Source organism: Lycium barbarum, chromosome 11 (genome assembly GCF_019175385.1).
Source record: "Lycium barbarum isolate Lr01 chromosome 11, ASM1917538v2, whole genome shotgun sequence".
Lineage (NCBI taxonomy): Eukaryota > Viridiplantae > Streptophyta > Magnoliopsida > Solanales > Solanaceae > Lycium > Lycium barbarum.
Genome location: NC_083347.1, coordinates 6949126 through 7020947, shown reverse-complemented (window position 1 = coordinate 7020947; position 71822 = coordinate 6949126). Strand labels below are relative to the sequence as shown.

The 71822-nt window shown below is 34.6% G+C and overlaps 6 protein-coding genes across 17 annotated transcripts in view; 4 read left to right on the top strand and 2 right to left on the bottom strand.

The window, feature by feature from the left end:
• LOC132616556 (cold-responsive protein kinase 1-like) overlaps window positions 1–5134 on the top strand; it is a 5449-nt gene extending 315 nt beyond the window's left edge. For 2 of the 6 annotated variants that reach the window (XM_060331043.1, XM_060331049.1), the window contains exons 2-7: window positions 710–795; window positions 1243–1358; window positions 1439–1649; window positions 1750–1987; window positions 3519–3669; window positions 4445–5134. In XM_060331043.1, coding sequence (XP_060187026.1) covers window positions 710–795; window positions 1243–1358; window positions 1439–1649; window positions 1750–1987; window positions 3519–3669; window positions 4445–4813 — 1171 coding nt within the window. In that variant the 3' untranslated portion in view covers window positions 4814–5134. Of the gene's footprint in view, window positions 796–968; window positions 1139–1242; window positions 1359–1438; window positions 1650–1749; window positions 1988–3518; window positions 3670–4444 lie in introns of all 6 variants that reach the window. The other 4 variants (XM_060331046.1, XM_060331048.1, XM_060331044.1 and 1 more) reach the window with 3 other exon arrangements.
• Window positions 5135–5138: 4 nt separating this feature from the next.
• LOC132616555 (ABC transporter G family member 10) lies at window positions 5139–8749 on the bottom strand. The gene has a single exon (XM_060331042.1). The coding sequence runs from the start codon at window positions 7521–7523 to the stop codon at window positions 5658–5660; it is 1866 nt and encodes a 621-aa protein (XP_060187025.1). The 5' UTR covers window positions 7524–8749; the 3' UTR covers window positions 5139–5657.
• Window positions 8750–19690: 10941 nt separating this feature from the next.
• LOC132619376 (UBP1-associated protein 2C-like) lies at window positions 19691–20650 on the top strand. Its single transcript, XM_060334303.1, has one exon. It carries the CDS (start codon window positions 19691–19693, stop codon window positions 20648–20650), a length of 960 nt encoding a protein of 319 aa, XP_060190286.1.
• A 6169-nt stretch (window positions 20651–26819) lies between these two features.
• Window positions 26820–30946, top strand: LOC132619150 (uncharacterized). Of its 5 annotated transcripts, none has more exons than XM_060334106.1 (5): window positions 26820–26976; window positions 27788–27992; window positions 28173–29547; window positions 30249–30397; window positions 30556–30946. In XM_060334106.1, the coding sequence occupies exons 2-5, from the start codon at window positions 27903–27905 to the stop codon at window positions 30682–30684; spliced, it is 1743 nt and encodes a 580-aa protein (XP_060190089.1). In that variant the 5' UTR covers window positions 26820–26976; window positions 27788–27902; the 3' UTR covers window positions 30685–30946. The 5 variants fall into 5 exon arrangements, with proteins under 5 accessions (XP_060190089.1, XP_060190085.1, XP_060190088.1 ...); XM_060334102.1 differs by having other exon boundaries at window positions 30480–30946; XM_060334105.1 differs by having other exon boundaries at window positions 30249–30412.
• Window positions 30947–32321: 1375 nt separating this feature from the next.
• Window positions 32322–36583, top strand: LOC132619152 (malate dehydrogenase, mitochondrial). Its single transcript, XM_060334107.1, has 7 exons — window positions 32322–32648; window positions 33002–33175; window positions 33251–33419; window positions 33520–33581; window positions 33775–33896; window positions 34337–34454; window positions 36118–36583. The coding sequence occupies exons 1-7, from the start codon at window positions 32412–32414 to the stop codon at window positions 36256–36258; spliced, it is 1023 nt and encodes a 340-aa protein (XP_060190090.1). The 5' UTR covers window positions 32322–32411; the 3' UTR covers window positions 36259–36583.
• A 658-nt stretch (window positions 36584–37241) lies between these two features.
• On the bottom strand, window positions 37242–42515 carry LOC132619149 (transcription factor GTE4-like). 3 transcript variants are annotated; one of them, XR_009574535.1, is made up of 6 exons: window positions 39890–42514; window positions 39735–39780; window positions 39523–39636; window positions 39327–39400; window positions 37513–37703; window positions 37242–37427 (listed from the first exon to the last, which is right to left on the bottom strand). XR_009574535.1 is itself a non-coding variant. In XM_060334101.1 (5 exons), the coding sequence occupies exons 1-4, from the start codon at window positions 41783–41785 to the stop codon at window positions 39339–39341; spliced, it is 2118 nt and encodes a 705-aa protein (XP_060190084.1). In that variant the 5' UTR covers window positions 41786–42515; the 3' UTR covers window positions 37242–37694; window positions 39327–39338. The 3 variants fall into 3 exon arrangements, 2 of the variants coding, with proteins under 2 accessions (XP_060190084.1, XP_060190083.1); XM_060334101.1 differs by having other exon boundaries at window positions 37242–37694; window positions 39890–42515; XM_060334100.1 differs by having other exon boundaries at window positions 37242–37703.
• Window positions 42516–71822: the final 29307 nt, after the last annotated feature.

The following is a 71822-nucleotide window of genomic DNA, read 5'->3' as shown; positions in this document are numbered from 1 at the left end:
TTATCTGTAAAAAATGATCCTTTTTTTTTTTTTAATTGTATGGTTAGAGCTAAAAGCAGTGGTTCTTGATTAAAAGTACTGTGAAGGGTAGTTTTTTTTATCTGTTTCTTCTCAATTAATTGATCTGCTGAGCTGATTTTAAGTCATTGTTATTAATTGTTGGAAAAGGATCATTTCTATTTTTGGAAACTGTATAGTCCATCTTCTTAGTGATGCATATAATGATACAAGCCATACCAATTAGGCAATTATAGAGTACACACTTTTAAGTTCTTCCTTTAATTTTTTATGTAAACCTTTAGATTGTTATAGCTGTAATTTTTTTCTGTACTTTGTTGCCATGTCCTCTTAGTTTTTGGTAATGGGTGTCTAGAATTTCTGTTTATCTCTCCTTTTTTATTCTTCTTCAAGTCTATATGATCTTAGATATATTATTAGTAATGATGAAATATAGTTACCGAGCAGCTGGTTCAAAATTATGCTTGTTTGAAAATCTTTGTTTTTGGGTTTGATGGAGGAAATTAATGTATTATTTCTTGTTCAATTCGTAGGTGAAAGATGTAAGTTTTCTCCATTATTTTCCATATCTTTACCAGTGTTAAAGGGAACTAAATTTTGGTAATGAAGTGTTAACATGTTGTTTTGTTAAGTCACAGGCTTGGCGGCTAAGTTCTTTTTTCTGCGTTGATCATTCTTTCCATTGAAACAGAAACACTGGTGTGATGACTTGTTTTGGTCTCTGCCTAAGAGGGAGAGCATCTCCCCCTCACAACCAGATAGCAGAAATTGATGAAGGTTGAATTTTCAATTTTTTTTCTCAACTCTCACTTGTCATTCTTGTAACTGTTGCTAGCTTCTATAGCAGTATAGCATACTTGAGCAAGTTGTTACAATTAGGATTCTTTGCTCTTCGTAAGCATAGACAGGCATTGCCTTTTCAATGATGATTTAAGTTGTTTGTGGTCTAGTCGTCAATGAAATGGGAGGAGAACCACGGGGTCTCAGGTTCAAATCCCAATGGAGGCCACAAAACACTTGGCGATTTCTTCTCATCGGCCTAAGCCTTGGTTGGCACTTGGCAGAGTTGCCCGGTACCTATGTTGGTGGGAGGTAGCAAGTACCCGGTGTAAATATCGAGGTCTCTGTAAGCTGGCCTAGACACTAGCATCATAAAAAATGATTCTAGTTATTGGATCATTCAAGACATGTTAAGATTCCTCACTAGATTTAATATTGTTGCAGAAATTTCAACAATGGAGAATGCAAGGGTGTACAGCTACAAGGAATTGCGCGATGCAACCGAAGATTTTTGCCCTGTAAACAAAATAGGGAAAGGAGGGTTCGGTTCTGTATACAAGGTATTTTATATTCTACAAAAAGATATTTCTATTTTGCAATAACATTCAATTAATAAGCTAACTTTTTATTCTGTTGTTAGGGGAGGCTAAAAGATGGAAAAATGGCTGCTATTAAGGTACTTTCTATTGAATCGAAACAAGGTGTAAGGGAGTTTTTGACAGAAATAAAGGTGATCTCAAGTATAGAACATGAAAACCTGGTGAAGTTGTACGGCTGTTGTGCGGAAGGGGATCATAGAATATTGGTGTATAACTACCTGGAAAATAATAGTCTTTCCCAAACTCTGCTTGGTGAGTTCAAGTCCTTTGTCAGGGTTGTTCTTTAACTTTTCTTTTTCCTTCTCGTTGGTTTGTACTTGTGGCATGGATACTAAAATTTGCTTGCTCACAGGTGGTGCCCATAGTAGTCTCCGGTTTGGCTGGAAAACACGGACTAAAATATGCATTGGTGTTGCACGAGGACTTGCATTCCTCCACGAAGAAGTCCAGCCTTATATAGTTCATAGAGACATTAAAGCAAGTAACATCCTTCTCGACAGAGACATGACCCCAAAAATTTCAGATTTTGGTCTTGCTAAGCTTATTCCAGCTGATATGACCCATGTTAGCACTCGTGTGGCAGGAACTCTGTAAGTTTACATATTCTTATGCTTGTTATATTTTCTTAGACAAATTTCTCTCGGTAATTTCTAGGTTGGTTTTATGAATGAAAATGAGTAAGCCATTCAGAAACGATCACTCGATCAGGAATTTTCTGAGGTGAGAATATCCAAAGAACAAGATGCTGACTCGTTGGTATCGTCTTTTTCCTATTCATAGAGCTCCCATTTTGGCTTTATATCTGACGGATGAAGCTTCCGTGTCTAGGAATACTATTTCCCTAGTCTAAATTATTGGAGGTGGATTTTTCAGTTGGCACTTGAACTTGACAATTAACTTCTTTCTGCATTTCCTAATTCTAGTCTTGATCTTGGAGATGTCAACCATGTTGCTCATCTCATAATCTTTTTTCCCCTATCTTGGCCTTTATAATTTTCCTTGGCCATTATTCTTGTAACAGAGCAATGAGTTCAGTTACATTTAAGTTTTGCACTGCTCCTTTTCGAGGAGTTACCGGTGAGGCTGTTTAGTGTTTGTGTTAGTTCAGGGATAGTTCCGCTACTGTGAATGACTTCATTATCTTCAAATTTATTAGCTGTTTGAATTCAAGAAGGTAAGTTACTCTAGGAATGTGCAATGCATGGAGTTGGGTGGTGTATTCGATTTGAGCTTGATGTGAGAGTGCTAAGTAATCCTCTGAGGTATATCAGGATAGATTTTGTTCTTCTCTTCTTTTGTAAAGGAGGCTTATTTTCAGAAGGTCTTAGGATCAATTGGTGCATGGATAAATAATATACTGATTATGGAGCTGGGAATATAATCAGTCATAATATCAATAAAATATTGTATTTATTATCAACTTGGTTCTTCACATTTTTAATTGGATGTTTAATTTAATTTTGTAATGCCAAAGCATCTTCTCCTTCTTCATATCACTTGTTCTTCCTAAAGAAAGGAATGCTCTATCTCGAAATTTGAACAAATCTCTGCCAAAGAGTTCTGCTGCAATCCATGAAAAGTAAATTTGGAGTACAGACAAATTGACAGATGTTTAAATTATGTAACAATCACTTTGCTCTTTTTTTTTGATAAGTATATGTCAAGTCACGATATTTTGTCAACAAAGTGCAACTTGGTGGTCTAATTTAGTAGTAGTGAGGAGTTAATGACACAACACTTGGTGGTAGTAGTTTAAATTGCAAGAAAAATAATGTAGAACAGTTTTTCCCTTTACCTTTTGAGACACAATGCTTTGATCTCTTTTAAGTTTGTTCCACTCACATTCAGGTGGTGTAGTTGACTATTAATAGGCTCTTGCTCTTTTCCAGTTTATAACTGGCTCTTTCTTTTTTATACCTACTTCGTTAGTTCACATTTACATGCTTACATCTCCAGCTCTATATATTCTCCTTTGTGATCCTGATCTAGCAATGTTGTAAAAGAAAATGTAGAAAGGCTATTGATGGTCTTATAATACATTCAGCTAAAACTGGAGACAGCAAATCATTATTTACTTGTTTATCATTGTGTATAAATTCTAAACTGCTTATTTATTTGTAGAGGTTATTTGGCCCCTGAATATGCCATTAGAGGGCAGTTGACACGGAAAGCAGATATATACAGTTTTGGGATTCTCCTTTTGGAAATCGTTAGTGGAAGATGCAACACAAACAAGCGGTTACCTATTGAGGAACAATATCTTCTTGAACGGGTACACAGTTGCTTTTCAATTATTCTGTTTCTGTTGGATCCCGACCTGCATACTGAAAATATCTAAGAAGAACATAATTATTTCTAAACAAGATCAGCATTGGTTGTTAAATTAGTTGGTCTTTGCTTTAAAAAGTATCATCCTGGCATTCTCTTTGCATGGTAAGAAATTCTTTTTTTGTGCTCCTGCCGGTAACACTATTCAAACCTAACCTTTTAAAATGGCAAGTAACATGGTGGAAGCAGCTTATGTAGTCCGAAGCGGCGAAGCCCATCTAATCCATTGTTCGGATATTGTTTTTCTCAGGCAGTCTTATCAATATTATGTTGAAATCACAATCTTGCTTAAAAACAAAACAATTACAAAATAGCAATTTTGACATTTGATGGAGCAAACATTTATCCAACCATTGAAAATGAATATGATCGCCATCCCCAACTCAAATAGAGATTAGATCTATGAAGATTTGTATTACCTATGTTGGGTTTTTAAAAGATGGTGCAGCATAGAGGTTGAAAGTATTGATTGAAAATGTCTCTCAATACTTTTCTTAAGCACACAGGGCTTTAAATAGCCACTTGAAAACATAATCCGCAGAAAATCTCCATAACCAAAATTCAAAAAAACTAAAATATTTCAACAAACTAAAAACATCTAAAAGAAATTTAAAATTTAAAAGTATATTCATCCTATAAAACTAAGCAACTTATTATGCTAAAAAAATGTAGCAGTAACTGAAGCAAATTTCAACAACATATGTTAACTTGATATGCAGGCATGGAGACTGTACAAGAAGGGGGAGCTCATTCAATTGGTAGATGCATTGTTGGGAGACGACTTCGATGTTGATGAGGCTTGCAGATTCTTGAAGGTATGTCTCTTATGCACCCAAGTCCTCCCCAAGAGCCGACCATCGATGTCCACTGCGGTAAAATTTCTGACTGGTGAGATGGAAGTGGATGGCGAAGAGATATCTGAGCCAGGAATGTTATCAGATCTGCAGAGTCTCAGGAATCAGAAGAATACATCATCAGGCTCGCTATCTGGTGGCTCAGGGAAACAAGTTGATTCCTCTCCATCTATGGACACAACAATGACACATGGAACTATGACTTTTACAACAATAGATGACCGAGATAGCTGAGCTAAACACAGCACGGTAAAATACATGTCCTTGTCTATCATCCTTTTATCTTATTGAGTTTATTTCTTGGTAGGATTTTGCTTTGTAGCGTGTGGAAGTAGGAGTTTTTTTCACTTCATTTATATTCTAAGCTGTAAATATGACCTGGAATTTGTATAATTAGATTAGGTAGTGGACGATTCATTGAGACTTTTCTATGTAAGTACATGTCGCAATTGTACCATGAGAGACATTTTTCTTGGAAATGTAATGATTTGTAAGCAAAAGCTTCTGTGGAATTTACAGTATTGGGGACAAATACACTGCAAATGGCTTGAACAATGTCTCCCTGCACATCATTTATCTTGCCATAGTATTTACATGGTCACTAGATGTACACCCTACTCTCCCTATGTCCTGAAGGACATCGAGGACATGCAGTGACGAAGCTAGGATTTTCACTAAGGGTGCTCAAGATTTAATATACTATGTCTATAAAAAGTAATTTGACCTATATAAGCATTATTATTTTCTGTATATACAGTATATTTTACGAGAAAGGGTGTTCAATTGACCACCCTTCGTAGCTACGCCACTGGCATCACATGGACAGTGAATGACAAAGAAATGAGTCTGGTGATGCTGTAGGTTGCTCCTAGACCAAATTTACCTGAGATATAATCCTTACCGAATTATAACATGGGGCGGGAAACTTTTATTTCATATGATCTCTGAACATGAAAAATTTATGAATGACTAATCCATATTATCCAGTGTAACTACAATACTACATTCACTTGCCCAATCAATTTAATAATCAGAATAAGAAGCAAAAGAAAACCGTAAAAAGACAAAAGAATGAAACCTAGTTTCTGGTTCTGTAACATCTGCACCATAATATTAGATAACAGAGGACTCTGTAACCCAAGATGAAACACAGCATCACAGCTAAGTTGCTCCATTTCAATGATTCTTTAACGTCTTGCTGTCTCAAGAAGTCAATCGCGAATAACTTGCATTCTCCTCCTTCACTTTCTAAACATCTTTTCCCTCCCTTGCCCCCATACTCATTTATCAAGAAGCACTCGAACGGGTACTTAAACAGACTTAAGTAATGCATGAAGATCCAGTAACTAGGTATCTTCTCTTTTGAAAGGAAATAGCCTGAAAACAGGAAGAAAGACCCCATCAACCCAGCAATAATAGATGTTCCCATGATGAAGTTTGGGACAAGCGCGCTGAAACATGCAGTGAAAGAATTTGACATTAAGACAACCATCCAAACCACCATGGCAAAGTAGAAGAACCCATCCATGTTTCGCCTCAGACCAACGAGCCAGTAAACCGGTACAGTGTAGAGAAGGCCAACCATTAAGAGGAAAGGAAGGAAGACAAATGTGTTTGCCACAACATAAGAGGATACTCTATATGCTCCTCTTGAAGTCTCTCTCATAAAGATTGCTCTCTCTTGCAAGAAAATAGGTAAGCCTTCTGTCATGGAGGAGAGCAAGAACGTTAAACTGAACGCGAAGAATCCTAGTCTGGTTTGTAAAGCAACCTGCCCTAGATTGTTATCAACATTCATGAATATTGACCCCAATATAAAGCCTGCTACCAATGCTTGTATTATTCTTGTTGCAAAAAGTTGCTTGGTTCTGAATATGTTCTTGCAAAATCTTCCTCCTAGTATTAAAGTCTCCTCAATATGAGAATTTGAGTAGGAAGGACACTTCTCTAACGTGTTGTCATTGTGGCTGGAAATTGTATATCCCTCATCATCTTTCCTTAGACTTCCCTTCTTTTCGCCATGATCCTTGAGATGGAAATGGATATTGGGAATTTCAGAAGATTGAATGACAATGCTGCCTGTGACATCAATGGCAAATTCAAGAACATTGATGTGGGGTGGAATTTGGAGACCGGAAAACTTGATCCTGTCTTCTAGATACTTCAACGAACCATTGTGAAGAACACACCCATTTGAAAGCAAAACAAGTCGATCAAACAGTTCAAGAATACGAAAACCAGGTTGGTGGATAGTCAATACAATTGTCTTGCTTTGATGAGCCACCATCACTTGAAGGAGTGATATAACCTGAAGTGCTGATGCTGAATCCAGCCCAGATGTTGGCTCATCAATGAGAATCACAGCAGGATCATGAACTAATTCAACTCCAATCGACACCCTACGCCTTTCACCACCCGAAATTCCCCTGTTTGATCCTCCCCCAACTCTAGCACCAGCAACATTTTCCAAACCAAGCTCCTTGATCAACACTTCAACTCTATTTGCAACCTCTTTTTTCCCACCTTGTAGCCTCAGTAGAGCACTATACATGAGTGTTTCTTCAACTGTGAGCAGAGGAAACAGGGCATCTTCTTGTGTGACATAACCGGATAATCTCCTAAAACATTTGGCATTCACAGGATGACCGTTAACTAGTACATGTCCAGTGACTTTTGTTGGTGATATTTTCCCTGCAAGAATCTCTAACAGTGTTGTTTTTCCAGCCCCACTAGGACCAGCAATAGCTGTAATCTGTCCTGGCCTTGCTTCACAATTCACATCCTTTATGATGAACTTCTGAGGTCTCTTAGGATTCTTGCAGCAAAACATCCAACTGAATTCATCATACAAACTAGGGAGTGCATAGGAAAGATTTCTGGTTTCTATGGTATATGAACCTTTCTTCTGGCGACCGGAATCCGGTGTCGTTACTGGAAGTTCCATAGTAGAATGAGGTGGAAAGAGGGTAGAGAATCAAAATCTAGAGAGGGAGGTGAGAAGATGAGCTAACACACCAACCATAATGGTCCCTTGTGAAATATTTGTATGGGGAGAAAATAAAGTTTAAGTGTTAAAAAGAAGCTTTCTTGAACTTCTTTCTTTGCCCAAAAACTTCTTGTTGTTGTTGGTTATTAGAAGTATGGAAGAATTTGGTAGAGTTGAAGCTTGCAAAGTTAGAAATGTGTTTGAAGCATAAAGGAGAAAAGAGAGGTTTCTTCTTTGTGATTACTCTTGCAGGTAAACTGTATTGTTGACCATGCAGCCTCTTTCAGTCTTCTTTCTTCTCTACCTGCCAGCTCTATTGTTTCTACTTATCTACATTCTATTTTTTTTTCCTTTTCTTTTTGACACATTCCATTTGCACAATTGTCCAGGAGTTTTTAAATCTTAGTAAGTTCTCCCTAATTTATTCTTTTAATTTTAAAGGAATTTTTTCTGCTATGGGTATCATCCCGGCAGTAAAAACTTACTTGTATCCTGTGTTTATACTAACATAATGAATACATGACACGTGCATTCATACAGGGGCGAATTATAGGCAAAATATGGGGCACATGAACGCATGATCTCTCCCTAAAACTATGTATTTGATAAAAGGTCTAGAGGTAAGGTCTGCATCCATCTTACCCTCCTCAGCCTCCACTTGTCAGATTATACTGGATATGTTGTTATTGTTATATTTCTAAAATTGATATAATATTTCCTACTGACACCCATGCTACAAGAAGGCTAAATTATGCACTTGGTTGAATGTTGAGTTGTTTACTAAGGATCAATTCCACTTAATACGTTTTTTTTTTTTTTTTTTTTTTTTTGTGATGCACCATGTTCTGGAAATCCAAAATTCAACTCAGCATGTATAGCTCATCACTAAATCATAATTAATTAATTAATAACCCAGTCTCACAATATCTTACGACTTAATAATGATAAATTAGTACAATTTGATATAAATAATGGGTGCGGATTAATTTTCACCCAGGATTAATCAATTCAAGCTGTATCATTATACTTTGTCTCTTCAACTATCAATATTTAAGAATACACAAGCCAAAGGCAGATCCAAAATATTAAAATAGGTATAACATTATCTAGGTATACCTTAAATGAATATTTAGCTGTTATGAGTCCGGTTTTACGTTAGTGATTTAAAGTAATTTAGTTCAATAGTGGTTAGTTGTTGGTCTGAATATTAAATTTGTTTGTAAATATCTTGTGACCATTTGTTAGAGAGAAGAAGAAAATAAAAATAAAAGAATAAGAATGCATTTCCTAAATTAGGTCTACGGTTTTCCACACGCTACATCAATTAGCATATCATAACAGTAAAACAGAATATTAAAATCAAAACCAACTCCCAAGCTTGTTCCAAACAAAACAGTAACGTGCCCAAGCTAGGCAGCCCTCTACCAAACAATCTTTATTATTATAAACTCCCAAGCTTGTTCCAAGCAAAACAGTATAACTGTATAACGTGCCCAAGCTAGGCAGCCCTCTACCAAACAATCTTTATTATTATTGTTTTTATAAGGGTGGTATCGCGGTCAGCTTAAGCACAACTCGACTATTTGATTAGGTAATTGCTATTTTCCACCAATATAGGTATCGAGTACTCTGCTTACCAAAATTTAGACACATAGAGAGGGGTGGATCTAGAGGGTACCTGAATCCAACATGATATTAATTCTAGGTCACAATAGGAACCCATAAATTAAACTTCAAATCATACCTCCGTCTCTACAAATGGAAATAATATATCTAGTATTTTCTTATTCTGCTTAAATTCAAACATGAGATTTGATGGTTCTTCCCACCTCACTAACCACTAGAATAAACAATTGTTAGATAAAGATGTTGTACTTGTGTTGAATTTGTAAGAAACAAAGTAATACAGATGTTTGATAAAAAAAAAGTCATATTTTTGGACTTGTAGCGTTCAATAATCTTTTCAATAGTTACCCATTGACAAAATATCAGTGGATAAATAGTAGTAAACTAATCTAGGCTCACCTGCTGCTTTATTTTTTAAACTCCAAACTTATGGTTATCAATTTCTTAAAAGGCAAAAGGATGATATTTTTGATAGCTTGTGAAGAAAAGTGAAATATGACAAACTTTTCCTTTATACTGTCTATGTTAAGATTTAAAAGCACAAGAAAGGAAAAAGATTATCCACACCAATGAGAGTCTTGTGAGATAATATCTCTTCAAAAAAATGTGGTTAGTCCATATAAACATGACATACCTATTTATTAATTTAGATGGACCTATAAGAAACTTTGTCAAAATATTTTTTTTAAGTTATTTTTGTTTGATATGTTATATATAGTTACAATAAAAAAATAAAAAGATTATAAAAATTGAACGGATTTATTTATGACCGATTGTTTAGCTCATCTTGATTCAACTAATTTCAACTCAAGTAACCTTTGACTGCCGGTAACTCAACTAACGTTAAAACTACTTAATTCGAATTTGAATTGCAATATCTTGACCATTTTTCATATGAGAACTCTTTTGAACAAGGAAAAGGTGAAACAAAAAAAAAAAAAATGAGACGAGACTGTTGTCAATTGGCATATCAGTTCGTATAATATGCGCTTCTTTGTTGATGATAAATCGTACATATTTAACAGCAACTAAAATGTCAAGCATACACTTGAGAAATTAAAAAGGTTCAAATCTATCCCTTAATAATTTTAAAGGTCCAAATATGCCCCTACGTGATTTCTATTAGTGCAAGGGGCATATTTGGACCTTTTTAATCGTTTAGGGGTATATTTGAAAACATTGAACCGATAAATTAACGAAAGACAAATACAGAGATAGATCACTAATGTAAAAGAATATTTTTGACCCTTCCTACAAATACAGAGACAATCACAAATGTTAAGATTATTTTTGACCCTTTTCCTTGCTATTGGTGCAAACATCGGATGTTTGATGAAGTACTACTAACATGCTCGGTTTAGTTGTGGATCCAAATAGGGTTCGAGAGTTCTGATACAATCCGAAGAAGCAGAAGCAAACTTTATACATGTTAGAATAATAAGTGAATTGAATTATATTAGATACTGTGGGTGTGTTTGGTATGATGGAAGTCCTACTTATTTTCTTGTGTTTGGTTGGATGTGAAAAATATTTTCTAGTGTTTAGTTTGACGGAAATAGCAATCCAACCCCCTAACCACACGCACCTCCAACCCTCCAATTCACTACCTCTCACCTCCTCCCCCCCCCCCCCCCCCCCAAACCACACGCACACACATTCCAACCTTCCCTACTACCCTCACCCCGCATTTTGAAAAACATGCTACTTTCACAAAGTGGCTATTTTTATAAGATAACCAAATATCTGCATACCTTTGCAAGTGGCCTTTTTCTAAGACAACCAAAAAAATGACTACTTTACACTTTGAAAGCAACCCAAAAAAGTGATTATGTTTGTAAACTAACCATTTTTTAAAAGTGACACAAAAATGACTATTTTTGTAAACTGGCCATTTTTTGAAAAGTGACATAAAAATGGTTATTTTTGCGAAAATTATTTCTTCCAAAATGACCGAAAATGTAAATTTGCAAAAATAGCAAATTTTCAAAAAGTGGTCACTATCTTAGAAAGGGATCATTGCAAAAATGGTTATTTAAATACTTTCACAAAGAGGCTATTTTAAAAAATGGTTACTTTTGAAAAGTAATTAGTTTTTAAAAGTAACTACTTTCACAAAATTACTATTTATGAAAATTAGCTACTTTCAAAAAGTCACTATTTTAAAAAAGCATCAACTTTCACAAAGTGGCTATTTTCTAAAAGTGGCTATTTTTAAGTGACTATTTTTGCAAAATGACTATTTTTGAAAAGTAACTACTTTTCGCAAGTAATATTTTTAAAAAGCGGTCACTTTTGATTACTTTTGTAAAGTTGTAATTTTTGAAAGTTACTACTTTCACAAAGTGCCTAGTTTTGTAAAGTAGAGAGATAGAGGGGTGAGAGGTAGGGGTTGGGGGCAGGTGGTGATAGGGGTAGGGGTGGGGTAAATGGTTATAGGGGTGGGGTAGGATGGGGTGGTTAAGTGGTGGGGGTAGTGGGGGGTGTAGGGGTGGTTAGGTGGTGGGGTGGGGGTAGTTTGGGTGGTGTATGGAATGGGGAGTGGGGGTTCGGGGGTGTGGGAAGGTCGAGGGGTAGGGCTTGGGGGTGTTGGGTGAGTGGGGAAGAGACAATGAACTTGCAATGTTACTTGTAGAACTTGTTTTCCCTACTTCCATTAAGGAAGTCATTTTCCTCATTTTCAAGGAATTTATTTTCCAAGACATTTTGATTAACCAAACATGGGAAAATTGAAAAATATTCTCCATACCAAACACACTATATATTTTAGAAACACTCTCTTAAGTTCATAATTCACAACGTCTAAATTTTGAATCCGAACCGTAATTCGGCTTAAGTCAATTTACCTCATTATGCAATACCACCAATGCGAAACGTGAAACTACACGAAAATACGAAACATCAAAACCATGTGATGAAATCCAAAAAACAATATAAAGCTCTAGAGATATATTATACTCTCAACTATTGCTTGATCAAAAGTTAAGCTCTCCTTGGAATGTTAAAAACTATGAATAATCTTATTAGGACTTTGACAATGCATAGCTTAATTATCAAACACCATAAACTGATCATTTTTCATTTGCTTTTCTATAATAGGCAAAGCGTTTGGTTTTAGTGCTGTTATGTTGACTGCCTAAGCCTACGGCCTACTGCTGTAAGTTTTCAATTTTGTTGCCAAATTTGTTTCTTGCAGGTATGCAGAATAAGAAAGCAGTAATTGTTAGTCCCTTTTAACTTTTGACACTTCGAAGTTGATAATGAATCAAAATCTAGGACTTAGTTTAATTTACTCCAAAATACCGTCATATGTAAAATAAAAGAGAGAGAATAAAAAAAATTGACTATGAGCTTTTTGCGGATTGAGCCCTTCCTTAGAAAATCGTCTTGGCTCCAGGAAATTACACCCAATGACTTCGAAAATGGGTGATTTTGAATTTTTAATGGGCAAACCTCGAAGGTCAAAAGTAAAAAATTGACCTTGAACTTTTATTCATGAGGTAAGAGAGGTCAAAGATTCAAAACCACTCACCTCTAAAATCATTCTTGTAAATCACCCCCTTTGCTCACTTCCAACAAATTGCAAGGAAACAAAAGAACACTACACGCTTTTTACAACGTTTTATGAATTAATTTTTGTCATTGATGTTGTAGAATCTTTTTCTTATATTTGCATCAAAGCTAATGAAGAGCAGGAACTACATTGAGTAAGGTGCCAGCAAAGGCAAGTAAAATGGCCCTTCTGTTAGTCCATAAATACTTGAAAACACCCCATGGCAAACCTCTACATCGGAAAGAGCAAAAGTTAGTATATTAAAGAGATCCCTAAATTTGATGGAGACATCTGATTTTGATTTTTTATTGAAAAGAACAAATATAATATATTAAAGTGACATTTGTAATTAATACAGGGGTCCGGAACCGAGATGCTCCAAAAATATTATTTTGAACCAAAATACTCCAACAAAAAAAAATGTTACAAAAGTACCTTTAGCGCAGTAAAATACTGCGCTATAGCACTTCACGGAGACGGAGCCGTTAAGTGTTATAGCGCAGTATTTTACTGCGCTATACAAATGTTTCTCTCACCTATAGCGCAGTAAAATACTGCGCTATAGGACACCGCCATTTTCCAAAACATTACAGTTTCACTCCTTTTTATGTAGTTTATCTTTTTTACGTAGTTTAGCCGTATATTAATCATGCTTTGAGATTTCGGAACTTCAATATTTTATATAGAACTCTAGTTATATCTGTACAATTAATAAAATAGGCTCAACACATCAAGAATACGCAATACTTTGGATTGTCGTTTTAGTAGTTGAAAAGTGCTCGAAGTCCTTTTTTGTTTGAAGACTTATAGTCATTAGCTTTAAGTTATTTATCTTTTAAGGTTTCGTCTTATTTTTAAATTAATGCTTAACTTTATTTCGAATGTGTCACGTTTTTTTTATTATCAATTTAGGATGTGAAACTATAAACAATAATAAAGACTAAAATAATATTTATAAATATGCAAAAAAAATATAATATTTACGATAAATTGTACAACACTAATGTATATACACTATCGAGGATGGGTACACATGTAGTATGCTGGAGACTATCCCTAGGCCTAAGGCTCATACCATCCCCACCGCCCTCGCCATCGTCTCCATCGCCCTTTTTTCGTTTAATAACCGGGCGCTCCAAGTCATGATCATCTCCTCTTCCCCTAGCCCTTGCGCCCTTAACTAGAACGTGTTTCTTCTTGGGATCTAATCCCGCTGGCACGCTCAGAACCTCAGGCTAAGCTAGGTCTGGAAACTCGACCTCTTCCTCATCAGGAGTTACCACCGCAGGCGCCGAAGGATGAACCTAAAAAATATATAATAATTAGTACCATTTCTTATTTATATTGAATACATTAACGTTATTTATTTAATCAAACCTGTGTGTCAACGGGCGCCTGAGTAGACTCCTGAGATGGGTCTGTAGGCTCCTGAGATGGGTGTGGTGGTCAATATGAGGTAGTCTTCTGGACGAGATGCTGTTCAAAGTCCAAGTAAAGGTTATAAAAATTAAATAAATATTTACCTTATATTGAATAAAATTAGTTTTAAGTAAAAAACTTGCATGCGCCTCGGTAGTCTCATGAGAAGACACCTCTGCCTCGGCAGGCCGATGAGAATGCTCCTGAATGGGTAGCTCTTGTGGACCCACTGGCGCCGAATCCTAAAATATGAAAAAAAAAATGAATAAATTTTAAATAATCAAATATGTATATTAAATATTGACCTTATATTGAATAAAATAAATTTTAAATAATCAAATATGTATATTAAATATTGACCTTATATTGAATAAAATAAATTTTAATAAAAAGCTTACCTGTGGCTCGGTAGTCATATGGGAAGACACCGCTAGCTCGGCAGACCCATGAGAAAACGCCTGAGTGGGTGGCTCTGGTGGACCCGCTGGCGCCGAATCCTAAAATATAAAATATTACTAAATAATGAGTAACATATATATATATATATATATATATATATATATATATATATATATTTAAAATAAATAACTTTAAAGGAACAAATAAGTATTTTAAATACTAACCGGGATAAAAAACTCATCGAAGTCAAGAATCCTAGCTCCCTCTAAATTCCTCACAGGCCACCCAATCAACGTTATCACGCTCCTCCATGTATGCATTCTGGCTCGGCTGTGATGAAGACTCGGGTATCTCAGCAAGTAAGAGCGTCGGCGTAAACGTAGGTGAGTCCCTAGGTGAGCTGCCACCGGCCTGGAACGACTGCGGATGGACTAAACCGTGAACGCTCTCTGGAATGGGATCGGCCTCATCCGCCTCATCTACCAGATGGTGTCCTCTACCACCAGGTCCTCTAGCAGCAGCGTCGCGTCCTCTACACGCACGACGTCCTCTATCAGCACGGCCTCCTCCTCTGGGAGCACCCGGTCCTCCTCTTGACGTTGCCTGATACTCAGCCTCCAGAACAGGCTCCTCCCTGCGCCTAATCTCGCCTGCCTGCCGGATACCATCCTCGGATATCCGTACTATCTCCGCGGCAAGCCCCGCAAGCCCAGGGTAAGGCATATGCTCTAACCCCAAGATGCGTAAACGATGTACGGCCACCAACTGCATTTGTGTTTAACAGAAAAAAAAGTTTATTTTTAAAACGTAATAATTAATGCAATTAAATAATTCTAAATACGATAAACTTACCAACCTGTTCTCCCAACGGTGGAGCTTGACATCCATGAAATCCAGAAAATCATCATCAACGGCAGCCGATCGTCCCGCTGGTAGTGTCGGAGCTCATGACGGACATCAGGGGGTATACTCTGTGTATGTCCAAACTGTCGTAAGACACGCTCGGGCATGTGATCCTCTAGATGTCCAGGTGTATCAATGGACACCGCGACCTCCAAACCCCCTGACCTACCCTACAGAAGGGCGGCAAACCATCTAATATAGCAGCGTACGGCGTCCATATAAATAGCTGCATAACATATAAATACAAATCAGTGATCACCAAGTAGAAAAGACGTTTAATTAAATTACTAATGTAAATTTAAATAGTTTTACCGCATCGTCCGTCATGCGATCAAGCTGGTCCCGGAATGGAAGAATACTGTGGTGCGTATCCACATCCCGGTCAAAACCCGCTATCCACCTCCTCGCATAAGGTATGTCAATCTCGAGGTGATGCCTAGGTACGGGCTGAAAAGGCAACATCCTCTTCCACGCCCATAACTGTAAGCGATATTAGAAAATACAATTTTTAAGTCGTTATTTCAAGAGGTTTGTCTACATTAAAGGAAGACACACTTAAAATATTACCTGGAGAAGAGCAAAAAATCCACACACATCTCTGACAACACCAACAGACGCTAGGCACAGGCATCTGTAAAGATACGCCAAAACAGCACCACCCCAGCTGTAGTTTCCTAGGCGGTCCAGATGCTCCAAGAAAACCAAATAACGTAAGCTGACAAAAGCACCCGATGAGTTCGGGAACAAGATGCCCCCGAATATAATAAGCAGGTACAAACGGGCATGACGATCAACATCGTCCTGCGGGGTGCCGTCGTCAACCGGATCCAGATCCTCCAAATAAGTGCAGAGTGCACTAATCTTAACCCGACGATATCCCGAAATCTGGCCCTCGGCATCAGGCACGAAGTGGGTGAGCCTAGTCAACTCTGTCGCCCACGTCTGACCAGGAGGAGGCTCGTACCAAGTGTGTAGTGGCTCTCCCTCTACCCGCAATCCAAAGAGGACCTCCACATCCTGAAGTGTAATTGTGGCCTCACCAGTGCGAAGATGGAAGGTATGTGCCTCTGGCCTCCACCGCTAAACCATGGCCGTGATGAGCGCCCAATCATGTTGTACCCGACCAACGGACACGCAACGGTAGATGCCGCCCCGAAACAATATCTCCAACACGCGAGGGTGTAGGGGTGCTCGAGTAAAAGAGCCCACGCTCTTTGTAGCTTACGGGGACGGAGCCTAGTAGATATCCCTATTGTACCGGCCCATAATAACTGTGACCTATGATTGTCTTGCAAAGACAATACTGATCTATCAGCGGGCCCCGGGTGATCATCAGGCCCCGGGTGAGCATCGGGCGCGGGGGGAACATCGGGCCCAGGGGAAACATTTGGATCCATGAAAGAGTCCGGTCTGTACAAACTAAATTAGTCATTATTCTTGAAATGAAAGATAAATTATATTAACTAATTAATAATTTGTAGGGAATATGTGAATTATGTAGTATTATATCTTGTGAATAATTAATATGGGATATGCAGTAAATTTAATATGTGATAGTAAGAACACATATATGATGGCAAAGATTTTAAGTTAATTATTTTTGAATTATGTGATGGCAAAGACTTGTTAAGTTAATTAGTTTGGGAATCGAAATTCAGCAGTAATATTTGTTTGGAACTCTATTTTGAATATGTGATATATTTTTAGTTAACCAAATAGCCAACACAACTACGATAAAATTAAACTAAAAGAGTATATTCGTCGACCACATATTTTCCTACAAACTTTACATTTTTTTCGTTAGCTTATGTATTTATGAAAAGAAGAACTTTAACTATTCTTTTTAAGATAATCTTTTTTATTTAACATATATATTCACGCTTTTAAAATTATATAGATTAACATTTCATAATCATTTACAACTTGTTTGGATGGTTGTTACCTATTGTATTATATTATGTTGTTAGTTTAAATAAAATGTTTGCTTTGATTGTTACTTTAATTTTGATGTTATGTAACGATGAAAGGTCCTATTTTATGTAACCACTGATTTGGTCCTATACAATGCAACACAATACGATAAATGTCAAAACAATACATAACAATCATCCAAACAAAGTGTTAACAACATATTAATTCATTACCAATCAACTTCTTTCAATTCATAAACAATATTTAACAACTAATAAATTCATAATCAATATTTAACAAATAATCAATTAACAAAATAATAATTCATTAACAATTCATAAATAATTAACAAATTAACAACTCATAAACATATAACAAATTAACAATTCATAAACATTTAACAAATTAACAATTCATAAACATATAACAAATAATGAATTAAACAAAAAAAAAACTCGGAACAGTGGCAAAAGCCACTGCCCAGTCCGAACAAGAAAAAAAAAATTGATTTTTTTTTTTGAAAAATAGCAAGGATTAAATGTTAAGCATGCTTAGAATATAATGTATATAACAAAATAATAACAAAAGTTCATAGTAGAAAACCTTGATCGAAGATTTTTTGTAGAGTTATTTTAATCGAATTGTACGCCGCTTTTTTCCAAAATTAGAACTTAGAATCTTGCTCCTTGACTTGAATATACCGAGAATCTAAGCTTTCCGGACGAAATTTAATAGAAAATGACGTTTTTGGATGTGGGGACCACCTTGGTATCGCCTCCAATGGCGTTTTTCAATTTTTTTTGCCACTGGAGGGACCAGTGGTGGAACCCGACGGGGTTTTAGTTGGGTCCTATAGCGCCTGCGCTATAGGTGAGAGAAACATTTGTATAGCGCAGTAAAATACTGCGCTATAGCACTTAACGGCTCCGTCTCCGTGAAGTACTATAGCGCAGTATTTTACTGCGCTAAAGGTACTTTTGTAACATTTTTTTTTTGTTGCGGTATTTTGGTTCAAAATGGTTTTTTTGGGGGCATTTTGGTTCCGGACTCTTAATATAGCTTGCTATGCATAACAGCATAAGGGTGAATTTGGATTACTCAAAGTATGAACATCAAAATCATGCGATGAAATCCAAAAACAATATATTATGCGAATCATCATAAATTGACTAGTTTACACTCGTTGTCAGCCTATCGCTACCCGTCTCCTTTATCCGGGCTCAGAATTAGCTATGTGAGCAAGCTCATACTTGCGGGGTTCTCTAGTCCTGTCGGAGATTTACATTCACTAGTGCTTGATATGTCTTGTGACGATTCGTCATAAAGTGGTCAGGTTCACTTCTTGTCAGTCTATTGCAATCCTTCTCCTTTATTAAGATTTGGAACCGACAATATGTTCAAGCTCATGTGGCGGAATGTTTTAATCATGTCGAAGATTTATGGCAGTAAAACTACAGTGAACTTACAATACTTTTTTTTCTTTCTTATTTTGTCTAATATTGGTTTGAGGTGATTGTTATATTTGACCCGAACTTGCTTGAGATTGAGGTGAAACTGTTGTTGCTTTCTTGCTTGATCAAAGTTAAGTTTCTCTTTGAATGTTTAAGCTTGATAATCTTCTTATTTGACAATGCACAGCTTATCAACCCTATAAACTGACAAGTATTCATTAGCTTTTCTATTACTATATGCAAAGCGTTTGCTTTTCTAGTTAATAGCTGCAACGTTTACTGCCTAAGCCTACTGCTATATATTTTCAATTTTGTTGCCAAATTTGGTTCTTGCAGGTATACAGAATAGCTCTAAAAATCTCAGAAACAGAACATCTCTTTAAAATGGAAAGAGCCCTGCAATTGGCATTTAATACCCCAGCAACATCAGACACACACATAGCCGGTAAATCTTACTAGTAAGTGTTTTACGTCAAACCGTGTAAATTTACTATATTAAATATTTAATGAAGTGAAAATACATGTTAATTAATCATGTTTAAATACTAAAGCTTTATGTATAGACACATGTCATGCATCTATTGGCTCGGTATAAACACTAGGTAAGTTTTTAACCACATTGCCTTTGGTCCCTCTTTTTATAAGAAGCAACAGAGAAAATAATATGCAAACCATCTGTATCTCTTCATTAGTACTTCCTTTAACTTTGAAAAATGAGTCAAAATCTTGGATTTATTTTCACTTCGAAACTAAAAGATCTTTCAAGAATGTTCTTGCTTAGATGTTTGTATTTCCTAAATGCAATAGAGTTATGGCTAAATGTTCATTTGAACAAGAAAAATGATCAAGAAATGAGCATACAAAATATGAATCAGTCTCTTTCTCATGACCAACTCAACAAAATTGCAGAAGGCATATCTGTTTTACTTCCCGGGATACTGGAAAACGTACTTTCCGGGACTAAAACTACATCCCGCGAGGGTTCTATTCATCGAAAGCTCTTCGTTGGGAGTCTCGGGTTACATACTACATCCGAGACTCTGCATCGAATTTTCTCTGCCTATGGAGAACTAGAAGAAGCTTTCGTGGTTATAGATAAATCCGGTATAAGCAAAGAGTACGGCTTTGTGATTTTCCAGAATGTAAGGAGCGCTCTAATGGCACTGAAAGAGCCATACAAGAGGATCGATGGAAAAATGACGGTTACAAAGGTTGCTAATTCGAGAACCAAAGACGGAGAAAATGAGTCTCTACGTACAATTTATGTGTCCAACGTGCCACGTGACATGTTTCCTGGTAAATTATTGGAGTACTTCTCGTCTTATGGCGTGATAGAAAAGGGTCCATTTGGTTTCGATAAGGAAACAGGAAAATCAAAAGGTTACGCGATTTTCGTGTACAAAACACTAGAAGGTGCCAAAACTGCAATTTATGAACCTAGTAAGTGTGTTGATGGACAATATTTGACTTGTGAAATGGCCAATCCGCGAACAAAGAAAAAACCGCGCACCATTCCAAATTTATGCAATTATGGAACCGGTTTTTATGACCGTTACAAGAATGAAAGATCAAGGTTCGATAGTTATGGCTCGAGACCAGAAGTGTCACAAGTTGGTACTCAGTATGTCCCTTGTCAGGGCAATGGGCAAATGTATGCACAAAAATGTGATTGTGGGCTGGTTTCTAATGGCAACATTCATGGGGGCTTATCACCGACAGTTATGGGCCTCAATCACATGGGCTCTGGGCTTTGTTCTAATATGGGCCATGCAGATTTCAGTTTTTGGTCCTCAGATTTTCCAAGGCACAAGCCATTATGGTTTTGATTTGTTCATCTCTTTGGCACCATCAAGAAGTTATCAAGGAGGAACATTCTGTTATAAGCCAGACTAGTTTTAATTGCTAATATTTTCTGTATTTTGCTCTCACATTTTGCTGACTAGGTATAAAGGAAGTAGGTTAATTTAACTAAGTGTACTAGCTAGGTAGTTTCCTTCATGAAAGCTGGGAAGAATCTTGATTATGAAGACTTAAAAGTTTTTAAGTAGCATCTTGTTACTCCATATTATTAATTTTCTCATCATACCAGTATTAGCGTCTTAAGTGAAAACTCTGATTGACAGGTTATAACTAGAATCACAAACTGAATTAACTGTAATCAAGTAGAGTATCTCATATCAAACAAATCCTCCTGAATATAAGTAATACTATAAAATAGCTCGTGAACCAAACAAGTAAAGGGCAAGGTCTAGTTGACCCCAACATAAACGGATGGCAATTTTGAACCATTTTCCTCAATTTTTTCGTAATACCACTATTAGTGTCTTGATGAAAAACTTATTGATAAATCAAGCTATTTTTTTCTTGGACATAAAGATAAGTAGGGGTTATCTCAGCATATACAGAATGAAAAGGACCAAACATGTCGAATCTATCACTTTTTCAAAGAAAAAGTTGCTAATTTGTTCCCATTATGGGCTGATCTGTGGTAATGCTGAAGTAGGAGAAATAAACAAAAAAGATATCTATCCAACAGATAGAGGGGACATGACCCTGAGAAAGATTCAACATCAAAAGTGAAGGACTAGTCAACCCCTCTTTAAAAATGGCTATGCTTCACCAGTTTTGTACTTCTTTTTTCTGTCTTAAATCTTTTTTTAAATCACATTGGAAATCAAAGGAGGACAGTGAAATTAAACCTACGTGAAAGCAGTGTTTTAAAAGGAGTTTTTTGGGCTAGCCCGGGGCGAAGCGTGCCAAAAAAGCAGTGGAGTGAGGCTTACCCAAAACGCCCTGAGGCATAAGTATCGTGAGCGTACGCCGCAACCTTTCGGGCGTAAGCACCAACATTTTGGGCGTAAGCCCCGATTTTTTTTTTAAAATTTGAGTCAAAATTGCTTAATAAATCATTTTTTTTAAAGTTAAATATCCAAAAGTTTAACTCAAAGTAAATTCTCAAATTAAAAATCTCAAAAAATAAAAAAAATAAAAAATTGTTTGTCCTAAGTTCATAACCCTTTCTCTTTGTTGTTACGAAGTAACAGATACACGTTAGACATATGTATGCAAAGTGCAAACTACAAAGCAAAGAGCTTTGTCCTCAAATTCTTACGATGCTTCCATGCTTGCATTTTCCTTCTTTATGTTTTATTTTTTTTTAAATCTTTTTAGCATTCTTCAATTTATCTTTTTTTAAAATAGTTTTTAGTTTTAGAATTTATTTTTGTATGGTTCTAGTTTAGATAATATTTTGAAGATTTGTATTATAATGAGTATTAATTTGTTTTATCTATTTTTAGGTTTTAAAACAATAGTAGGGATCTAGTAGCTCAGTTGGTTGACTACTTGAACTTAAATTCGGAACCAAAATGACCCAAAAAAAAACCTTTTGAACCAAAATACCCCAACAAAAAAAAGGTGACATAAGTACCTTTAGCGCAGTAATTTACTGCGCTAAAGGACTTAACTGTAACGACGCGGTTAAGGTTAAGTCCTTTAACGCAGTAAAATATTGCGTTACAGAACCAGTAAAAAAACAAAATTCTATAACGCAATAAAATACTGCATTATAGAAACAGTAAAAAAAAAAAAAAAAAAAAAATTGGCCAACTTTATTTTTTGCAACACTTTAGTGTTTTTTTCCATACTTTGACTAACGATTAGTCGTGTGTCAAGACTTCGAAACGTCAATAATTTATATAGAACCTGATATTTTTTTCTGCGTACTATAATGTAGGATCAATACATCAAGGATACGTAAACATTCGGATCGTTGTTTTAGGGGTTGAAAAGGTACCTGAAGTAAGTTTTGTTTGGAAACTTTAGGTTTAAGTGTTTTATTTTTTAAGGTTTTGATTTAAGCGTGTTATTTTTTAATCAAGACATAACTTTATTTTGAATATAAATCTAATTCTAAAAAATATAGGGCGAAAAACTAGTTGTAAAGTGGTCAAACTTTAGATGGTCATAACTTTGCTGGGATGTCCGTTTTACGCGATTTTTTATTTTTTATCTTTGCGTATTTTTTCGAGATCTACGCGAGCCGATTTTTAAAAAAACACTTGTTATCCTATTCAATTTCAATTTTCCCCCAAATTGGCTTGAAGTTTTTAGTTTTCTTTACTTATAATATGATGATACGCAATAGATTTTAACGTAAAAATCCCGGGGCAATGTAGCTGTGAATGTCAATTTCACTTTTGAGGTTTCAATTTTTCAAAATAAAGCTGACTAATTTTCTTGACATATAAAGTTGACTAAAATAACCTTATAAAAATAGAAGACTTAAATCTAAAGTTTTTAAACAAAACTTACTTCGGGCACCTTTTCAACCCCTAAAATGACGATCCGAATGTTTACGTATCCTTAATGTATTGAGCCTACATTATTGTACGCAGAAAAAAATACCAGGTTCTATATAAAATATTCCCGTTTCGGAGTCTTGACACACGAGTAATCGTTGGTCAAAGTATGGAAAAAACACTAAGTGTTGCAAAAAATAAAGTTTGCCAATTTTTTTTATTTTTGTATGTTTCTATAACGCAGTATTTTACTGAGTTATAGATTTTTGTTTTTACTGGTTCTATAATGCAGTATTTTACTGCGTTAAAGGACTTAACTGCGCTGTTACAGTTAAGTCCTTTAGCGAAGTAAATTACTGCGCTAAAGGTACTTATGTCACCTTTTTTTTTATTGGGATATTTTGGTTCAAAAGGTTTTTTTGGGGGTTCATTTTGGTTCCGGACTCCTTGAACTTTCACCTTATTGGTGAGGGTTCGAATCCTCTCATTGTAATTCTCTTCCCCTATCCCCTATGTAATAAAAAAATTTAAAAAAAAGTTTTAAAACAATAACTTTATATTATTGTCATTTTTATCCTTGAATTATTAAGATAGAGTATCATTTTTACAACTCTAATTAAGTTTCATCATAATTATGTTATTGGTGCAATGCATCTTTACGTCATTCACTTTGCAAGATTTTTTTAAAATAATTTTAATGTAGTTTTTATTTATATGTTTATTTTATTAATTTATAAAATATAAAAATTAAATATCATGGGACCTTCGCCCTGCCGAGGCATATGTAAGACGCTTCGCCTCACGCCCACGCCTTTTAAAACATTATGTGAAAGAAAGATAAACATAGTATTTATTGGGCTAAAATAATTTAAAAATATTCTTAATACGATATTATATTACCTGATTCAAATCAAATCGCACGATTTCTCTAAAAAGTCTTACATCATTAAGATTATGACTATACTTTAAATGTATTTTATTTTTCTTTTCAGCTAGAAATATAAGGCTTTGTTGGTAAAGGTAGTAAATCGGCTTGTAAAATTTCAATGTCATCTTAACAAACCATTATTTTCTATACTCGTTGTTGGGCTAAAACAACGCAAAAATGCTCTTAACATATTGTAATGTCGTCTTCTTGAGCCAAAAATGCAAGTTTTTTCCTCAAAAATCTTACACCATTAATAATATTACGACATCATATATAATAACTTCTTCTTATTTTTCATATACTTAATACATATGAATAAGCATTTCTTTAATTTTAAGCAAATGGAAAATGTTGACAGCTTTGTAACTCAAGAGTCACATGTTTTTGTTCTTAACAAAGTTTATCTATTTGTAGGCCAAATTTCTTCTTTCTAATCCAAGTGTTTGATCATGTAGTGCACACGTTCACACTCAATTGATTTTGACTAATGACTTGGACAACTTGTTTATTGTCAACACCGATGTGGAACCATAGCCTAAAATCCTTCAAAAATGAACGCCCTTCTCTTCTCTAGCCTATTTATAAGTATCTTTTAACGAGAAAATAATAAAAATGTCTATTATGTTTGTGTAGGTTTAAACTACTACTTTTTAAATATATATTTTAAGCAGTTCTGACTTCAAATGTTTTAAATTCATCAAAAGTGAATAATTTTATTTCCGTCAAATGGTGGGGCCTCACATTTGTCTTAAGGTTTCTACTCCCTCCGTTTCAATTTATGTGAACCCATTTGACTGAACACGGAATTTAAGAAAGAAGAGAAGACTTTTAAACTTGTGGTGTTAGATGACTCATATATATTCTGTGTGGCTCTAAATCATTTCATAAAGGTAAATTATTTCCAAATATAAAAAGAGGTCTTTCTTTTTTGCACGGACTAATAAGAAAATAAGTTCACATAAATTAAAACAGAGAGAGTATTATTTTTCGTCCATTTTTAGAGTTTGTTGTCGTTTCTTGAGGTGCAACTTCTCTTATTTTATGTCTAGTGCAATTTTTTGAGTTGCAGCTTTTAGAATTTGATGAAATTATTTTTTGTTGTTTTTAGTAAATATTTTTTCACAATTCCTATCTAATCTAACAGACAGATGTTAAAACATTTTATGGAAACAAGAAAATCTCACTTTTAACAGATTTAAAAGATCAAAACTGCTCAAAAATATATTTAAGAGATTACTTTGAACCTGCCATAGAAGATTTTTGTTATTTTTTCGTCTTGTGACCATAAATTACTTTTGGTTATCACAATAACTTGTTGGCAAAAATTCAGAGTATTGCTAGATGCAATAAATCTATTTCTACAAGTGTTTTTTCAAGGTTAGACTAATAGCTTAAGGTGGGTGTTTGGTTAATTTATACGGTATTCGTGAGTATGACTTTGATAGTATAACTGGAATACAAAAATCATAGATATTTTTTATGTCCCTATTCTAGACTTTAAAGTCGAAACGAAATAGGGACCAATAAATTCTATTTCTCCAACATTTTCTCATTACCCTTTATGTTCCACATCTGTCCTTGTTTAGCTATCAATTACTAGACCCTACTTAAAGATCAATAAATTCAAAACTACTATTTTGTTTAACTGCTAATAATAATTAGAGGTAACTAAACAATGGTTGATGATCGCACTAATGATCACAATAATAAGAATGCTGCAATTTTAGCTAGTCATTTCTTTTTGTATGTCAACGTCTGCTTTTCGCAATTTATATTAATTTTAGCAAGTAGTAGTTTGTATTTGGATATTCAATTTACTAAATACTTTTACAACAACAGTTTTTGTTTGACCAAAGTTTATTTTTTCTCTATAAGTTTGATCACACACCTCAACCTTTTAAAATAAGTATTTTAAAAAAATATATAAATGAATACTTTTAGCTTCTAAAGGATGACCTTTAATCCTATATCATGTAAAGGTTGCCGCAAGTATAATTCATAAGAAAACGAGCAGAAACTTTGGGTTTGACTGTTGCGTGATCCCAAAACATAATTAAGTATGGAGTACCATACAATAATCAATAATGCATATGCACCCCCCCTATTTTTTTTCTTTTCATTTTGACACTTCAACTAAATATTGTTCGTATTGAATTTTAAACTTGATCTCAATTGTGTCTATCAAACACAATCCGACATACATAACATATATGGTGAGTTTCATTTTCTCTAGCCTTGCGCGCGAATGTCAATCGCATCCTACATTGAAATTCAACCAATTAAACACCCCTCCCCCCTCCACACACTCACATTTTAATTATACTCATCACTTATTATGATCTTTTAATTTCCGTTTTTTGTTTTCAATTTTGATTTCTTATTTTTCAATTTTTGATTTTCCAATTTTGATTTCTTATTTTCCAGTCTTATTATTTGATTCTTCACTTGTATAACATAGTAGCACACTTCTTCCTATCTTATGTGTACAATTAAAACAGTGAGCGTGTTTTAATTGGTTGAATTTTTCACACGCAAGGCTAAAAAAATGAAATTCACCATATATGCTACGTAAGTCGGATTATGTTTGATAGACACATTTGAGACCAAATTCAAGGATTCAATAGAAATAACATTTAGTTGAGGTGTTTAAATGGAGAAAAAAAAAAGGTACAGATTTAGGAGAGCATTAAGCCTTAAAAGATTGTGACACAAGACAAAAACATGAAGTTCCCTACTAACACAAGGAAGTTGCTTAGAAAATATTCCATACCCAAAAAACACAAAAGTCCAACCAAAATTTTCTGATAAACCTTTTCCATGTACATGGAGCAGTTGTTATTAAATAAATATATATATATACAGAGACCTAAAACCCTTCTCCCAATTCATCAGTTTCTTCATTATTACCCTCTGAAAATGACCCGTAAGTTCTTCTTTCGTTCACTTTTTCCCCCAAAACTTCACTTTCTTGGTTTCTGCAAAGTTTTAATTTTTAAAGTAAACCCCATATTATATTTTACCTTGGATAATTGGTAATCCTTATTTAATGATAACCCTTTTGAGGTTTTGTTTATTATTTCATATATTTATCGTTGTTGCTTCTTTTGATCATCTGATACTTTTTTCTTGATATATAAGGCAGTAGAGGATGTGGGTATTTTTTATTTTTTGCTTGGTTGATATAGATATTAAAGTTTAGACCTTGTGATAGTACTACTTTTTTTTTTTCTTTTTCGGAATTCTCAGAGAGTTAAGTTGACTGAATTATACTGTAATTTAGTTCATTAAGACCTCTAAGATGATGATCATTGGTTATTGATGTATGGTTATGCTTTTTCCTTGGCTTTGAAGCTTTGTTTTTACAGAATATTTTGTGTTCTTGAAAGTTGGAATTTTTGCTGATATTGTCTCTATGTACCCTATCTGCTAAAGGTGTTATAGATTGGTTACTTATTAAGTGGTTTCCAATTGATAAGTCTGAAATGTTTCCAGCTTCCTGTTGTACTCATATACCAAGGTAGTCGATATTGATTTGTCCTGTGTTGCAGTCCCTTAAGGATTTTAAGATATTAATAACTTTTGAAATTGTTTCTGTAACCTATACCATTTGAAGTTTTTTGAGGAAGCTGAATTAAGCTGCAATGGGGTTGCTCAGTTGTGCTTTGGCATTTGGCTGCCTAGGTTTATGTCTGCCGAGTTATGTGTCAAAACATTTAATCATGGTGTTTATGCAGGTCGTTGCTTTTGGCAGGTGAGACTTCTAGTTGGATTAGACATTGCCCAGTCGTTAAACGATTGTGAAGTGTGATCAGCATCTAGTCTCCTAATTGATTCATATTACATTGCACCATGGAGAAAATCAGAAACAAAAGTTGGGTTGGGAGCATATACCACAAGTTCGAGGCTGTGTGCCAGGAGGTTGATGAATTTGTAACCAAGGTATGTAAATGTGATCCTTTTAGGTCATTTACTACTTGCATGTGTCAAATACTTTGGTATTCTGGTTGTTTTGTTTTCGTGGAATCTACATGTTACTAGTAGTTTGTTGGAATGGACAAAACTTTGTAACTATGTTACCAGTAGTTTGGGTTTTAATTTGGCTTATTTCTTAACTATTAGGACACAGTTAAGTATGTTGGGGATCAGGTGCAAACTGTTGGTGCAAACATGAAAAAGTTATACTCTGGTGTAGTGCAAGATCTTCTTATCCCAATGGACGATAATGTAAAAGGAGAAGCACAAGCTGTCAATGGGAAGCCAAAGCATGCCGTTGACACTTACACTAGTTCAGTGACAGACACTACACTGAACCCTAGCAAAGAGCAATCATATCTGAATCAAGGTGCGGACAATTCCATCGAAAGCCATAATGCTTCAACTTCAACTGAACTTGATGGTGTGGTAGCATCTGAAGAAGCAGAAATTGATTTTTGTAAAAACTCACATAAGGTTTTTAAAGAGAATATAACAAGGGAGGACGCACTGATAGATGATGAATCAAGTACTTCGGAAGACAGAATTTCATCTGAATCTTGCTCTGACAAAGATTCAAAAGATACCATGTGCTATAGCTTTTCAGATGATGATAAGTGCTTTTTTGATGTATCAAGCTCTCAGATTATACTACAAGATGATATCGTCAAGGAGGAACAACCAATGGCTGAAGGATCAAGTTCATTTCTGGATAATTTGTCTAGATCACAACTCAGGGCTTCTAAGAATGATCAAACGTTTGATAGTTCTCCCGATGATATCAACTGTATTTCTAATATACCAAGTAGTCAGACGGATTTGCAAAGGAACTTTGCTAGGGAGGTGCAACCAGTCACAGATCAATCAAATTCTTTTGGAGATATACCATTTTCAATGGGGGAAAGACATGGAAATTCCATCACGGCTAAGTTACCACATCCAACTTCACTTTATGATGCAGAACTTGGGATCTTCCAAGAGGATAAGAGAGGATGCGATGCTGCTAAGGGCATTTCCAATATTCCACTAACTCAGACGAACTTGCAAGACAATATCACCAGTGAGGATCAACTTGCATCCGATGAATCAAGTTCTGCCAATGGTAAAAGTTTGCCGCAAACCTCAGCATTTGTGTCTGATATACCTCCAACTTCACGAAATGATGCAGGATTTGGGTTGTCCATGACCGCGCGTAAGAGTTTTTCGGATGATTTTACTTGTGTTTCTGAAAAGTCAAGTACGGTCTGGGCATTTGAAGATGCTCCAAGCACATTACAGTCATCCGAACTTATACTTTCTCGAGTTCAGGGTAATGAAAGCGGAGTATCAAACTCTTCGCTGTTAGCAGAATCTTCAAGCCTGTCAAATTCCTCAATTGGAAACTGTACGCAGGAAGCTGAGTCTGATTCTAGTATCTCCACTGGCCTCTCGTTTTCCTTGTCTACTTCTTTAGCAAGTGCAAGCAATGTTGTTTCTGTCATTTCAGCTCTCTCAAGTACTCCATTGTTGACAGATTTCAGTGGTAAGTAGATTCCTCTTTCAACCCTCTGGTGTAGTAGTAAAAAATAAACACTGGCCAGTTTTTTGTTCTCTCTATTTCTACTTCCTTTTTCTTTTGTAGTGAGATGACGGTGTATGTATGAAATGATGAGAATAGTGTGATATGAGTGCAAACTCGGATCTCTGCTGCAATATATTCTTATTACGTAGTAGTTGATTGTCCGTGTGTACCGCAGAGATGCTATAACATATCATTTCTTCAGAAGGAGAGTCCATAGTTTAATTGTGGGTTCGCAAACTTGGGGTCTATATGCAGCATGCGATCAAAATAAAAGTAAAGTGTCCATGGTTTTCCTTGCTGTCCCTCTCTCCCACCCACATAAAAAAGAAATGAAAAAGGAAATTTGAGGGCGAAGGGATGATATTGACTCGAATGCTTTGTCTACTATTTCCTCAGTATTCTGAAATAAATATTGTTGTATCAGCTGTATCGCTGCGAAATCTGCATGAATAGGTTTAACCTGTTTCACGGAGGTAAAAGATTATGTCTTTCTTTGTAAATACAGGGGTGATTGAAACAAGGTTGGGAAATTTATTGGTTGAGAGAAAATAACTTGGAGAACTACAGATGACCATATATACTACTTTCTTCCGATTGATGGCTTGCTTCTAAAATCTGAGCATCCCTATACGTTCTATTTATCTGATGTTTGGTTTATGCAGGATGTATGAATGATAGCTCCATTGATCTTCCGGACATGGAAACAATTGATCTAACTGATAAGGGAAAGCTCAAGGAAAGCTGTGTCCTCGTTGACAATAAATTACACAATCGCGTTTCTTTTAGGCCAAGGAAATATAAGTCGTACAAGGTAGCCTCTCTATTTGTAAGTATCCTTTCTACTTCAAATCCAGAACTTGATTAATATTCAAATTTTATCTACTCTACAACAGGAACTAATACAGGAGGCATTTGCTTCTAGAAAGAGATTGATAAAGGAATACAAACAATTGGCTCTTTTGTATGCAGACGTGGATGTTGAAACGAGCCAGCACGCTGAGCTCTCTCAGTTACCTTCTCTTCCTTCACCATGTTTACACTCAACAGAATCGTCCACGTGCAATATCTGTGAATCTGGGTGGGAGCTCCTGTAAATGAGCCTTTTTTTTCCTGTGAAAACTGTCCCATGTTAATAATTTTTGCTGAGATCTCTCACTTTGTAAAGGTTCCATAAAATGGTTAGCTGCAAGTGAGCTAATCGTTATTCGTATTTGTGAGATAAATGGTGGAAACTACATCTTTTTTTTTTCTTTTTTTCTTTTTCCTTTTCGGGTTTGCTAAGGCTTTTGAGATCAATTTTGGAGAAATGCCACTCTGCTCAAATGATGGTCTCAATATATCATACTACTAGTTGCCATAATGCTTCAATGTTCTACAGCAATCTCTAGCCATAATTTACTTCGTTTTCTTTGGCATAACATGTGTGACCTATTAGCATGTTGCTGAATTTAGTCTCAGCTGTTTCCCATCAACATATGATTGGATACAAACACATTGTTGGCCTCAAGTCTCAACGATGCTTATGGTAAGTTGACAGTCAGCGTAAAGTTAGTGTGTGAAAATTCATAGAGCTGACTGAACTTGAATGTGATTGAGGCATTGTTATTGTTGGTTATTGTTGTATCCCATCAACATAATGCCGTCCCAGAAACCCTCTCCGTGACAATTGTTTGCCTGTCTCCATTTTTCGATGTTCACGGACACTGGCGGATTCAAAATTTGAACTATATGTTAAGGATATCACTCAATCCATTGACCATTGGGTTCGAAATTTTATAATTGTACATATTTAATAGATTTTATTGTCACACATATAGAGTTTGCTTAAAAGCTACTGAATTCGATTGAGCTCATACCTTACCTTGTACATCTGCACCTGTTATAGTTTTTTAAAGGTTAAAAGGGGATTTAAGGACATTTTTGCATTAACGAGGTCGACATGGTCGCAATGTGATTGCCAGCAAGAAAATTAGACAAGGCGAGCAAACCAACCAAGGTCTAAAGAAGACATCAGCAGTGCAACTCTGGCTACAATTGGAGAAATCAATGTAACAGTGCTAACGAAGCAGTCTTCTGTATTTGTTTGGTAAAAATTTATCTGCACCCTATAACCAAATTATATTTACCCTAAAAGTAATGTGATGTAAATATTGAGTATAGATAAGTTTGTATTTTCTAGAGAATTACAAGGCGAGAAAATTGAAAGTTATGGTATCCGCATCAAGTGTTTTTGTGTTGCACATTGATATGTTAATATTCAAATACTACATAAAAGTATGAAAAGCAGGGGCGGAAACAACTCTTCAAGTACAGGTTCTCGGGAACCTAATAACTTTTGCCCGTATCCTGTAACTATATATAAAATTTCATTAAGATTGTACAAATATTTGATCGTGGACTTGGTTATTATTAAAAATTAATTTGAGATTTCTGTAAGAACCCATAAACTCTAATTCCTGGATCGACCTCTTTTTAAAAGTTATATTTTTTTCCATATTAAAATGATACCAACGTATCGTCAAGTTAGTCAAAATTTATTTAACTGGAGTTTCCAGAAGGAAGAAAAAAATTGCTTAATTTGGAGTTGACATGTAAGTTTTAAGTAATTGTAGTTAACATAAAAAATTTGAGTTACAACTTTGGTTATTGCAAAAATAAGAAACAAAAAATCCAAAAACCTCGAGAACCACAACTTTACTTTTCATAATAATAATTAAAATCCTTGACAGGCTTTTTCGTATTGCCAATAAATATTGGCGTCCCAAAACACAGACCATTTTCTTGTTTCTCCGCCCTAGCTTTTCGTCTCAGCACATTCGAATCCAATGAGGACTTCCATGTTGAAATCCATCATCCAACGGAGCTCCATTTGCCGGCGTGGATTCACATCGGGATCCGCACCAGAGAGGAAAGTGGCAGTTTTAGGAGCAGCGGGTGGGATCGGTCAGCCTTTATCACTTCTAATGAAACTAAACCCTTTAGTATCGAGCCTTTCCCTCTACGATATTGCTGGAACTCCTGGTGTTGCCGCTGACGTCAGTCACATCAACACCAGATCTCAGGTCCGATTCACATTTACTCAATTTCACTATTGAGTTCAAGTTTCTAGGGTTTTACTTCATTCCTCTCTTGCATAAATATAGATACATTCGTGAATAACTTATGCTTTGTGCTGGTGTGCCTCAGTAATGCACAGTTTAATACCGATTAACAATTTTTCCCCATATTGTTTGATATGTCAGCACCTGAGGTGTGTCTTAGCCTGAGTTACCTGATACATGTTGGTACCCCGTGGAATTAAAAAAAAAAATTGTTTGATGTGTCCAATAGCTAACAATTAGATGTGCATCTACTATCGAGATAGTGCTAGTTTGTGGTTCTATTCCCTAAATAAACATATTTGTCGACATTGCAGGTTGCGGGATTTGCAGGAGAAGAGCAGCTAGGGCAGGCTCTGGAAGGAGCTGATGTAGTTATCATCCCTGCTGGTGTGCCCCGAAAGCCTGGTATGACCCGGGATGACCTGTTCAACATTAATGCCGGTATTGTTAAATCTCTTGCCACGGCTATTGCCAAGTACTGCCCCCATGTGAGTAAACTTGTGCAATTACCTCTCTATATTGGCTATATCGAAAATGTTGTGCTGATTTCTTCTTTCTTCAAGGCTCTTGTCAATATGATCAGCAACCCTGTGAATTCCACTGTACCAATTGCTGCCGAGGTGTTTAAGAAGGCTGGAACTTATGATGAAAAGAGGCTCTTTGGAGTTACCACACTTGATGTGGTTAGGGCCAAGACTTTTTATGCCGGAAAAGCTAAAGTAAATGTTGCTGGTACGTTTCTTACTCTACTTGTGGGTTTATTTTGCTTTACATGGAACAATAACTTCATTCAAACCTGTCTACTTTACTTACCTTTTGCTATGTTGTTCAGAGGTCAATGTCCCAGTAGTTGGTGGTCATGCTGGCATAACTATCCTCCCATTATTTTCTCAAGTAATTTTTCTTGTCCTTTGTTGAATCTTCTTCTTTTTAGTATATTTTTTGTGTGGGTGTATATGTGTGTGCGTATACAGATATATATATATATATATATATTGATGTGTAAGAGTTCGGTTGAACTCTTTTAGGTGAATTTCCACCTTGTGGCATTACTGAGTTTTGTTTCATCACTAACTTTTGGATATAGGCCACCCCAACGGCGAATCTATCAGATGAGGAAATTGAGGCACTCACAAAGCGAACCCAAGATGGTGGCACAGAAGTTGTTGAGGCCAAGGCTGGAAAGGGTTCAGCCACCCTCTCAATGGCGTATGTTTCAACTTCATGTTTTTCTTGATTTATTTTAGCTTTTGAGGTTTTGTGGAGGATATTCACTATCATTGCAAGATCTCGTCGTATTTGGGTATAAATACCTGCTCAAGTTGTGGTACTGAAGATGCTCTGCTAGTAATGGTAGTTCTATCAGGTTTTCACAACAATAATATGTGGCATGATGATACTCCCTCCATAATTCAAACTTATTTTTGCATGTTCCATCAGATAATCACATGTGAAAATAGTTCATGTTGCACTTCATGCAACATGTACTCTAGAGAACTCTCCCTTTTCAGCAAATTAGTAGAACTGGGGAAGAGATGGAGAGATAAAAAGATCTGAAACTCCTTTTGCTATTACTTGCACAAACCACTTTAATTCTCGGAATTGCTGTTTGATAACTCCGGTCTGAGCAGTTAGTTTTACTTTTGCAGCTATGCTGGCGCTATTTTTGCTGATGCTTGCTTAAAGGGGTTGAATGGAGTTCCCGATGTTGTGGAGTGTTCTTTTGTGCAGTCCAATGTCACAGAGCTTCCCTTCTTTGCATCCAAGGTAATAATCCTTTCCCTATCCTACAAAGATACTCGAGATCATATTTACTTGTATAAACATGTCTCGATGGAACTTGCCTATCTGCTGGATAGTGACATTTTTTCTTTGAACTGTCTGATTCATTTGGTCATCGCCCCGTAATCACGTCAGTGTCAAAATTGCTTAACGGCGAGGCTTAAATAATTTTGATAGTTCAAGTTTGGTCCTGGAAACAAGATGTATTCTTCTCTATGTTTAATTTGTCATTTTATGCCTTTCGAAAGCTGTCGAACAGTCTATTCAGGCTGTTTTCAGAGATAGTTTTGACATCACGAGCCATCGGTTGATCTTGATTACACACGTGTCTTGTGGAATGGTAGATAGTTTTCAACAGTGTATTACAAATGTGTTAAGCACTAAGTTGATATCCTAGGTTATTAATGGGGGAACCACATAATTGCCCATCAAAGGCAAAATATTTACCCGAGAATTCCCATTTATTTGATGCCCACCCAGAGTAATTACCTGACTGCCCAGCCCATGCTTCTTTTGGTGCGACGTCAGCACTTACAGTCAACTTTTGTTTTTTTCCCCGGTCAGGCTGTCCTTAGCTGCAGAAGGTAGCCGTGCCCTTGTTTGTTTTTTGACCTTTTTTCTTTAATTTCTTTTTCCTTTTTTGGTTAGTTTAACTTCTATTTATTATTTTTTGCCCTTTTGTCCTTAATTAGCTGTAAAGCCTTTGTCGTGCTTGTTTTCTTGTTTCTTTTTATCCTTCTTTTCTTTAATTTCTCTGTTCTTTTTTTTTTTTTGGTTAGTTTAACTTTTTGTTATTATTCCTTTTCTTTTTGTCTTTTTGTTTTACTTTTTAAAGATAAAAATAAAATTTAAGAATAAATATAATAGTTAACTATGTTAGACTTATAAAAAATTAAATAATTAGACTACAACAAGAAGTAATTAATAGCAAATTAATGTCTTATTGTAAACTAATTATTTAAGAATTCTATATTTTTATTAACTAAAAAATAGTTAGCTAATATGTTTATCTTTGTATTGTTTTAAATATTTGAAAAGAAAAATAAAAAGACAGAGAAGGAATAATAACAAAAAGTTAAAGTAACCAAAAAAGTACAAAGAAATTAAAGAAAAGGACAAAAAGATACAAGAAAACAAGTATGGTAAATACTTTACAGCTAATTAAGGACAAAAAGATAATAGAAAGAAGTTGAACTAACCAAAAAAGAAATTAAAGAAACCAGACGACTACCTTTGCAGCTAATTAAGGACCCGCTAGATTGGACTGACACTGACATAGTGGGAAGGGAAAAGGAATATTTTGGGTTGCATGGGTATACGGGTAAATATTTTGGTTTGCTTGGGTATCACGGGTAAATAAAGGCCAGATGGGCAAAAAAGAAGTAACTAGTTTGTCTTTAATGGGTAGTTTGTGTAGTTTTCCCTATCAATTGAGTTCGACTAACGGGCTACATTTCTGTTATATCAACTGACTAGTGGGTGCTTCACTAATGGTAAATGGTTCTTGGCCAAGTACACTAATCACCATATGTTCACTTTTTTCGTTTTATTTGCATGATATTTTTGCTGTCTGTACACATACATACTCGAGATTTGATCTCTTACCGGTTTTCATGATTCTGTGTTGGTCACTGATTTTATCTTTCAGGTGAGACTTGGGAAAAATGGAGTGGAGGAAGTCCTAGGGTTGGGCCCAATGACAGACTTTGAGAAGAAAGGACTTGAAGCTCTTAAGCCAGAGCTGCTCTCCTCCATTGAGAAGGGAATCAAGTTTGCCAATGCAAACTAAAAACAAAACTGTGGTCAAGTTTTCCAGAGTGACAGTTTTGGATCCTTTTGGACACTTGTGTTGTATCCTTTGCGAGTTTCTTGCAGCTGGAGGCTTAGATTTAGCTCTTATTGAAAAGTAACTTTAGATATACACAAACATTTCTTGAAAATAATTACGGGCAAACTTGTGATAATGCATTTGCCGTAGTGTTGGATGTATTCTCATGGAATTGTGGTTAGAAGCAGACAGTTGATGTGAGATGATGTGATGAACAATGTTCATGACTCCAATCACCGTGTTGTAATTCATTTAACCTTTACTGGTATTGTACCTTAGAATGCGATAGGAGAGGCTCAATCGTGCATAATTTGGAACTTAGCGTATTTCCACTGTCACCTGTTTACTAAGTTTTCCATTGGGCTCTGCTTAAACGCAGGGTTATTATAGAACTATGCACATAATAAAACACTTGAAGACAAAACACATCTCGGTTTTGCATTTCAATGGATTATTGTTTTCAGCTGGCCTAACACATCTCTAAATATCCTTGGGTTTGGGGAAGTTGAAAGTTAAGCGTTGAAAGTTTTTTATTTAGCTTAATAAGCTGCTTAAAATAAGCCCATCCAAACAGGCTCTTAAGCTTGCATGAGAAAATGGTTAACCGCAAACCATTTGACGAAAGGGGAAAAGAACCCCAGCTCATTCAGCAATAGATAAACACCACTCAAAACCTAAAGCAAGCAAAGAAAATGCGGCCAAAGCTCCATTTTTCACACACGTATCAACAACGCGACCCTATTAAACATGCATTACATTAGCTTTAGACAATGCAGCTCAGATGTTATCAGGCGAGGGAAAAAACATAAGGAATCAGGAGAACTTGAATAGGACCAACTTCGACGCAGAGATAAAAAGGCCAACTTCACAAGTACAGAGCAAGCCATATGACAGGGCTTTTCAGGCTCGAAATAAGCAAATACCGTTAAGAAAAGTCGCCTATCAATACTGAAGTCCATAACCTGCCAGATTATGCCAGACAAAAGTTGCGAAAATATGTACACCCTTACTGTCATTTCCATTCCTGATGGTGTTTATACAATGCAATAAATACGAGCAAACAAACAATACACATCAGCCTATTATGCTCTTTGTACATCCAGGTTACAGCTGCAGGACCTTGCATGATCCTGCCATGAAAATGAGCACTGAAATGGATAAATTTTCAGCACAAAGATTTTAATTCAAACTGGTTAAGCAATCTCGGCAACATACAGGTGTTAAATATCTCACAGTGCCACCATAACCACCTTCTGCGTATAGCTTGACTACTATATGAGAAGTAGGAGAGCCAATAGTTCATATGCTCATTAAACCATCATGCAAGAGCCACAAGACTGTCTTTCAGACGAGTGTTTGAACAGGAGTCGGCTCCCATGCATTGATAATCAATTTTCCTGCAAAAGCTATAAAATAGACAAAGTTACACAGCAGTCAACACTTCTTCATGATAGACAAGAAACACCATGACACCGTTAAATAGAAGGCAAAAAATCTAGAATATACAGAGCCTCAAACCAACAAAAATAAATCAAGAAATAGTCCATGCAGTAACACCGTAATAGTTTCCCCGACTAATCTCTTTGTTTCACAGAATTACTCCGTCCCAGTTTAGTGATAAATTCAAAGGGCAAAGAAACATTTCAAGCAAAAAAAAGCAACAACCTCATATTCACCTTCTTTTCGCTATAAAATGGTGTCCCTAAGTGCATGAGATAACCGGGAATCCACAATAACAGCGTGGATAGAAGAGCGATAGGACGATTGCAAGGGTGCCTTGTTCCAGGGAGGGGAAACTTGCTGCACATGCTTCCCTGGTGGGTAGTAGGGGTACCTAAGGAAACAAGAGGGCTAGGAAATGGGTGGATCTGCTGATGATTATATAACCTCTTTCAATAAGCAACGTCCTTACTGTATGCTAGTCAAGAACAACTAACGAAAATAGTATAGGTAGAATATTTTTTCCTTGTTCCTTTTTTTTTTTTATTGAGGAAGGATGGAGAGAGGTCATCGGGGGTTCTACGGGAAAAGTCAAATCCATTGACTTCCCCTGCAGATTAAGCTGAACATAGTGGAGTTCCAAAACCAAACATGTAGGTTTGTAAGTAGAAACACAAAGCAAGATCGATATTGTTAACGGCAGGCCAATCTGCTTGCATCTCAACTATTCCACTGGGTACCTGCTACCTCCCAACCGCTGAGGACCGAGTAATTCTGCCCAACAATGCTTAGGCAGATGGCAAAAAATCACTGAGCGTCTTGCATCTACCGGGATTAGAACCATAGTCTCCCATGATTTCATCCCACTTTATTGATCACTAGGCCACACCCTTAGGTGCAATACAAAACAAGATTTCTACGGAAAAAAAAAAGGTGTAATTTTCATTTGCCTCGTAGAATAATAAGGAAAGTTTATTCACATAATGCACTCTATGCTTTCTGCCATAGTACAATGAGACTGCGAAAAATAATCCTGCAATTCTATTCGAATTCTCCTTTTGGCTGTGGTTACTACAATATAAAACATTAATCCATCGTCACTCTTGAACAAGGGACACATCTCTTTGTCTATTTTTCGATTAGAATTTATTTATGTTTTTGACATCGCCAGCAAGTCCTAGAAATGTAATTATCGCCATGTTTATGCATTATCAATGCAGCTTATTATGGAAGTATCTATGCAGCTTCTTCATAATGACAGTACAATCACCAAGTCGCTGAAGCAACGGATAACCATGGTTATGGAAATTCCCTCGTTTAGATGGCCAATCTACATGGTGGTTCTGTATTGATGCCAGAAAAAGGCCCCAAAAGTTAAAGTATCACCACGGAAAACAAGCAGAACCTTAGAAGTAAAGAGTTTTTCATGTAATAAAAAGCATAATTTGCTGATCGCTTAAATTATATTAGAACAATTCGTCCTTTCTTAATTAAAGTTTTTGGGACAACTATCACTAGGTTTTTAACAACATAAAACTGGAAACAGACTAGCTAGATCACTTGCACAAGCTAAATCAGTCTTTACTCACATCAAGAGCTTATCATGTCCTAGGTGAATGTGCCGCCTCTGATCCAGATGCTGAAGAACTATCGCTATCAGAATCTGCAGATAGTATAGCAAATTAAATTAGAGATACGTTGTGAAGAACTTGCTGAAAATCAGCTAAACAATGAACAATCATTATGCATGTGGTGTTGAGACTTGCAGGAGAGTATCATAATTACCGCTAGAGGATGAGCCTGAATCGCTGCTGGAACTGCTTGAACTGCTAGACCTACTTGCACTACCCAACGGTCTTCCACCTTCTGCAAGGGTAGCAGGAGTTGTATCCTTCTCACCTACTCATACAAGATAGCAAGTATAATGAGCATTTTTCACCTAACGCATGAATCTTGAAACCTATCCGAGACAACAATTCCTCCTATGAGACACTTACCAGTTCCATTTTCTCTCGGTGCATCAGCAACCTCTGACGTAAGGTTCTACAATGTAATTTTCACACATTAAGCATCTCAACCAGACAAACACACAAAGACTACTTGGGGGGGGGGGGGGGGGGGGGGGACAGAAGGATTAAAGAACAAATCTCACCACAATTCGAGCAGTCTGAGCAGCTACTTCCCTGGCTCGAAGAGCAAGTTCAGCTTTTCTCTTGTACTTGCTAAAACTCTTTTTGAAATTTGTTACAAACCTATCAAGCTCCCAGAGTGTTTCTGCATCAACACTATCTATATCTACTTCAATCTCATCGTTGTCTTGAGTAAGTGTTGAGTTCCTCTTCTTAATGATCTGAACAATTGCATCAAGCTTTTCTGTAGGTAAACCCTGAAGATTTGTGCTAAGTTTCTGCTTTTCCTCATACGTCATGTCTCTCTTATTGGGATCTTTTGCCTTAGGTTTCTTAGGAATTGGGGTCCTAGCAACATGAACTATATTTGAAGTCTTCATCCTGGGATTCACCGGCCTAGTCATTGACTCAGATCTATCCAAAGTCTGCAGTTGACGAGCAATTGGAGCAAGAGAATGAGAAGCAACTGGGGTGTGGAGAAAGGAAGGAGCAAAAGAGGTCCTTCTTGAGGTGGGAGTGGGAGTACCAGCATCATGATACGTTTGGTGCCTCCAATATGAATTATACTCGGCCTCTATAACTGCCCATCTCTCTTCGAAAATCTCTGATAAATGTTCGGCCATAACATGAACATCTTGCCCTTTAGGGTTATAAGTCATGGCATTATAAAAGACGAGCCTCACGTCCTCTGCAAATTCCCTTGGAGACTTGTACCAATTCTGAGATAACCTAGTCTTAATTGTGCCCAAATCCATAGGATGAGTAACGATGACATGATAATCATGCAGCCCAAGAGCTTTCGCGTTCACTGGCTCATTAAACACCCAACCATGCTGGTGTTTCATTAACCTCTCAAGCAAACTGCCACAATTCCTAAACACCTGAAGTCTATGCTTATCAAAGCCAAAGCCAAACCCGTTCTCCGAATCACCACTATGTTTCTTCCCAGACCCATTAGGCCTCATTCTTTTATTGCTTTCAGGCGGCAGTCTATCCTTACCGAGGAGAAACTCCGAATTCCTGTAATACTGATTAGCCTTCGGGATCCTCTTATCCTTCTCCATAAAGTCACTGGAACCATTACTATTTTCCACAATCAGAAAACTAGGTCGCTGGAATGGCCTCGATCCAATGTGCCCCACAGAACGCACATCTGAATTTATTCGCACTAAAGACCTATTCTTGATCACACCATTATCCATGTTATACTGGGAATGACTATAAGAGCTAATAGAACCACCAGGCACCGTAGTAACACTACCATCATTTATACTAGTACTTCTATATGCCGTCAGCTGAAACTGTTTAGCTTCGACCTCCTTTACCAAGCTCCTAACTTGATCAAGCTCACTCTCTAAGCTCGTACTAAGCTCTCTAATCTCATCCTTAAACCTCACACCTTTTAAATTTATCCTAATCCTATCTTGAATTCTTGAAATAACCGGCTTAACGACATAACCATTATTATTCTCCACTTCAAGATTGCAACTCTGTGTTTCATTCTCCACATCTCTACTGCATGAACCCTCCCGCAATTCCCCATCTCTAGCACTGCCACGTGTATGTTCGTCGCTATCTTGAATTCTTGAAATAACAACCGGCTTAACAACATACCCATTATTATTATTATTCTCCACTTCAAGATTGCAACTTTGTGTTTCATCTCTATGATTCTCCACATTTGTTGGGTCCCGTAATTCACTGCCACGTGTACATTCATCGTTACTCACATCTACTACTACCTCAGCTTTACGAGAAGAATCCCTAAATGGAATTACTGCCACGTCATCGGCGGTGACGTTGGTGGTGGTGTTAGTATTTTCTAGGGTTTTGCGGCGGCGCTTACGTGTATATACTTTGTAATCATCGCCCCAACGTATACTTTCTCTACAATTCAAATCGTTTGCATTTGAATCCATACATACACGTAATTACAGAAACTAAGCCCTAACCCTAAAACACCCAAAACCCTAAAAAAATCGAAAATTTCTCTCTAAAACCCTAGGTATTCGAAATGAAAATTCAAATCATTTGCATCTGAATAGATACATACATGTAATCACAGAAACTAAGCCCTAACCTTAAAACAGACGAAAACCTAAAATTTGCCATTGGAAAATTCGAAAATTTCGCCCTAAAATTGGAAACCTAGATCGATAAGGTTTCGATTTTACGGAACTAGGGTTTTGGGGAATAGGAAGGCAAAAACAAAAATTAGGAAAAGTTGAAGGATCTGTTGAGAAAATAAGAAAAAAATTAAAATTAAAAGTTTTAGGATTTGAAATGAAAATTGGAAACCTAATTCGATCGGAATCGATAAGGTTTCGATTACAGAATAGGAAGGCTAAAACAAAAATTAGGGAAAGTTGAAGGATCTGTTGAGAAAATAAAATCAAATATTTTTGGATTTGAAATGAAATTTGGAGACCTAATTCGATCGGAATCGATAAGGTTTCGATTAGGAATTAGGGTTTTTCGGAATAGAAATGACGAAAACGAAAATTAGGAAAAGTTGAAGGATCTATTGAGAAAATAAGAATTTTTTTTTTTTTTTTTTTTTTTTTTTTTTAAGAATTTGGGGAGAGTGAGATTTGGGAGATTTTATTTTCGAGCGATTGAGAGAAATTGTCTTTTGGATCCGAACTCTACTCGCCTACTTTTCTTTTATGTACTCGTTCATCCCAAAATAGAATTATTTATTAGTCTCAATTGTATTAATGGCAGTCAAATAATAACTTTTTTATTAATTTTTTAAATATTTTTAACTATTTTTGTATATAAAATGTATCTTCTCTAATTTTTGGAATCTGTAAACTTCTTCTATAATAGTAAAAAATAAGATACATTCATGGGTATATTAATATAAATTAAGTGTGTAACACTCCTCGTGTATGTTGTTTGGACTCTCCAAAAATGATACCGCACCTGTGTCGGATCCTTAAAAAATGCACTACTTTTAGAGGATCCAACACGCACCCGTGTTCATTTTTGAAGAGTCCGAGTAACATAGCTCCTCATGCGGTAAATCCCCCTCCAATTAAGTCTTTGTTCGGGGAACGAGAGAATTTTGACTAGCGTTCGCAAGGCAACCGAATCGGGTACTCTCTAATTCGACCCGTAACATATTAGCCAGAAAGGGCTTCTTTCCCTTCAGGCAGAATTTGCATGGGCAGAAATTCTGCCTTAAGGCATAATTTTTGCTGGGCAAGGCAGAATTTTGCAAAGTCTGTCTTGCGAAATTCTGCCTTGCGATTTTTTTTTTTTAACTGAGCTGAAGTTCGAACCCACAACCTCGAAGTGTTAGGCGAGGGGTAAAATTTAAATACCACCAATTTGAAGGGAAAAACTTAAAGACCAACCCAAATAAAGGGCAATCCGCGCAAAAAAATGTCATAGAAGTACAGGGAACTGGGCTACTTAAGTCCTCAGAAAGTCAAAGTAAAGGCGATCAACATTCTGTTCTATAACTATAACACAACATATTTATTATGTTTATTAAATATTTTAATAGTAGAGCTACTTTCGTACTACCGAATAAGGAAACATGAGCACTACAGACCAGGCTTCTCAAAAATTCAGCTCGAGTCAGGGCCAGCATAAAATGAAGAGGACGATTCTAATCTTATATTCGTCTTAACAACTTACTAGATTGCCGATGGAGAAAAGTAAACGCGAGAACTCGACATACTCTATGAAACATTATTCCTTAACAAAAGGAATTTTATTATGGAACTTAATTTTTTTTCTAAAATTTTAATTATTACCAACAATTCATAATCTGTCATACATCTATCATTTTTTTTTAGTTTCATACCTAAACTATCATAAGGTTGAGAAAACTACTTAAACTATCACTATCGAGTTTGCAAATACACCTGAACTAAATGTGTGAACTCACTCTCCAAAAGGCAAGTGAAGCTAAAATTTTCCTAAAAAAATTGTCCACATGGCATAAGTAATGCTATGGTGGCACCTATATGGAAATTAAAAATAATATTTTTTTATAAAAAAAAAAACTGCATTATTTTAAAAAAAAAATTGTAAAAAAATATTAAAAAATTTAGAAAATCAGAAAAAAAAAGATTTAAAAAATGGAAAAGTTGATTTATTTTTTTAAATGTGAAAACTAAATAATCAGTTTTCTTATTTTTTTTTTTTTTTTTTAAATTCCATTTTAAACTAATTTTTTTATTTTCTATAATTTTTGATATTTTTTACAAAAATTATTATTTTTCAGTTTATTTTGTAAAACAAATAGTTTTTTTTTAATTTCCATGTAGGTGTCATTATGACATTATTTATCCACGTGGACAACACTTGGCAACATTTTTATATAAAATGGAGAGGGTAGATCACATGTCATTCAAGAATAATTTGAAGTGCGTTTTGCAAATTAGCTAGTGATAGTTTAGGTAGTTTTCTCAACATTTTGATAGTTTAGGTATGAAATTACAAAAAACAAATGATAATTGGGGTGTGTTTTTTACCCTTATCTCTTTTACTTTTTAGAAATCTAAAAACTCTTCAGTGGTTAAACTAATAATGCTTGAATGACGTGATCATTGAATTAAGACGTTTTGATTTGTGAATATTAATTATGTTTCTTTAATATAGTAAAGTAAAAGATCTTATATCACTTTTATAGTTTAGAGCTCGCGGGCATTTTAGGCCTCATTTGTTTGCACTTATTCGAGATCTGAATCTGAATGGTTCAGACCTTAAGTCATTAAATGTATTTGTTTGCATTAAGATCTAAGCACTTATTGGGTCTGAATATGTCTTAATCATTAAGATCTTGAACCAAGTTTTAATATCATTAAGAGGTATTTTTGTATGGAATTTTTTTATCACCAGTTTCAACTCCAACCCTAACCCTCCGCCTCAACCCCACTCCCACCCACTCTCTACTCCAACCCCACCCACTCCCTACCACCAACCCCTACCCCACACCACCCACCCACTCTCCACTCTAACCCCCCACTCCCCACCACTCCCACCCCACCACCAACTTTAATCCCACCCACTCCCTACCACCAACCCCTACCCCACACCACTCACCCCCTACTCCCTACTACCCACACCACCAACCCCACCCCCACTTCCCACTACCCCCACTCCTCACCAACCCCACCACCAACCCCTTCCCCCCACCACCCACCCCCACTCCTCACTACCCCCCACCTCCCACGACCAACCTTACCCTCGCTCCCCACCAACCCCACCCCCACTACCCACCACCCACTCACCCCTCCACCCCCACTCACCACCCACCATGACTACAAAACATCTCCACCATCACTAGTGAACATAAATGTTTCATTTTTTTTTATCAAATAATATTTTTTTTTTATTAAATTTGTATTTATTTTCTACTATTTAGTTACTTTTTAATTTGAATTGTATATTTATTATGTTTAAACAAATACATTATGCACATTCAGATATTGAAAAACAAACAGTCTTAATCATTCAGTGTTCAGACCTAGAGACAACATCTTAATCTTTCAGATGTGCATTCAGATTCAGACGTCTTAATCTTAATGAAAACAAATGAGGCCTTAAAGGCCGTTTGGTTCAAGGCATTGGATGTTTTATTCCAACTTAATTTTTAATTTATTTTAAATGTGATTGAACGTATTAGCTTAAATTGGTAGTAAATAAGGACAATAATTTGGATAACTTATTACATATAGATTATAGTCCTGACTATCCTGAGATTTCCCTATTTTAAATCAAACAACTCCTTAATATCTTTAATAATATAATGTCTTCAAAATATAATCCATCTTTAGTGTTTGGTCGAATTTTACGCACCAAATTTTTTATTCAGAAAATAATATATTTTTTGTTTTTCTTAATTTGTCGGAACTTGTTCAATTTTGTATTATTTATTTGAGCTACTATTAAGATTCTAGCATGTTTCACACCACTAAGCACACACATGACGAATTTAAATTTTGGTGCAAAATCAATAAACTACTAATAGCCTGTTTGGCCAAGCTTATTTTCCCCAAAAAGTACTTATTTTTTCAATAAGTGCTTATTTTAAAAATTGAGGTGTTTGGCTAAGCTTTTGGGAGAAAATAAGTGCTTTTGGGGAGTAACAGAAACAGTTTTTCAGAAGCTAAAAAAATAGTTTTTGCCCAAAAACACTTTTTTGAAAAGTACTTTTGAGAAAAATACACTTAGAAGCACTTTTTAAAAAGCTTGGTCAAACACTAACTGCTGCTCAAAAGTACTTTTTAAATTAATTGACCAAACACAAACTGCTTTTAGCCAAAAGTACTTTTTAAATTAATTGACCAAACACAAACTGCTTTTAGCCAAAAGTACTTTTTTGAGAAGTACTTTTTCAAAATAAGTTATTTTTATAAACTTGGCCAAACAGGCTATAAGCTTCCATGTAGTGAGGTGAGTTTGAACTTAGTGAAATGTTCGAATAAGAATAAATCATGTTCTCATCTATGAGAAAAACAATTAAATTCTTATAATCTCGAATTACCTATTTGCTCGGTAAATATGAAGACATGTTTAAAACCAACTGATAAGAAAATAATCTTATCATTCTATTCTTTTTTTTTTTTTTTTTTTGCCACCCAAATGTTGAATCTGCATATGCATACCATATTCTGGATGAGGATTTATCGAGATTGAGTTTTATTGATGTTATTAACATGACTAAGCTCTGTGTTTTATTTTGGAACGAACCAATAGCAAAGTTTTTGGTATGCCCTATTGCTGAAAAATGTCTCGATATGTGGAATTTTATTAAACTTATATCAAATTCAGTTTATTTATTTGATTATTAGAATTAAGTGTTCATGTGAATGACATTTATGTTTGTAAAGATCTAAACACAAGTATAAACTCAAAATTACATAACTCACTTTTTCAAGTAGCTTTTGCAACGTAGTCTGGAAATATTTTTAGTAGAGAGCACTATTAACGAGCTAATCTAATTATTCATTTACACAATAAGTGACTGTTGTATTTTGCCACGAGTTCTTTTAGTTTTATTATAAATTTGTATGACAGTGTACAATGTAAGTGCCGCCTTACGAATTCTCTGTATATGTTTCACTATAAAAATATATAGACAAGACTTATTTGACTTTGACATGAAACGAGAAAGAATTTTCGCTATCTAACGAGAAAGAATTTTCGCTATCTTACCCAATTAAAGTTTAAAGTTTATTGTTCATATTTCACACTTACATATTTCTAAATATGGGAATAGCGTCTTAATTTGAATTTCAGTATAAAATTTAGAATTAGATTTTACATCTTTTATATTTTGTGTATTCATTATTTTAAATATAATCAAGAGGTACGATAAAAGTTATTATTAGATTCAAATACCGGGTTCTAATATTACATAAGTAAGTAAGTCTCTCTCTATATATATATAATTTGGTAACCTTAACTTTTTTTTTTTTTTTGATAAAGAATTTGGTAACCTTAACCAGGAATCTGTTTAAGTTACAAATAGACAATCAATACAATTATGTGTTGCTTGGTAATCTTAGCCTGGAATCTATGAGTAGCTTATGAACCACAAACAACATCAACAACAATATACCCAGAGTATTTTCACAAAGAGGGTAGAATTTAAGTAGACCTTACCCTTACCGCGAAGGTAGAGAGACTATTTCCAATAGACATTGGGCACAAAGAAGCAACAGTCCAGAGAAAAAAAAATAGAGTAGCTTATAAACCCAATTCTTAAAAAATTATACGAATTCATCAACAACTTATGAATTTTATTACACATAACACAGGATTACAATAATTCTAGATCGAGGAAATAATTTTTTTCCTTCCCTATTAGCCTTCTTATCAAAGGTCGGGGATCAAATGGTTTAACTTTCGTAGTTAATCAAATAATAAAAATTTAATATGATCGAGCAAATAAGATAATTAATTATTTTTATGACTTCTACCCTAACATTTTCGCGCATTGCGCGGGTATGTATACTAGTATCTTTAACAATATAATATCTTCAAAATATAATCCATCTTTAGTGCTTGCTCAAATTTTACGCACCAAAATTTTTATTCACAAAATAATATACTTTTTGTTTTTCTTAATTTGTAGGAACTTGTTCAATTTTGTATATTTAATTGAGCTACTGTTAAGATTCTAGCATGTTTCACATTCAAAAGAAAATAAGTCAGATAATGAGATTACTCATATGCATTCGAAAGAACTAATTTGTAATTGTGAAAACCCCATTTTGCATTGTAGTAGTCCGTTAGCTTATTAGTCAGTTAAAGTTTATCTAATTCTGGTGCTAGCATGCATAATTGTATGTCCATTTCTTTAGAAACTGTTGTAAGATTTTGGTTCCCTATGTGCAGTGTAGAGGTGGCAACCGGTTTGGCCTTACCGGTTTTAACCGGTAACCGGACCGGTTAAACCGGAACCGGTAGAACCGGTTAACCGTTTAATGGTTTACCGGTCCGGTTCCAATATTTTGGAAACCGGAACCGGTTTAACCGGTAAAAAATTTAAAAAAAAAAAAAAAACTAAAGTATATAAGTAAGTATAGATAGTATATAGTACATATATATAAGTATATATAGTATATATAGTATATATATTAAGTTATACACATATATAAGTATATATAGTATATACAGTATATATATTAAATATATATAGTATATAGTACATATATATAAGTATATATAGTATATATATTAAGTTATACTTATATATATGTACTATATACTATATATACTTATATATATGTATAAATATATATAGTATATAGTACATATATATAAGTATATATAGTATATAGTACATATAGTATATATGTATATATAGTATATATATTAAGTATATATAGTATATATAGTAGATATGTATATATAGTATATATATTAAGTTATACATATATATAAGTATATATAGAATATAGTACATATATATACATATATATAAGTATATATAGTACATATATATACATATATATAGTATATATATTAAGTTATACATATATATAGTATATATAATAAGTTATACATATATATATAAGTATATATAGTATATAGTACATATATATAAGTATGTATAGTATATAGTACATATATATAAGTATGTATAGTATATATATTAAGTTATACATATATATGTATACGAAAAGCACTATTCTGTATTGCTGACTTGCTGTTAGGCTGTTAGTCAGTAAATATTTAAACTTTAATTATAAAGTTGTATAACATATGAAAATATAGCTACAATATACAAATAAATACTATAATATATATATATATAATACAAAAAAAAAAAAGATTTTAACCACTTCAAACCGGACCGGTTCCGGTTTGAGGTTTAAAACCGGTAAACCGGAACCGGTTAGGCGGTTCCGGTTTTGGAACCGGAACCGGCCGGTTTCCTAACCGGTTCCATAACCGGTTCCGGTTGGAACCGGTTGCCACCTTTAGTGCAGTGCACGAGGAGAATCATATTCGTGAGAGCTCAGTGCGCTTATCAGACAGGCTAGATGGGATTGATGCTGATGTCGTGTAAGACTCTTAATTTGACTCTTAAAAGAAGTTCATGACTTTTAATTTGATTCTTACAAATTGATTCTTCTTCCCGGAAGAAGTACGCATTTAACTCACAGGATGTTAAACCACATGTAGTTGTACGGTACCTACTAGAATTGATTCTGCTACAGACGCATAATCAATAGAGCACCAAATCAGGTCGATCGAGCACCAAATCAGAACTTTTAATGCAATGCTCCTGGACAAGGTATATTTGGATGAATCCTTTTATGAATACTTATATGATAGTCTAAGACCCCGTTTGGACATGATTTGAAATATGTGATTTGAAATGAGGTAGATTTGAAGTTGAAATTTTGTTTTGACATGCAATTTTAATTTTTTAAGCTGTATTTTTTCTCATAAATCTGAAAATCCTAAAAGTTGTGAAAACTATCGAAACTTCCCCAAATCTTATACAATCTTATCAAATGAGCAAACTATAGTTCATAACAAAGTTAATACGTTACCAAAAGGTCTTTCTAAAAAATAAAACACATTATTGATCGAACTTTAGTTCAATAAAAAGGAAAATTGTACTAGAGTTGTAGCATAACTATTCTTTAACATAATCCTCTCACATGGTACGAACAATCTTTTCACTTAAAGCATGCATTTTCGATCAGATGACTGAGATGATGAAACCAACATTGTTACTTTAGAGTCAAGTTTTACATTTGAAAAATATATCTACCAACTTATGGATCTTTTTTTACAAAATATACACTTATGAGTAAAGTTATACTTTTTTTTTTGAAAAATCATGATTTGGAATCCCAAATCCTACTTTTTGAAGAATTTGAAATTTGAAATCATGATATGAAGTTGAAATTGAAATTTTGTACAAATTTTATAAACAAACGCTGATTTGAATCAAAATATGAAATCATAATTCCAAATCGCATGGACAAACACCTACTAAATCGTGTGAAAGAGGAAGAATCACATTAAATAATATAGCATCAACATTGAGACAGTAAATGTAATAGTTGTATGTATAAATTTGAGTTCGTGGAGAAAGAATTAATTTATAGTAACATTCGTAGGAAGTCTTTAATAAGTTGTATTTCTATAGATAATCAGGTAGTATTTCTTACTTCGTTTTTAACTTGTCAGAACTTAAATTTATGCGAACAGAAGTTACGAGATAAAATTTCTAAACTGTCCAAGAAGTTGTATACTCTTACAAAAGGAACACCAGGATGAAAGATGACTATATCTGGACTAGCAGAACAGTGGCACGTGTTCGAGGACAATTTCTGAGGCAGGCAGAGCAAAAAGAACCCAAACAATACTGCAAATTATCATTTAGAGCCATACTTCCTGATCTTGCATGCACTAAATTTGTTTGTTCATAGTAGTATCTTGCAGTGTGAGGATCTCTATGCCTGTGTAATATTAATTTTACCACAAGTTCTCTAGATTTAAGGTCGGGCTCTAGTTGATGTTAAATATACACAAATTCATTGTGAATGAGTGAGTATTATCTCGTAAAGACATTGGACCAGGGAGATAGGGATTTCACGGCCCATGACAATACAGGACTAGAATTGCCAATAGGGCCCAAAATCAACAATTGTCACCTAACCAGCAATTTAATAGGGTTCTTTCGTGGGATAACTACAAGGCATAACTAACTTTAGTACATATTTATATTTAGTAGCTATAGTTTAGATTAATTACATCATATAACTAAGAGTAATATATTAAATACAACAAATAGCTACGTATATATTTAAAGTAAAATACTCTATTTTTATTATTTTTTATCTTGACTGAAAATTTTAGGGTAGCTTTGAGATGCTTCTTCTCTCTCCGCCGCCGCCGACCACCACATAATCACCGCCGGAGTTCCATTGCCACTGTCGTTATCCTCTGATCAAACCCTACAACTCCACCATCAACTCCGATATCCAAATCCGGTCATCTCTCTCTCCATCCTCCAGATCCGGTCGTTTTCCGCCGTCTGCTCCTCTAGATCCGTCGTTTTTCGGTGTCTCCTCCCTAGATCCAGTCGTTTTCAGGTGTTGCCTCCTGGAAAAATCTCGCAGCTGATTTTTAGATTGTATTCATTTTTTTAGGGTGTATTTTGTTAACATAAGGGTTGTTGTTGTTGTTGTTGTGAAATTTTCGGCAGATCTAGCCAGAAATCGTCGGCAGATCTGGCCGGAACTAGTGGTTGATATTGTTGTATTTATGAATACGGCGATTGTATTCACTTTTTTGAGTTTTTTTTTGTTAAATTTTTAGATTGTATTCATTTTTTAGGGTGAAAAAGTAGCTACAAAAGAATACAGCGAGCCCATTTATGAATACAGATAATCATTTCATGAATACAGTGAAAAAGTAGCTACAAATGAATATAGTTGAGTTGAATACAACTTAGTTGAATATATCTGACTTGAATACAACGGAATCTGACTTCAATACAACGAAATCTGAACTCGAATACAGCGAAATCTGACTCAGCTGAATTTTGAATACAATCCGAATTTTGAATACAATCGACTGTAGCGCGTGAATACAATCTACTATAGCTACGAAATGTAATTAGCTAAAGGGTAGCTATGCTAAATTTTTAACGTTCATAATGTAGTCATTTATGTAAGTTTCCCTTGTTTTATTCAAAGACGAGTAACACATATTAGTAAGTAAAAATTTATCAAGGTAGGAACTCATAATATATAAATTAGTAATGCAGAAGCTATACTGAAGGAATTATTTTTTTGTAGGATATCTGATTTACCGTGAATATACCATGAATAATCTAATGTTCACACTTTTCAAATAAAAAAACGTTTGTTTTGGAGGAAAAAAAGAATATAAACAGTACGTATAAGTTACCTAGGGAGCTCTTTTCATAGCTCACTAAATTTTATATTGCGTCTTAATCCGCTTGTGAACCCAACTTAAGGCCTCATGAACTTGATCTTATGCTCGTAGAAACCTTGTATTATAGATGAAGTCGGATTCAGGATGTGGATTCGGAATAAATATGATCTAATTGTGTGTGTGTCTATATATATATATATATATATATATGATAACTCGACCAAGAAACACAGAATGAGTTGAACTCATAAGATCCGTCCTAAATCCTACCTAATGGTGGGAAACCAATTTCGACCCCAAAACGACCCAAGCATAAGCGGAACATGGAGGTGAATGAAGAACCTACATTGGTTGAACTAAATTGGCATTGGCAAATTGCCGACCATTAACCTTTTATTATTATTGATTTAAAAACTCGTAGCTACAATGATAGCAGGTCTAAAAGTCCATTCAGATCTATTGTGTGTGTTTCAAGGATAAGGCCCAGTGACACAGCCACGTACAATCAAGAGTATTCAGTTCAATATATTTTGTTGGGAATTTATACATATGCATACAGTCGGATATCACCTTATTATGTGAAATATGTTGAATTTTGAACAAATTTAGCGAAATTGTTGGCTTCGATACTTATAAGACCCAAGTTTTTAATGATCAGATGCCATTATTTCTTTTGGTAACATGCTGTTAATTCCTTCAGTGTTACATTATATAACTAACATGTCAGTTAAATTCATCAAAATCAAGTTTATTGAACTGACTTTTATTGCATGGAGTAACAAGCCACCATGGGATGGGAAAAGGCAGGCACAATTCCATCATATCCCAATTTCAGGCACACAATAAGAAAACCTACAACAACATATGCTAACTCAAAATATAGTTTGATAATTTGCGGTACCGATTAAATTGCACTGATAGTGCCATCAAATACACACAACATATGTCTTTATTAATTTAGGTGCCAACACGTACTGTTTTATTAATTCCGGTATCTTATGGCTGTGTAGGTGATTCTGAATGATGTTGACCATTTGGTCCTCCTGGAGACACCCTCATGGTTCCTGCATTATCTAACATTGCCCTTCTTCTGTAATACTCCAATGTTGCTTCATCGTATCCAAATTCGCGCAAACTTAGAGGACGAGGCCTATCAATTGGCCTTTCTATGGCCTCACAACATCCCAAAATCATCCACGTCACAACCAATGAACATAGTAAGCTGAGTGCAAGTTTTATTTTGATGCTAAATTTAGACATTATGAAGGACTGTATGTATGAAAGTGTGCAACAGAATCTGAGAGTTAAACCAAGAAAAGGAAGAGGAGTAACAAATGTGAGTGCATTGTGAGTCCCTTTTATACACTAACCCAGCCCCCCCCAAAAAAATTGGATAATGAGTTTAGAGTCAATAAATTGAGCGCGGACAATAAGTGTGACAAAACAAGTGGGAAAGAAGATGATGGGACAAGGTTGTTTTTGCTGTCCATAATGTATAACACAGTGTTTTAAAAGGCGAGAGCGTAAGGCGGGGCGTTTTACGTCTGCCTCAGTGAAATGTAAGCCCCGAGGCACGGGGCGTAAGCCCCATGGGGTTTAATTTTTAGTATTTTATAAAATGATATAATTATAATAAATACTTTTAAATAGGTGAAATAGTGTAAAAAATTGAAGAAAATTATAAATAAGTGATATGTATATATATATATGCTCCACACACCCCCCCCCCCCCCCTTTCCAAAAAAAAAAACTAATTAGAACAATCTATTATACGCTACTTACAAGTACAAGTGACTGCTCGTTACTTTTTTGAGATAGTAGAAGACAAGATAAATAATTGAAAAAGAATATATATATATATATATATATATATATAAATATATATATATGCTCCACCCCCACAAAAAAACTAACTTTTTTGAGATAGTAGAAGACAAGATAAATAATTGGAAAAGAATATATATTAGGCATTCTAGCAATAAAAAAAAGTCTTGACTTTTAAATTTAATGTTTCAGTTTCTTATTTGAGTAGTTACATGTTGACTTTTGAGAATTTGGGCATTATATAAAGGACTTATTTAACAAATTTCGTTTTAGTTCGAAGAAATTTTCTGGGCTTACGCTCCAACAAAAAAAACTCGCCCCAAACGTCTGGGCGTACGCCCCGAATTGCTGGGCATACGCCTTTGGAGACTTTCGCCCCGACCCATCGCCCCGGGGCATTTTTGGTACGCCCCGCCCCAGGGCTCGCCCCGAAAACGCCTTTTAAAGCACTGGTATAACACTGCCATTTCGAGGAAATTAAAGACTGGTACTTGTCTTGTTTTATTTTTATTTTTAAGTTAATTAAGACATGTTCTTACTGTTTTCTTGATCAGTATTACTCATTTATTGAACAATTGTCAGTACGTGCATAGTTTTTAGTTAATAATCTGGTCACATCTTTTGTTATTTTCTTCACCTACTAATTGTTAAGAAGATAGACGAAAAAACGATAGACGGACGATCAATAGCGGGGCAGGATTTTTATCAAATCGATTCTAACTTTTATTATAGTCTAGTCCCTATAATCGTGCTTAATTTGCACGATAGTTTTTGTCAATCTCGATTATGCAAAATGTTGGGTTTTTTGGTGTGTGTAAATGAGAAATGAGAAAAGGTATTTTTTGGAGTGCACCCAAAAGACACCTTTTGGATTGCACCCTCCATCTCACCTTTTCATTGCCTATAAATTCAGAGGTTCTAGCCTTAGATTTAATATACAGAAATCTGAATTCTTTTTTCTACTAAATTGTTCTCAACATTTTTCCAAACAAAATTATAGTAATGTCATGTGATTTGTTGCCGAATTTGCGTTCGACGAAGTTGATGGGGTTTGAGGTACCGCTACGCAATCAAACGGTATATCCGTTTTATCCTGGGAGGAAGTAATCCATACCCTCGAGTACAATGAGGGAATTAAATTCCTTAAGGACACACAAGAAACCTGTCGATTCGGGTATTTTCAGTTTTATACATTTACGTTTTTCAAAATTAATGTAAATTTTTGGTCTATTGGTTTTGAACACAGATTTACTAACACAGAATATATTAGGTAATTATATATATATATATTTTTTTTTTATGAGGTACAAAATGTTACTATAGCATAAGATTATATCCACTTAATATATTCTTTTAACATGTTCTTGGTATATAGTTTTTTTTTTTCTTTTTCCCCACAAGAGAAACATCTTGAGTTGAAGATAATCTAATATTAGGGATTATGTAACAATATTTATTTGTTGTTATTCACAAACATAAAAGTGGTGAAATGTTAATAAACAAAATTAATAGCCTCTTTGGCCAAGCTTTTGAGAGGCCAAAAGTGTTTTTTTTTTTTTTTTTGAGAACTGCTTATTTAAAAAAGTGAGCTGTTTGCCCAAGCTTTGGGGGAGTAAATAAGTGATTTTGGGGAGTAGCAAAAGCTGTTTTCAGAAGCTAAAAAAAGTAGCTTCCCGAAAAGCACTTTTGAAAAAATACACTTAGAAACACTTTTCAAAAGCTTGGCCAAACACTAATTGCTGCTGAAAAGTATTTTTTCAATTAATTGGTCAAACACAAATTGCTATCAACGAAAGTTATTTTTTGAAAAACACTTTAAAAAAAAAAAAACACTTTTCAAAATAAGCTGATATTAAAAGCTTGGCCAAACAGGCTATAAATTATAAGAATATCTTAAAGTTTTAAAAACGGGTTATTTCCTGCAATCCCATTAATAATAAGAAGATGTTAATTAGGTAATATTATTTGCAATTACATTACTTTGTTTAAACAAATATTTAAAGGCAATAAGCCATCCCATTAATTAAAAAGAAAAAAAAAAAAGGAACTTATGGACCAAATAAGATTTATAACAGAGAGTGCAAAAAGTTTCCGTTGTATGCTTGGATTCTTCAATGACACTCAATTTCAAAACAGTAGGATAAATTCCAATTAAAGTCAAAGTGTGCATTATTATAATTTTATTCAATATGAAACTAATTATTCAAGAATATTTTTATCAACCAACATTATTATTCATGCTTTCAGCCAACGTAATTGCTTAACTCTTTTGCTATAATAAAAAGGAATTAGTCTTCTTCAATGATTCTTAATCTTTATCCAACTATATTTATCCTTTCAAAATTGTATTTTAATGTCCGACTGAACTTGATTGTGATTAGAAGTCCTACATATTAGGAAAAAATAAACATTACAATTTTATCCAATATGATATTAACTTCTAGAGAATTTGTTAACTTAAAAGGGTATAAAAGTCGTTCAATATTTAAAGGATATTTTGGTCAACCAATATTTGTATTCATGCTTTTATAATAACTAGTCTCTATGAACGTGTCTGACACGTGATCCTCTGTCAATGTCTTAAATGTTATGTGATGTTATTTAAAGTTAGATATTATTTATTTTATACGGTACAAAAAAAATTGGACCAAGTGACGTAATACAGTAGTCTCTATAAGAGTTACTCTCAAAGAAAATAAAAGAAAGAGATTAAAATTACCTTAGGGCAGGAGTCAAGCTTTTGAAATTTCTTTCGAGAGTACTGATCACACTAACTACAAGAGAGCATATGTGAAAGTTAGATATGAAAAAAGACATACTATAAAAAAAAATTATTCTAACAGATTTTGTTTCACACAGCCACCCCGCATACGTGGGCTAATAATACAAAATAAGCACAAAAAGTTATAGTTAACTTGATTGGAAAGAACATTGACATGTGATAAGGTAGGCAGGTAGCCAATTCCTTTTCTAATTCAAAGTTCTAAGTTGAACGTCCTACGATACAAAGTACATGGGTACGACGATTCAATCCTTTGCCAAGACAGAGTGCAATTAATTGTATGTTAATTAATGATTAGAAATAGGATTGTTACTTTTAAGTTTTACCAAATACCCTTTAGATTTATGTTAAGATTAAAATAAATGAGGATATAAAAGTCGATCAACATTTAGTGAAAATTATTCGTGCTTTTAATATATGTAGATATAGATAGATAGATACATAAAAATAAAATTTGAATATATATATATATATATATATATATATATATATATATATATATATATATATATTATCATTTTCCAGGGAAGAGGGTTCAAATAATTATAGAAGCAACGTTAAAATTTTAAGTTTATGAGTTCTGAATATTAAAAAAATAGAAAGTTACTGGATTCTTGATAAATTATTTATACATATTAAGTGATTGCTTAACACAAATAGAGTATATGATTTACCCCAATGCTAATGGTTTTATCGAACTCGTAATCGAAATGCTAGCTCATGAAGGGAGGATTGACAAGACCATATAAAGAGATCACTCATTCCATTAACTACCGATGTAGCACTTCTCCATACCCTTCTTGACGCGTAGAACTGAACATCTGGTACATGGGCTATTTCAATATGGGGTTCATCATCAGGTGAGATGTGTCATGCTTCAATATCATGTTGAAGTGTATGATTATCTCATCTAAAAACATAAATATTAGAAAGAACACATTTTTATTATTTAATTATATTCTAAACACGCCCTTCACGTTCGAACATAAATTTTTTATAAACCAAGCACGTGAATTTTTTCTGTGATAAAAGGTGACGATGAGATGACTAACCTCTTCCATCCTCAAGCTCCGTCCTGCCGACAGGCCCACCCCATCCAGACATAAAATCCGTAATTCCTTCAATTGTCTAATTCATTTGACTTTTTAATCTTTTTGTCTATGTATTAGTATTTATATTTAGTACTATGCGTCACTACTATTATTTTAGACATCTTGTCAATGTCTACGTGCCGTGCCCTCAATTAACGACGTTTTGGGCACACATTATAGTTTATTCTTTGGGCGTGGCACGAAGTACCAAAGTTGAGTATACATGAATATGTAAAAGAAATCCTCTTTATTGAGTCAAATAGTAATCGAGTACTAATTACGTGGTAAAGACACTTTCTTATGTGTATTAAGGAAAAAAAGATAAGCAAGAAGACACTACTGATTAAGTTGTAATTTTCGTGCAGCATCATCATCAACACCAACAAATTATGTGCGGATAAACACGGGCAAATTCAAAATTTAAAATTTATGAATTTGTGCAATTCCTTATTTGCCAGTGAACCCTTAACCATTTTGTTTCATTAGATTCAAAATTTATTATATTTGCATATTTACTATAACTAATATCTAAGATTTGGAGTAAAGCTATTAGATTTTATCGAATATGTAAAATAAATTGAATTGTATAGCCGTCCTGTTATAAGTGGTGGAAATTCAAAATGTCGGCTACTTATCTGTACTCATTCTGCAAAGTCTACTTAATGAAGAGATGTCATTGGTTCATCTATGCTGTATGAGAGCACTGAAATAGTGATAAAACCATTCAAATCAAGATAAGTCGTAGGCATATTGGATTTGATAACCTAAGCTGTCAGCTCCAAATACACTATCCTGTGCATTATCCATAACAAAAAGTTTGTAGATAGCATTTTCCAATAATAGTGGTGTCAAGTCTGTGTACATCTAAATTGACTTTTTCACCAGATACATGCTACAATATACTGTATCTTCTTAGTACTAGTATTGAGAGTACAAGGAATATATGTTGAATAATAATTTGTAACACTTTACTGATACATACATCTGTATTTTTGTCCATAGCTGAAATAGGTATTGTACATGACATCATGAGCGCCCAAGATTTTGTGTCGGCGGTCCGATACTCGATCGGCTAGGTATTCACATGCCTTTGTGTGTTCATCACAAGGGTTTGACGCCGCCCCCATCAGTTAGGTGCGCTAGCATAATCTAAGTGGCAGTCTGCGAGTAGTATAATCTAATACCATCATATCTCAGTGTGACGTCTTGTGATAACGCTCACAAGAAAAACAAATATCATCTCAGATCTTTCAGTCCACCAAAATTTAGACAAATAAAAAGCTAACACTTAGTTTGTTTTTTAATCTATGTGAGGATTTGAACTATGACCAAAAGTTACAAGAGTCTAAAGCTGATGGACGAAGTTCGTATATATGTTTCCATTCTTCTCTTTTAAGGTTTACGTATTTGATTCTTGTTCTTGTATAGTATATCAAGTATCTTTCAGTAATTTTAAGCGGGCTTGAAAGTTAATTTATATCATGTATTTGGTAGTTCGTAGTAAAGACGTCAACATTGAACTTGAATTTCCTACCAATAGTCGGTCTTATTTGAGATGCACCAAAAATTCACTTTTATTTTTGATTGTTTTGATTAGCAAATTTTATTTAATTTTATACTTGAGTTGCAGTCTAATGGTTATAAGTGCAGGATTCAAGTCTTACCCAAGGTGATTATCATTTTTTTTTTCTTCCCCTATTTATGGGTCTGACTCCCTCGCAATTTACTTTGTAAAGAGATTTTTTTTTTTTGGGTATTTTACATAGTGTAGAGAACATATAAGAAATATTTGTATTTAGTAACTACACTTTAATTTAATTATATCTAGTAACTCAATGTTATATTTCAATTACATAAGGCAACTAATTCAAAACACATCTCCTCTTATTCCATTATATCAAATTTTTTTCCCTCAACCCCCTCTCTCTCTTCTTCCTCAACTCTCTCTCCTTTTTCACTCTCTCTTCTCCGTCGGCCAGCCGCCTCCACTGCCGGTCATCTTCTCCAGTGTCTTCGATCAACTGTATTTATAAGATCTGCAATCGAAATTCTTAAGACTCAAGATTGTTCGTGGTGGCGGACTTCGCCGTTGACTGCGGTGGGAAAGAAATAGTTGGCGATGAAAGACCCGGACGACGACGTCATTGCCGGATCTGAGTGTATTTGCTCAAATCTGACTGTATTTCTCAGATCTGAGTATTTATCATTGTTGTTGCTTGAGATGTATTTATTTTTGTGTTGATACATGGAAAGAAATGGTTTCTGGTTGGATCCTTATCGGACGATGGTGCCGTTGCCAGCGATGGAAAAAAGCTTTGGCGGTGTATTTTAAGATCTGAGTGTAATTTATTTCTTGTATCTCAAGTCTGAGTATATTTTTTTTCTTGTATCTCAGATCTGTTTGTATTTGTTTTTTTTAGTGTAAAATGGAGTGTTTCTTTATGTATTTTTTGCTTGTATTTCGAGGATTTTTTTTTTATATATATACAAATGAATACAATGAATTTGGAATACAACTAAATATCCCTATATATTTTGCATTTATGTTGTTTGAATACAACCGAATTTAAATACAATAAGTTGAATATAGTGTAAAAGTAGTTACGAATGAATACAATCAAATTGAATACATCTGAATTGAATACAATGAAATACAACCGAATTTGAATACAAGTTACTGTAGCTACGAAATATAATTAACCAAAAGTGTAGCTATGCCTAAAAAAAAAACCCCAAAGTGTAGTCATTTGTGTAAGTTGCCCTTTTTTTAAAATGTATATGCGTTATTCTACTTGTTGAGTGATGTGGTCACTATTTAGGGAAATTGGTAAATTAACTTAAAATGAAATTTGATGTAAGCCCAATGAACTTATGTGAAAGAAACCAGAGCTTGATCCAACAGATACGGGCCAGGCCCAATATCGTTTTTTCTGTCTTCCAATGTGGAAGAAGCAAAAAGTGAAAATATGTGGTGTAGTTGGAGATGCTTTCAAAAATTTGCAGAAACAATCGCAAGGTACTCTAACCACTTATGGAGTCTGGAATTTTAATAGGTAAAAATTGAGAAAAATACAAGAATATTATACTTTAACTGTTATTTTGTAAAGAGACATCACAAAAAAGCGTTGGAGCGGAAAAGAAAGTATCAACTTTCTATCAACATTACTGGAAGTTTAAATTAATAAGAAGCGTAATAAACCTAAAAAAGAAGAAGATAAAGACCCTGACAAAAGTTAATTACTTTATGAGATCCTCTTGTAAGTTCTATCCATATATGTTTTGATTGTCAAATTATGCTTTATCCGAAATTGAAATAGTGCTTCAGAGAAATTTGACTTTAGTTTTTGTTTTCAAAGTAACACTCATCAGTTGACACTAGTTTGAGAGAAATTTGACTTTAGTTTTTGTTTTTAAAGTAACACTCATCAGTTGACACTAGTTTGAGGTGAAGTAGCACAACTTCGATGTCAACCTTTAGGAGTAATTTTTCAAATTGATTAAATTTGAACTAATATTTGAATTGAATATTTTCATATGTTAAAGAGACTCAACAATTTATGTAGTAGATACAATTGAACCTCTTCCAACTATGTTGCTCCACCCTAGCTCTAACCGTTGCTACTTAAAAAGCAATTGGAATTAAGGTTGTGTTTGGTTTTAAAGAAAAATGTATTTCATGAAAAATAATTGATTTTTTTTTTTGAAAAATAAGTGATTTTTCTATTTATTTTTAGTGTTTAGTAAGTAGTAAAAAAAGTTATTTCAATAGCAATTTATATGTAATCTAGAAAAAACACTATGAGGATGGGGTGAGGTCAGAGTGGAGGGTCGTGAGTGCATTGATGAAGCGGTGGTGGGGGTTGGGGGCATTGGAGGGTGGGAGGAGACAATGAGGTTGCAATGCAACTTTTGAAAATTGTTTTCACTACTTCTAATAGGGAAGTGTTTTTTTATTTTTGATAAGAAAAAATTGCTTTCTGAAACATTCTAATCAAACAAACATGAGAAAATTGAAATCCATACCAAACACACTCTAAGCTAGTGTTTGGCCATAAATTTTGTATCAGATTTTTTGAAAGTTTATCCTCAAAATATGTCAACTTCTTTTTGGAAGAAATTTCAGTTTCACTCATAAAACTTTAAATTTTTTCCAAGTAAAATTCATGTCCAAACACTACTTCAAATTCCAAAAATCACAACTTTCAAAACTCAAATTTTAAGTTTCTAACTTTAAAATCTATAACAAAACAGGAGCTAAATCATCACAAAGTTATGTCATCTCTCACTCGTTCTCACCCTCTATGGAGTATCGATTACATGAGATAAGGTATTCATTAGCTGTCTGCAATCCTTCTCTGCTGGACAGGCTAAAGCCACCTTTGATGGTGGAGTTTTCTTTTTGTTTATGGATTTCTCTAAGTTCCCTTTTCCATGAAAAATAAATAAAAAGAAGAAGATGAAGATCGAATAAGCCATTTTGCCCTTTATTGTTTATGCAAGATTTTGCTAACCTTTTCTTATTCTTTTTTCATGCAAAACAAAACCCCTAAAAGAATATATAATACAACACAAAGTGCTCCATAGAATCATTAATGACAACTTTTACAAAAATGCAACTTGGTACTTGTATCCCCTATAATACCGATATATAATGTACAATTCATATATTCGAAGATAATCTCGACAAGATCGAAATATTATTAAAGTTCCGACCTTGTCATTCATAAAATGTCTCATAGATCATGTTAATTAAATACTTTTAATTCATCTATTGTGTCTAAGCTAGTTGTGTCCATCAATTACTGAACTCATTCCATCCATAACAAACAAGAGATAAATAGATATAAAGCCCACCCCATTATGAAGAATTGGTGGTGGTGGGTGGTGGTGGTGGTTAGCTTAGCCTTTTCTTAATCATTCTTCATTCGACTAGTTTTTAGGTTGCACTTGTTTTCCACTTGAAGCAATAATCTTAAAAGCAACATCAAGTGCTAAACTGAATATTAAATACTGCCCACTATGTCAGTACAAGTCAGACCTGCGTCAAGCAAAAAGAGAGAACTGTTGATAATTCAAATTCATAAAATTAATCTTGGAGTTGAAATAATCTTAGGGTAAGCAACTCAATATGCTATTCGGCTATTAGCAGTTTTTGTCCTCCTACCGGCCTATCCCCGTTCTCATAAAACTACCGTATCCTTACAAAAATTAATTTGACAACGCAATGTGCAATTCGTCACAACTCACAATATTGAGTTTCTTGTTACCTATGCTATAGTTGGAGATAAGTTACTTTGCTAATTGAGTATTTTCATCAACCTAAGTAATTTTTCAAGAATACTCCGTAGAATATTCTTGAATATATTGTACTTAATTGTAGAATAATGATTATTTTACGTTATTGTACCACCGTTCCTTCACACTTGTTTGTTAAGGGATGCTTTGGTCAACGTTACTATAAGAAATGATCAACATTATTTATGGATAACTTATATCTATTCAATATGGACCGAAAGATGGGGTGGCACTGGCACTAAGGTTGACCAAATTATTATTAAATTAACACTTTTTTGGTTTGTGAGTCATTTTCGTTTGGGATACAATCAGAGACGGATTCAGGAATTGAAGGTTCGGGATGTCACACCGTCCAAATAGAGTAAACGGTCGGTTTCTTCAAAGTTGGGTTATGGTTTAAGTCATTTATCTTTTTCGGTTAATATAGACAAATCGAAAGAATATGCGGATATCGACTAACGATGACTCAGCGGCCCTTTTTTTTTTGTAGGAGTAAGAGGCCTTATCCTCTAAAACTTTGAGAAAGATAAAGATTTGTATGTTAAAAATCTGAACCTCTATAAACCATCTAATACCGTTATCGCAATAGATTCATACTCTATTTTCCTTGTGCATTCTTGCAGATATATAGTTGAGAGAGAGTCAAGAATTGTAGCTTCAACCCACACATCTTCCATAAGCGCGAACGTTGCGGAAAGATCAAAGCAACCTTTAAATTTTGAAAACTCTTAACATAATATTCATCATTTTAAAACTTGAACTTGTTTTAAAATTTTGAAATTTACTATTTAAATATATATTTGTTAATATTTATGTGACATTTTAAAATTTAGTACCCATTGATATAGAATACACATTCAGAGCACGCATAAAGAGATTAATACTTAAAGAAAGAGAAAGTAAAAAGAGCCAAGAATTAATTAAAGCATAAAAGAGTTAATTTGGATTAACAAAGAATAGCAAGTAAAAAGAATTAAAGATAAAAAAAAATGAAAAAGTATAGAGCTGAAGCGTGCACAAGGGGGAAAAAAAAGAAGCAAAATGATACTGCACGCAGGTTCGATCTTCAGTCGCAAGGGTGGCAGATTTTGCCCTTTGTCAATGGCACTTTTCACTCTTTTGTTCTTCCGAGTGACATGCGTTATATATATTTCATTTCTTATACATATCCGCATATATACACAAAGTTTCAGGCGAGCGATCCAGGTGCCGTGGCATTCCCATCCATCCACATAAATTCCCCCTGGATACAATGTCTGTTTGTTTGTTAAAGCTAGTGGAATCATTTTTAAAAAATAATAATTTATTTATAACTTTTATCGAAAACATACAAAACATCAGAAGTATTATAAACACCCATAATGGTTTAAACAATTCCTTATACAACAATTCTTTCAGTTTCCGTTTTAGTATTTGCGAATGCTAATTTCGAATAGTCGGTCTTGCAAATGATTGAATACACCGACCACTAAAGTAATAAACAATGCACTTTGTACTAATTAATGAAATCCATTAACCTTTTGATAGAGCAATGAGTTTTTATCCATCTAACTAATTAATAATTGGAGTACAAAAAGAAACCCATTTACCATTTAAGCTAAGGATTAATGTAAAAGTTAAAATTTCTGATAAGAATGAAAGTGATGGTTACAAATTATATAATAGATAAAAGTGCTGTTACTGGATGTACTTCAAAACAGGTTTGGACAGGCCGACAGGCTAGCATAAAAAGTAGAAAAGCCTAAATAGCACTATATATCAAACTATGTAAAATTAAGGTTCTCTTTGGATTTATGATAGTGTATATTACACTTGAAAGTTGGATCACTTGAAACCTCTTTATTTGTCTGTTCTTTAAATTATTGAGAAGCATGCGATTTTGTGAATCTTTTGCCTAAAAGTCGTTACCAATTACATGTATCTATGAAAAAAATCCTTAATCTTATTTTCCAAGTGTACACTATTCTATATGTAATTGTAAGATTGTCGATATCTAATAAGATCGACTACTTATTTCAAACCAATGGATGAAAATCAATTACTGTACACCTCCTCTATACCTATAGTATATCAATGACAGAAAAAAATAAAATTACGAGCACTTCGTCTCGGTACCAAGTAAATAAATAGAAGACGTGTGTTATGGATATGTTTTAGTTTCTCAAGTGATACTATGCGTTAGCACTTATGATTTTTTCCTTTCAAAGTCAAGTTACTTGATTTAATGTAAAAATCAAGTACAAATAAGTATTTCAGGTACTTTGCTTTTAAATTCACCCATAAAGCAGATTATGAATAGAGGGAAATGTGGAGTGCTGCTATATGAGTTTTATTCTAAGAGTTCAACTAATATTCATTGACAATTTAAAGAACTTTAACGCTAGTAAATTAACTTCACTTGTTGTATCAAGTAATCTGCCTTAATATTGTTGAAGCAGGAGAAACACCACATATCAAAGAATTCTTATCATGTAATTGTATGTTATTATTAGCATTGTTTTAAAAGGCAATGTCAGGACTCGCCCCGGGGCTCGCCTCGGGGCAGGGCAGTGGCAAAACGCCCTGGGGCTAACGTGCGGGGCTTAGTACCTATGAGGCTTACGCCCTAAGCGCCCAACTGTACGCCCTAAACACGCCTAACGCCCAATGCCCGGGGCTCGCCTAACAGTTCTTACACAAATTATATTTTAAATTCCTTAATTAAAATCATTCACCCTCATAATTGTTTAACAAAATAATGATACTTAATAGTTTTTCATCTATAGAAATAGAAGATTGGGTGTAACTCATATAACAAGTCGTAATATTGGATATTTACTATTTGAGAATGTCGTGAGGGTGAATATCACTTAATTTTAAAAAAAATAAACACACATAGCGGAATTGTACATTTTCACTTGTCATTGGTCATAAGTCATAAGTCCTATGTATCAGAATTATCATATAATTTTATTTTTTGTTCATGAAGAAGTTATGTTTTAATTGTAATATTGATAAATTTTATTGATTATTTGCTTATAGAGAGATAAAATGAATAGTATGATAGTAATAGTGTTTTTAAGAAACTATGTTTTTTTCCGTGTTTGAAAGTTAAAATGTTAGAATTGATTTGCATTTCATAATAGCTTTTATTTCATTGTATTATTTATACTTGTAAAATTATGTTATATATAATTACAAATTATAAGCGGTGTATAATGGATTGCTTTGATTATTTTTTTGTGAGGATCAAGCGCGCGCGCGCGCGCACACACACACACACACACACATATATATATATATATATATATATATATATATATATATATCATTTATTTACAGTTTTCTTTTATTTTTTAATGTAATTTTACCTATTTAAAAATATTTATTGTAATTATATTATTTTAAGAAATACTAAAAATTAAATACCCATGGGGCTTACGCCTCGTCGAGGCGTATGTAAAACGCTCCGCCTTACGCCCCCGCCTTTTAAAACACTGATTATTAGAATAAGAAATTTACTTATATTAAAAAAATTAAATTTATTGGATTACACAAAAGAAATCTACAATTAAAGGCAGTGGACATGGCCTAATGGCCTTAAAGATGGGTCGGGTTTCCTTCATGCATATACCAAAGACAAATAATAAAAGGGGAAAAGGCCAAATATATCGTGTACTATGAGAAAATGTTTAAATATACTCTCGTTATATTTTCGTCCAATTATGCTCTTGCCGTTATTTTATTGGTTCAAATGGACTTCTTTTCCATTAAGGTTGTCCAACCCGTTTTACCCCTCCCCTCTATTTATTATGTTGGTAAATCTATGTTCAAAATCAGTAAACCAGAAACATGAATTAATCTTGAAAAAAAAAGAAAACATCAAACTGAAAATATCCGATACACAGGATTCACTCTGTACCCTTAAAGAATTTAATCCCCTCACTGTACTCAAGGTTATGGATTACTTCCTCTAAGGATAAAACAGATATACCTGTCGATGACGTACCGGTACCTCAAACCCCACCAAATTCGTCGAACGCAAATTCGGCGACAAATCACACGACTCTACTATAATTTTTGTTTTAAACTAATGCAGAGAACAATTTTTGGAGGATTTTTTTTTTCTTTGTCTATTAAATCTGAGGCAAAGCCTTTGAATTTATAGACAATGAAAGAGCGTGACGGAGAGGTGCAATTCAAAAGGTGCCTATTGGGTGCACTCCAAAAGATACTTTTCTCATTTTCCATCCACACCTTAAAATCCCAACATATTCTTCCACCACTAAATTAAAATTTCCTCCCCCTCCACCATTATTGCCAATTAAAAATAGGGTGAAAGTCATTTTCACCCCCCAACTTTGTTTTAAAAATCAAACTTCCCTTCTCAACTTTGAACAATAGTCATTCTCCCCCCTTTATCCAAATTGACTTTCTTAAATTCCTAGTCTACCCTTACATTATCAACTTGTCGTTCTTTTTCTTTTACTTCTTTAAAATCATGATTTTTTTATCTCTTTAATCTATGTAACAAATTTTCTTTAAGAAATTAAATATTATTTTCAAGATACAAAAAAAAGTGAGAAATACTAGTTAAGTGTATAATTCAATGTCATTCTATAATGAAATAAATGAGAAGAATAAGATTTTTTTTTTTATTAATCATTATCAAAATTCTGATATCTATTTATGCAAATATAAATAACAGATAATAATAACTTTATAAATATATATCAATGCAGGTAATACAAAATAATTAATAAAAATAAAGGTATATTCTATAAAAAAAAATTCCTCAAAGATTATATATTTATATTATAAATGAATTTCAAATTATAATTTTAACTATTTCATAAATGACAACCAAAACTCGTTTGCATATTGACAACAAAGAATAAGAGAAAAGTGAAAGTTAAGTATAAATATACATATATAATTAATATATGTAAAAATAATAGTGTGCGGTCGAGCTCATGCATGTACATACATAATATATACTTAATCCATATAATATTAAAATATCAAGCATAAAAGTAACATTCGATTTTGTGATAAATTCATAAAAGGATTGTTCTACTTATAATATGAATTTCAATTAAAAAAAAAAACTATACATACCTAGGTTAAAATAATAAATATACAATATAAAAGATATTACATAGATGGAGGAGTGAAAATGTCAAGGGTAAAACAAACATTGCATAGGAGAAAGGGGGGAGAGTGACTATTGTTCATATTTAGGGGGGGTTGATTTTTAAAACAAAGTTAGGGGGTGAAAAAAAAATATAGTCCAGACTTAGCTAAGCCTATTATTAGTCCAAGTAATTAATTGGAAAAAAAATGAAAAAGTGGTAGAGCGAAAATGACCTTTCAGGACCTTATGGGGGAGTCCGGAACCAAAATGACCCAATAAAAAAAGAGTGAACCAAAATACTCCAAAAAAAAAAGTGGCACAAAAGTACCTTTAGCGCACTAAAATACTACGCTATAGGACCTATTTGTTTTGGTTAAATGCTCTTCCTTTTATATTTTCACACTTTTTTACGTACTTTAGCCATATATTAATCATGCTTTGAGACTCCGAAACTTTAATATTTTATATGGAACCCTACTTATTTTTGTGCGGTTAATAAGGTAAGCTCAATACATTAAGGTGTCGTTTGGCCATAAAAATTATTCACTTTTTTCTGGATTTTTTTTTCACTTTTGGGCGTTTGGTCATAAATATTCCGAATACAACTTGAAGTTGTATTCTGGAATACCAAAAACTCAAAAAACTTGTTTTTAAAAAAAAAATTCACTTTTTTCACTTTTTTACAATTACATTTCACCAAAAACTACAATTTCAAAAACTATGGCCAAACACAACTCCAACTTCAAAAATTCTAAAAAAAAAGTGAATTTGTTTTTGGTATCTATGACCAAACGCCTACTAAGGATCTGCAAAACTTTGGATTGTTGTTTTAGTGGTTGAAAAGTGCTTGAAGTCCATTTTTTTGAAGACTTCTTGTCATTAGCTTTAAGTTATTTATGTTTTAGGATTTCGTGTTATTTTTAAATTAATGTGTAAATTTATTTCGAATATGTCACGATTTTTTTATTATCAATTTAGGAGGTGACACTATAAACAATAATAAAGACTAAGATATTACAAACGATAATAAAGACTAAGATAATATTTATAAATATAAATAGATACGCAAAAATTATATAATGTTTACTTAAACTGTACAACTTAATTATATATACACTATCGTGGATGGGTCCTACGTGTGGTATGCCTGAGACTATCCTTAGGCCTAAGGCTCATACCAGTCTCACCACCGTTGCCATCGTCTCCATCCCTCTTTTTCCTCTTAATAAGAGGGAGCTATAAGCCATAATCATCCCTCGCCCTTGAGCCCTTCTGCATAACGTGCTTTTTCTTGGGATCTAGTCCTGCTGGTACACTCGGAATCTCAAGCTAATCTGGGTCTGGAAATGAGACCTCATCCTCGTCGGGAGATGCCACCGCAGGCGCCGAAAGATGAACCTGAAAAATATATTTAAATTAGTACCGCTTCTTATTTATATTGAATACATTAACGTTTGTTGAATAATCAAACCCGTGTATCGCCGAGTGCCTGAGTAGGCTCCTGAGATAGGTCTGGTACAGAATATGAAGTAGTCTTATGGACAAGATGTTGTTTGAGGTCCAAATAAAGGTTACAAAAATTAGATAAATATTCACCTTATATTGAATGAAATTAACTTTTACTAAAAATATTACCTGTGGCTCGACAGTCTCATGAGAAGACACTTCTGGCTCGGCAGGCCCATGAGAAAACGCCTGAGTGGGTCGCTCTGGTGGACCCACTCGCGCCGAATCCTAAAATATAAAAAAGTACGAAATAATAAGTAACATATATATTTAAAATAAGTACTTTAAATAATCAAATAAGTATTTTAAATATTCACATTATATTGAATAAAATTAATTTTTAATAAAAATCTTACATGTGGCTCGACAATCTCATGAGAAGACACCTCTGGCTAGGCAAGCCCATGAGAAAATGCCCGAGTGGGTCGCTTTGGTGGACCCACTGGTGCCGAATCCTAAAGCATAAAAAATTACGAAATAATAAGTAATATATATATATATATATATATAAGTACTTTAATTAATCAAATAAGTATTTTAAATACTAAACGGGATTAAAAAGTCATTGAAGTCAAGAATCTTGGGACAGTCTAAATTTCTCACTGGCCGCTCATCATCTAATGATACGCGAAACGCCGCTCAATCAATGTCATCACGTTTTTCCATGTACGCATTCTGGCTCGGCTGAGATGAAGACCCAGGTATCTACGCAAGTAGGCTCGCCGACGTACACGTGGGTGATTGTCTAGCTGAGCTGCCACTGGCTTGGAACGGTTGCGGATGCATTTGAATGGGAACGACATCTGGAATGGGAGCAGCCTCATCTGCCTCATCTACTAGATGGTGTCCTCCACAACCAGGTCCTTTAGCAGCATCGCGTCTTCTAGTAGCACCACGTCCTCCTCCTCGCGCCGCCTGATACTCACTATTTGGAACAGGATCATCCATGTGCCTAAACTCTCCGGCCTGCCAGATATCGTCCTCGGATAACCATACTATCTCCGCTGTAAGCCCCGCTACCTTGGGGTAAGACATATGCTCTAATCCCAATATGCCTAATCGTTTTATGGCCACTAGCTGCATTTGTGTTCAACTGTAAAAATAGTTATTTTTAAAACGTAATAAAAATCCATTCAAATAAATCTAAATACGATAAACTTACCAATGCCTCGTCCTGCCCCGCGAGTGTTGTTTATCCTACATCCCTTGCGGGATGCAAAGTTGGGTTGCCAATCAATCGGCGTGTGATCCCATGATACCAGTGCATGTAATCCATGATGGAAGTCGCATGACCGACAACTGCTAAAGTCCCCAACCTGTCCTGCAACGTTATAGCTGGACACCCATGAAAGCTAGAAATGCATCATCGATGGCCGCTTGATCATCCTACTAGTAGTGTCGGAGCTCATAACGAACGTCGGGGGGGTATATTCTGCGTATGCCCAAACTGTCGTAAGACACGCTGGGGCATGTGGTCCTCAACAATGTCTAAGTGTCTCAATAGACACCGCGACCTCTACACGGCCTGACTAACCTTACAAAAGGCCGACAACCCATCTAAAATAGCAGCGTACGACGTCCATAAAAATAGCTGCATAAAATATAGATACAAATTAGTGATCACCAAGTAGAAAAGACGTTTAATTAAATTAATAATTTAAAGTTAAATAGTTTTACTGCATCGTCCGTCATCTGATCAAGCTGGTCCCGGAATGGAAAAAATACTGTGGCGCATATCCACATCCTGGTCAAAACCTACCGTCTACCTCTTCTCGTAAGGCATATCAATACTGGTAATGCATAGGTATGGGCTGAAAAGGCAGCATCCTTTCCCACGCCCATAACTGAGAGCGATATTAGAAAATACGATTTTTTAGTCGTCGTTTCAAGAGTTTTGCTTACATTAAAGGCACACACACTTAAAATATTACCTGGAGAAGAGCAAAAAATCCATAGAC

Excerpts from the sequence above, each read along its gene's own strand:
- LOC132619152 (XM_060334107.1), top strand. The coding sequence starts at position 32,412 with ATGAGGACTTCCATGTTGAAATCCATCATCCAACGGAGCTCCATTTGC. Across the intron at positions 32,649-33,001 it reads ACATCAACACCAGATCTCAG|GTTGCGGGATTTGCAGGAGA; the intron begins GTCCGATTCACA and ends TCGACATTGCAG. Across the intron at positions 33,582-33,774 it reads TCCTCCCATTATTTTCTCAA|GCCACCCCAACGGCGAATCT; the intron begins GTAATTTTTCTT and ends TTTTGGATATAG.
- LOC132619149 (XM_060334101.1), bottom strand. The coding sequence starts at position 41,785 with ATGGATTCAAATGCAAACGATTTGAATTGTAGAGAAAGTATACGTTGG. Across the intron at positions 39,781-39,889 it reads CTCAGACTGCTCGAATTGTG|AACCTTACGTCAGAGGTTGC; the intron begins GTGAGATTTGTT and ends ATTACATTGTAG. Across the intron at positions 39,401-39,522 it reads TTCAGGCTCATCCTCTAGCG|ATTCTGATAGCGATAGTTCT; the intron begins GTAATTATGATA and ends TACTATCTGCAG.
- LOC132616555 (XM_060331042.1), bottom strand. The coding sequence starts at position 7,523 with ATGGAACTTCCAGTAACGACACCGGATTCCGGTCGCCAGAAGAAAGGT.
- LOC132619376 (XM_060334303.1), top strand. The coding sequence starts at position 19,691 with ATGAATCAGTCTCTTTCTCATGACCAACTCAACAAAATTGCAGAAGGC.
- LOC132619150 (XM_060334102.1), top strand. The coding sequence starts at position 27,903 with ATGGAGAAAATCAGAAACAAAAGTTGGGTTGGGAGCATATACCACAAG. Across the intron at positions 29,548-30,248 it reads ATTGTTGACAGATTTCAGTG|GATGTATGAATGATAGCTCC; the intron begins GTAAGTAGATTC and ends TGGTTTATGCAG. Across the intron at positions 30,398-30,479 it reads GGAAATATAAGTCGTACAAG|GAACTAATACAGGAGGCATT; the intron begins GTAGCCTCTCTA and ends ACTCTACAACAG.